The 72,089-nt window shown below is 39.7% G+C and overlaps 1 protein-coding gene, 1 long non-coding RNA gene and 1 other non-coding gene across 3 annotated transcripts; 1 reads left to right on the plus strand and 2 right to left on the minus strand.

Moving 5' to 3' along the window:
• Positions 1 to 14,931: 14,931 nt before the first annotated feature.
• Positions 14,932 to 34,469, plus strand: LOC121243412. Its single transcript, XR_005936129.1, has 3 exons — positions 14,932 to 14,945; positions 17,036 to 17,040; positions 34,201 to 34,469. It is a non-coding gene; the product is annotated as an uncharacterized LOC121243412 (long non-coding RNA).
• A 10,244-nt stretch (positions 34,470 to 44,713) lies between these two features.
• On the minus strand, positions 44,714 to 44,819 carry LOC121243796. The gene has a single exon (XR_005936282.1). It is a non-coding gene; the product is annotated as a small nucleolar RNA R71 (small nucleolar RNA).
• A 17,805-nt stretch (positions 44,820 to 62,624) lies between these two features.
• LOC121242940 (LRR receptor-like serine/threonine-protein kinase ERECTA) lies at positions 62,625 to 71,842 on the minus strand. The gene is made up of 27 exons (XM_041140960.1): positions 71,085 to 71,842; positions 70,407 to 70,545; positions 70,208 to 70,279; positions 69,831 to 69,902; positions 69,631 to 69,702; positions 69,455 to 69,526; positions 69,286 to 69,357; positions 69,079 to 69,150; positions 68,913 to 68,984; positions 68,757 to 68,825; positions 68,576 to 68,647; positions 68,172 to 68,243; positions 67,865 to 67,936; positions 67,513 to 67,584; positions 67,359 to 67,430; positions 67,204 to 67,275; positions 66,690 to 66,761; positions 66,546 to 66,617; positions 66,392 to 66,463; positions 66,241 to 66,312; positions 65,793 to 65,861; positions 65,625 to 65,696; positions 65,410 to 65,483; positions 65,144 to 65,272; positions 64,154 to 64,498; positions 63,657 to 64,027; positions 62,625 to 63,225 (listed from the first exon to the last, which is right to left on the minus strand). Exons 1-27 carry the CDS (start codon positions 71,182 to 71,184, stop codon positions 62,848 to 62,850), a joined length of 2,970 nt encoding a protein of 989 aa, XP_040996894.1. The 5' UTR covers positions 71,185 to 71,842; the 3' UTR covers positions 62,625 to 62,847.
• Between the last annotated feature and the right edge of the window lie 247 nt (positions 71,843 to 72,089).

Genomic DNA, 72,089 nt, shown 5'->3' on the forward strand with positions numbered 1-72,089 from the left:
TTTCATTTAATGTAATTAGTAATTTTTATTCAAATTAACTGCTTGATTTATTTTTGTACAATTGTAAGGTTTGTTGAATGGACTATTGGATTTGGTTGCTTGGTATATAGCTACTTGTTCTAGTTGTAAAGTTTTTTATTGGATGTTCTTGTAATTTGGACTTCTAATTTCGGTTTGTAACTTAGACTTTTAATTTGTTGAACTTTTGGACTTGTAATTTGATGAACTTTTGGACTTATAATTTGAACTTTTGGTATTTGGACTTGTAATTTTTGGACATTTAGATTTCTAATTTTGACTTTTCGAATTTGGATTTGTAATTTGTTGGACTTTTAGACTTCTAATCTAGACTTTTGAACTTATTTTATTCCATAGCAGATTTGTCTTTTTAGTGCAGATCTTTTTTTTTTTTTTTTTTTTTTTTTTCAGTTTTTGTAGTAATTATATTTATAGGCTTGTAGTAGATTTATTTTTAGTAAAGCAGATTTTTGTAAAGATGTTTTTAGTAAAGGAGATTTTTTTAAGTAAAGCAGATTTTTAGTAGTAACAAATTTTGAAATAAAAGTATAAAACATATTTTTTTAAAGCGGTTTTTTTTTTTAATAACAGATTTTTTTTTTTTTTTTACAAATTTGCATTTTATTAAAATCGAAAAATCGGACCGAACCGGACCAAAACTGATAAAAACGAATGTATCAGTTTAGGGGGTAACTGGTAGGGCTATACAAGAAATCGAGAAACTGACCTAGACCGACTCAAACCAGCCACCGGAGCTCAGAACAGGCCGAAACTGGTGGAGAACAAGTCGACGTGCGGCAGAAAATAGAGAAAACCGATATCAGTCGGTTTGACGTCAGTTTGAACCTGGTTAAAACTGCTGAACCGGCTGATTAAAGAAATTATATTTTTTTTATATATTCTATACTCAAAACGACGTCATTCTACTTAAGTTTAAATGGAATGGCATTTTAAGCCTATGGTTGTGTTTTAAACACAACTGTAACGATGTCGTTTGTGTTTTAAACCAAACGACTTCTTTTTATTCATAACGTATTAAAAAAAAATTACGTAGAACGATGCCGTTTGGTCTAAACCAAACGGCGTCATTTTGAAATTAGGTCGTCTTCTTCCTCAAGCTTCTTCTTTCTAGTTCCCCGATCTCATTTCTCATCCTTTCTCTCTCTCTCCCCTCTACAGCACCTTCTCTCTCTACTCTCCTAGACAAAACTCGCCGATGAGTTGATCGTGAACCGTCAAAGAACTGTTGGTGTCAAGACGGCCGGTGTTTCTCCTCCTCATTGACTGGTTTTGGTTGGTTTCCTCCCCCAAAAATGAAGCATCGGTCACTGTCAGTTTTGCCCCAAAACTGCGTTGGTGGGGTCAATTTTCACCCCTAGTAATCGATGCTTAATCGGTTTTAAAAAATGCAAAACCGATACATACCGGTTCGGTCTTAAATTTTGTCTAAAATTAGACTGGACTGGTTACACCCCTAATGAATATAGTAGTTAAAAGAAAATTTATAATCATAAGTCGATATGGAGTACACACTGTTTACTGATAATGTAACAAGATTTTACTTGTAAGAAAAATTTATAAATCTAAATCTTACATATCAAATCGTGTCATATCAATTATGTGGATTGTGTGTTCTCTACACTTAGAATGCCCCATACCTAAAGGATTAGAGAGAGGAGTTAGCTCATGTCACCTAAAATCACATGTAAAAAGTACATCTCTAGACTTCAAATATCACCAAGAAAACAACTCTATAACTTGTAAAACTCCTTTAATAAAAATATACGTATTTCCACAAAATAACATCAATGAAATCCTCCAACACATATAATAACAATAATAATAATAATAAAGAACTTCACAAAGTATCATAAAATCAGCAAGGTTCCAAAATACCAAATCAAGCAAAATGACAAAGTTTTTCGAAGTAAGACTCTCCAATATTCCTACGGTATTTATCTCACTCTACTCAACTAATCTCACCCACACTTCCTATTCTTGATCCCTAGGTGAACCATAAAAAATCATATGAAAATATTAAAAGTAATTAGGTGAGTTATCAACAATTTAATAAGTATTCATATATTAGTATGTAAAAATAAGCCAGTTACAGAACGCAGAACAAACTAGATTAGCAAAATATCAGAGCGAACCTCAAAGACATTTATTTACAATAATAAAACATACAAAAATTCTTTGGTATAAGTATAACTTAATAGAATCATAACAGAACATATTCCATGTTTAACTATTATGATAGGGTTGTTCTATCCCCGGTGGCCAAACTGAACATAAACATAAGTGAAATCTTCCTCTTATCATTCCCAGAACCCTGAGTGTGCACACAAAAAAGTGCACATAAAAAACCATTTTATTTCTAAAGTAGGTGCAATTAGAAAAAGAGATGTTGGTACCAACACAATAACAGAGGTCACATTTTACACTTGCAATAAGGTCAAAACGGAAGCGGAAATAGAATGTCATGCCATAGGGTTTTCAGATGCAACATCATATCATATAAAAGTACATGATAGATACAGATCCTATTCATATAATCATGCAGAAAATTTTTAATTTCATATTTGATGTTTTATACATTTGAGAACGAAATACTAAAAATGATCATGTCTATACCAGTCATAACAGAAAAATATTTCAATTTCATGTTCAGATAACAAGCCCGGAAAAGATGACTGAGGTTGTTTTTATAACAAGACATGCAAGTTTCCATAAAAACAATCTCAATAAGTTTTGTACAAAGTTTAGCATAAGAACACCGTTTGCCTGACTCTTAAAGTGTATTATCTAAGTTTTGGGTTCAACTTCTAACAATATCACAACCTAAACTAGAAAACATTCACTAAAATGTTAATAACCCAAACAAGCACAAAATTAACTTTACTAATGAAAATTCAAAACCCGAACTACAGATTCAGCATGCACAAATCCATCACAACATCCAAAGAATTCACTACTTCCAAAAAATTAGCCCATCCTCTTTGGATTTGCTTAACCACTTACAACAAGTTCACTACTGCTCACAAACTTATTCTCGATATGTTATACAAACAGTTCACATATTCAAAAATGACTTACTTTGACTTATTAAAAAATTAAACAACCCGCAAACTGACATATCAACCAGAGTGCACATTTTCAAGTCCATTCTTTCTTCAATCTACAACAATACCGCCAAGAGAACTACCACACACCAACCCACCATACAAACAGAGGCCCTTAAATTCTACAGTACAAACATAGGCACTTAAATTCTACCATACAAATAGAGGCCCTTAGATTTTCAGCAACCACCAACCATATACAAAAGTAAGAGTGCAAAATGCAAGAATAATACCCGAAATATTATACCTAATTTTGTGTTGTGGTCTGTCAAATTAGAGAGTGAAGCGACATTGTCTAAGGACGTTAGAGATGCCCTGTGACACAAAGTAGTGACCTCAAAAATCGAGTTCACATGGTGAGGTATTACATGGTAGAGGAAAACCAAAAGGAAAAACCAGAGGCATGAACAAAGGCAACAAATAACCCTTATCGGTTTCAATGAGAACAATATGGTGGCACAGGCAGTGTGGCTTGGCAAATGAGGTGGGGCAGACGGTTGCAATTTTGCCCTCAACATAGGGAAAGTAACAGTGAGAGGGGCACTAATAGAGAGATAGTGAACCAAAACTATGAGAGGGATGGCGAGGGGCTCATCGGTGTCGAACTCAAGTGAGGGAACTCGTCGGCGACAATAACCTTAGAAGTAGAGGTGTTAGCGTACTAGGTAATCAACAAGAAAATAAATCTCGGGACAAAGGGATAACAGAGAGAGAGAGAGAGAGAGAGAGAGAGAGAGAGAGAGAGAGAGGGGGGGGAGGGGGGAGAGATGCTTACCAGTGTGGCAAATTGCAGTAATGTGCAGCAGCTGGAATTGGACGAAGATGAGGGAGATATGGACATCGAGAAGGAGACTGGGAACTTATCGGCATGATGAAATTGCAACTGGCGACAACAAGGGGTTGCGATGACAAGGAAGGTCAACAGAAAACTCACAATGGAGAGAGAGAGAGAGAGAGAGAGAGAGAGAGAAGTGAGTCGAAAAAACAAAAGAGCTGAAACTTGAGTGGGAGGGGGGCTTGTTGGTCTGGCCTTTAGGGTCGAATGACATGGAGGTGGGTTGGCGGTGACAACGCTGGATGGCAATGGCACAACGGAAGAAAAGAGGCAATAAAGCTCGCACTAAAGAGAAAGAGAGAGTGAAAGATAGAGAAAAAGAGAGAATCAGTGGGGGAGTGAGATGCAGAGAGAGAGCAGTTATGGAGAGTGAGGTGAACAGGGAGAGAGTGATGGGGAAGAGAGAAAAAAGAAGTAAAAAAGAAACAGTAGGAGAAGGGGATAGGTAAATGTGGCAACATAAATCCCTCACAAGACTAAACTGTGTATTTAGCACTTGTCTCCCTTTTTTAATTACAGGTTGAGTTTAAATAGTCTTAGGCTTAAGTTTTGGATTGGGTGTTACAACACTGGCATGTAAATAGAATGGTTCTAGCCAAATCATAGTTACGTTTGTATAATAACATTTTCGATAATTTTGACAAGGTTTTGAGACATGTATGACCGAAGTATAAAATTTTTGTAATAATGTTTTTTCTTATTTTTGTGAAAGTGATAAGTGATATTTTGAGGTTTTGAAAGTGACTAGATCATTAATAATGAGAGGACTTTTTTAATGAAAGGAAAAATTTAATTTTTTAATTCAAAATACTTTTACACTAAAGTAACAAAACTGATAAATATTTATTAGCATTCATTTTGGTAACAAATTTTGCATAGGTTTATTCTCTCTTCACAACAATCAAACATAAAATTATCATTCATGTTAGGGACTAAATTAACTGGGTCAAATCCTCTGAAAATCTATCATTAAGAGAAGAGATAAAGCCAACAAATAAAACAGAAAAGAGATAAGGTAAAGAAGTTGGCTCAGACTCCTAAAAGGAAAGGTATCACAAGTCAAGTTTGACTCTATCACTCCAAGGAAATAACCTCTATATAAGGAGCAGCTCCCCCACAAATCTGGGGCTTTCTCCAAACTCTCCACCAATTTTCTAGAGGGACTCTCCTGAGATTAAATTCTTCCATTGTATTGAGCGATATGTGAGACCATGTAACATTGTAAAATCATCACTTGTTATAGTGAATTTTGCCCCCAACAACCCGTGGACGTAGACTTTTATATCGAACCATGTAAATTTCTGTCTCTTTTTTATTTATTTATTTTTATTTGCTTATTTATTATTTAATTCATGGATGAATACGAAGAGCACTGTATCGAAGCCGAATCACCAACGTGGGTCGGGGATGACTCTTTCTTACTTTCCGGTTTGTTGTGCAATTTTTGGCATGCCATGCCTTCATCAATGCAATGCCAGAGCATGGCTGCCCGCGGGCATCGCTCGTGTGTCCCCAGCCTTTGCTACGCTCAAGTGAGATAACCAAGGTTTGCAAACCTCAAACTTGTAATTTTGATTATTTAATCTAACCTATTTGGCTTATATTTTTTGTATAGGGAGAGCTCTAGCTCCCACCACAGAGTGCGGTCGCATTTTGTCTCCTACTACAACTAAGTAGTTGAGCTCAACTTTAACATCAATGCGGTAGAGTCATTCTCCTGCCACGCTTTCCTCGCCAAGGCTACACGGTCAAGCATCTTTCTCGTTATGCTCGTTGCCAAGAGTTACGCGGTCGAGGGCATCTCCTGCTACACTCCACTCTCCAAGGTTACGCGGTTGAGGGCATCTCCCACTACACCTATTTGCTAAGGCTACACGGTCGAGCATCTCTCCCATTATGCCCATCGCCAAGAGTTACGCGGTCGAGGGCATTTCCCATTACACCTATTCGTCAAGGCTACATGGGAAAAGCATCCCCCGTTACGCCCATCGCCAAGAGTTACGCGGTCGAGGGCATCTTTTGCTACACTCCACTCTTCAAGGTTATGCAGTCGATGACATCTCTCGCTACACCTATTCACCAAGGCTACACGGTCGAGCATCTCTCCCGTTACGCCTATTGCTAAGAGTTATGTGATCGAGGGCATCTCCCGCTACATTCCACTCTCCAAGGTTACACGGTCGAGTCTCCCGCTATACTTATTCGCCAAGGCTTTGCGAGTAGAGTATCCCCCGTTACGCCCATCTCTATGAGTTACACGGTTGAGGGCATCTCTCGCTACACTCCACTCTCTAAAGTTACGCGGTCGAGCAACTCTCCCGCCACACCTTCTCGCCAAGGTTACACGGTCGAGCAACCCTCCCGTTATGCCAATAGCCAGAGTTACGCGGTCGAGGCACTCTCCCGCTACACTCACATCCGAGTGTTTCCACTTGCTACAACCGCTGCCAGCAGGTTACCTTCGGGAATGAATCGATGGGCTCAGCAACCGCCTAAGATTGATCTAGGGGGTTGATGGGCACCCTGACCACTTTAGCACGGGTTATTACAAACAAACTCTTACATCCACATCAAAACGGAAAAACACTAACAAAAAAATCACAGCACGGGGCAAAATCCACTGGGGCCACCAAAAACGATCACCAAACACAGAAATATACACACTTTACTAACGATAAGCTTTCACATACAATCACTACGCAAACATTCTTACAAATAAACTTCACAAAGGCCCATCCTCGAAGGCCCTTACTACAGATTTTACAATTTCTTCTTGAGGACCACTCATGGAGATCTTCATTGCATAACAGTAAAAAACTATGAACTAGCTACCAGAATTTCTTTTTCTGCAGGTTACTTCCACCACAGTTGACTTGAAGATTCTCAAAGATATATTGTTAAACAAGTTGACCTTAAGAATCGAGGGCATATGTTAGGGACTAAATTGACTGGGTCAAACTCTTTGGAAACCTATCACTAAGGGAAGAGATAAAGCCAAGAGATATGACAAGAAAGAGATAGGGCAAACAAGTTGGCTCAGACTCCTAAAAGGAAAAGGAATCATAAGTCAAGTTGGACTCTGTCACTCAAAGGAAATAACCTCTATATAAGGAGTAGCTCCCCCACAAATCTGGGACTCTCTCCATACACTCTCCACAAATTCTTTAGAGGGACTCTCCTGAGACTAAATTCTCTCATTGTATTGAGCGATATGTGAAACCATGAGACATTGTAAAATCATCACCTGTTATAGTGGATTTTCCCCCCAACAACCCGTTGATGTAGGCTTTTACGCCGAATCATGTAAATTCTTGTGTCTCCCTTTTATTTATTTTAATTTTCTTATTTATTATTTATTTCATGGATAAACGCGAAGAGCACTGTATCGAAACCTGAATTACAAACATGGGTCTGGGATGACTTTTCTTCCTTTCCAGTTTGTTGTGAAATTTTTGGCATTAACTCCAATGTGGGTCAGGGATGACTCTTTCTTCCTTTCTGGTTTATTGTGCAATTTTTTGCATTAACAGTATTAACAGTTGGTGCCATCTATGGAATTGATGATATCTTCTAAATCGGAACTGAGAGAAGGATATTCTCCAACTCACGAGAACGTATTCGAAAAACCAGGTAAGATCTCCTCAACTTTGTTATTTTTCTTTTTGTTTACAAACTAAAGATGCAGTGAATAAAAAAAAATATATTATATATACGTGGAGGAAGAATACAAGAAACAGATGCACTACGTACTTGCACCATGCATTGCGCATGTGCCATGCACAACGTACGTAGGAAAGGGTGCACGACGTGCACCCACTTACTTCACAATGCTGAGGAAGCTGCAACCATTGGTGACCCACCAGTGATACAGCGAAGGTGGAGACTTCCGCCAGTAACTCGCCTAATCAGAGCACTGTTCACAGTGTGGGCAGAGAAGAAACTAGCTGCCAGAGGCCTAGCACAGGCGCCTATGAGTTGCATGGTGCAACACCGGTCGCCACTAGAACCATCGGCGCTTTCTATCGGCGGTGAGGTAGTTCCTCCATCACAGAAGCCACTCACGTTGGGCATGGTGCGGACAGAGGATGTAGGCTGTTGAAGGACCACCAAACCAGGTGTCCATGTGCCGGCGAGCTCATCACCGACCATTGCCTGACTCTTCATGATCTTCTATTGCCAGGAGTGGCGGTTCCTGACCACAATGTTGTTCCTCGCCACTATTCCTTGCCATCCTCACCAATGCATGCTACTGGAGTTGCTCGACGCCAACTGTTGCTCACCACGAAAACCAATTTGACCACTAACTATCTCATCGGTAAGAGCCCTCCCGCTGGGTCCTCACTGTTGTAAGAGTTCTCTCCAATCTCAAGTGTTGCAGATAGTTTCTTGCCACCAATGCTCGCCACCAAAATTCCAGCTTATTCCTATACTCGGTAGTGGTAGCCCATGGAAGTTATTTGCCACCATCGCCGTTTGTGGGCTAGGGTGCAACCAACCGCGGAGACGATGAGTAGTGTGGGTGAGTTCACTGCCCACAACCATCGTTCCTTGCCACCCTTGTGGCGAGCTGCGATTTTTCCAAGGAACTCACTGCATATGGCCGAAAATGGCACGCGGCGAGTAACGTTGCATGGCGGGGGACGTCCTTTGGCATGGCATTCTCCACTACTACAGATCCTTTTACGTTGAGAAGATAAATGAAGCAAACTGCATCGGCATTTTGAAGATTTGCGATTCTCTCAATTGTGTTTGAGAGTTCCGTTGGCAACTACATTGCCATATGGAAACAACCGTCATCCGACGCTCTCACAGGAGACTGCATTGCCATATGGAAACAACTATTGCCCAACGCTCTCATCAGCAACTGCTCCCTACTAGATACATAGCGAAGCACCAAATTGCTCGAGGTAGCTTCATCACTTATTGTCTAAATTTATTTTGCTAATAGTTTTGATTTGTGAACGCCTCTCCCACAAAAACTCCTTGAGGACATTCCATGATAATTCCAGTGGTTGGATGCTTATTGCAACACCGCAGCCAATGCAACTGTAGTGCACCTCGCCACCTTCTGTGGTGGGTCACCTCTCGCCAGCCTCACTCGAGTAGCTCACACGACCCTTGGCGGTCGGCACGCAAGCAAGGCACATCTCACTTGGGGCAACGAAGAGATAAAGCCAGGCGGGTAACATATTCTGTGGTAGGCAACCATTCTGCCATGGGCGGGCAAGCAACGACCCGGTTGGGAAAAATGTAAAGCGAAGTCTTAATTGCTCTATGGCTACACAATCCAAGAATATACTTTGCTAGAAATCACTTGCACTGTGCGGAACATCGCTTACAAAGCCCTACTCATTCATTTTAATTTGTCGTCATCAGAATAGACAGTTTAGTATTGCGGGCATCTCAGACCTTCATCAATGCTAAAGCATGACCTCCTGTGAGCATCAACCGAATGTCACCAGCCTTTACCACACTCTAGTGGAATGGCTCAGGTTAACAAATCTCAAAATTATAGTTAGCCACTAGTGTCGAATATCAAACTCGCTGTGCAAGCAAACGGGAGTGGAGGTCAAAAGACCCCATGACCCCCCAATAGTTAGCCACCAGTGTCGAGTCTAACTTGTGGTACAAGCAAAAGGGTGTGGAGGTCAAAAGACTTTACAGCCCCCCGGCAGTTAGCCACCAGTGTCGAGTCTAACTTGCGTTGCAAATCAACGGGAGTGGAGGTCACAAGACCCCACAACCCCAACAGTTAGCCACCAGTGTCAAGTTTAACTTGCGGTGCAAATCAAAGGGCATGGAGGTCATAAGAGCCCATGATCCCAACAGTTAGCCACCAGTGTTGAGTCTAAACTCGTGGTGCAAGCAAAAGGGCGTGGAGGTCAAAAGACCCCACGAGCCACCAACAGTTAGCCACTAGTGTCAAGTCTAACTTGCGGTACAAGTCAATGGGCAGGAAAGGTCAGGGACCGCCCGACCTCTACAGTTAACCACCAGTGTTGAGTCAGTACTCGCGGTGCAGCCAACAGTAGGGAAAGGTCAAGGACTGCCTGACCTCCCAAGCGCCTAACTGGTGAACAACTTTTTGGACCATCTAACCTCTCTCACATGGATAGCGGTACAAGTATAGCATCTTCTCCAGCAAATGCCGAGTGTTTATGCTCGCGCCACAACTGCCTCGAGAGGGTTACATTCGGGAACGAGCTACCAAGCTCCCGCCTTGCGCGGGTGTCTTTCGGGAACGAATTGGTGGGCTCATCAACCGCCAAAGATGGATCCAGGGGGTTGAAGGGCTCTTTGACCACTTGAGCGTGTGTTATTACCAACAAACACCAACAACAAAATGAGAACACCAACATAAATTTACACCAAGGAGGTAAAAAATCCACTACTACCAATAAAAGCAAAAACAATCACAAAAATACACACAAAAAACCAATCATGGAAATGTGCACTTCGTCGACAATAAACAATCTCTCACTGCAAACATCTACACAAATAAACAAATTCAAAATTGAGCTTTACGCTCATACCTAATGCAATTGAGTACATCTCTCATCAAAGTAGAGCACCACACTCACACCTAATGCGGTCGGGTACACCTCTTGCCTATTTCTCCTAGTTGAACTCCTCACAACTTAGCACAAAACAAACAAAAAACCAAGAATTGAACAACAAACCAGGGACCAAACAGAAAACTAGTGAACAAATTTTCTAAATTTATTCTACAGATTATTGACTTGAACATTCTCAAGGTCTTCTTGTATAAGAAATTTTCTTAGAATTGTGGGCATCTATAGGGATCAAATTAGTAGCCTATAATTTAGTCTCGAGATAAGGTCGAAGATCAAGTTAAGAGATAAAGCCATGAAAAGATAGAACAAGTTGACTCAGATTCCTAAAAGGAAATAGATTCAGACTCCTAAGAGGAAAGAGATTCAGACATCTAAAAGGAAAATGATTCAAACTTCTAATAGGAAAAGATTTCACAAGGCTAGTTGGACTTCTATATATATGAGGGGAAATCTCCACGGACTCTCCACAAGCTCTCTACACAGAAGCCCTCTACGTAGAAGCTCCCTACACCTAAACCCCACCACACACAACGACTCCAGAGGATCTTTCCTAAATTTTTTTATTGTATTGAGAGATATGTGAGGTCATGAGAGATTATAAAATCACTCATTATAGTGGATTTTGACCCCAAACAACTCGTGGATGTAGGCATTCTGCCGAACCACTTAAATTCTTGTATCTGTATTTCTTTATTTTTATTTATGCTTATTTATTATTTGTCATATGGATGAATGTGAAGAACACCGTATCGAAACCCGAATAATCTCGTGGGCTGGTGATGATTCTTTTCTCATTTCCGATCTGTTGTGCAAATTTATGCATTAACAAATCATATTTAAAATTTAAAATTTTATTAATTCATGTTTCATATTTTAATAAAATAAGATAATATATGAATATGATTAATAAATTAAGAGAAAAGATATTTGCAACTGTGAATTGTACAACCGCTGCTTAATCATTTTGAAAAAAAGTGAATAAAATATGATATTCACATATAAAAAATGAGCAATGCTATATACAGTCTCTAAATGGAGATTATATTGTAAGTTTAGTTAATTTTATCTTTAAAATTTTTTAAAATTATAATAATATTCTTATTAAATGGTATTTTTTTTTATTTAATGAAAGATTTACACAGTTTCTAAATAAGGATGGATTGCAAATAAAATTTTTTATAAAAAATTAATTTTTTAATTATAAATTCTACTTTCTTTTTAAAATGATTATACCAAATTTATATCCTATACATAGAATTACTAATAAATTAAAGACGGAGTACCGAAAATAAAATAAATTCAAATCCCCGGCGTAAAACCAGGGATTTGAACGGATTTGCTTCCCAGATTAGTTTTTATGAAAAAAGGAAGAAGGGCATTCTCGTCCAGTACAGAAGTGTGTTAACGAGTTATCGGGCCCACAAGGAGATTCCAATCTTGTCTTGGCTGGGTAATGATGCCGCTGTACCGCCAGTGGCGTGAGATTCATTGGGACTTGTGAATTTCAAATTTGGGTCCATCTTGTCCGTATCCCTTAACTTTTTGTGGGAGTGGATTTTTTTATTTATCTTTTCAAATGATGCATAATAACAGCGCGTCTGGTTATCAAATTCACTTTAATTTATTTTAACTTATTATTATAATTTTTTTAAATTTTAATATAAAATATAATAAAAAATTTAATTTTTTTAAATTTTAAAATAATAATAATATTAAAAAATAATATTCTAATAATATTTTATCATCACAACTCAACTCAATTCACTTTAACATTCACACACATCCTAAAATGTTTCAAAAGAGAAAATCATTTTAATTTGTCTTTTTTTAAAAAATGTCATCAGCAAGATACTAAGAAATGATTCCATTCAACCTATTCAAATTCAATAGAAATCGAATCGATTTTAGCATTTTTTTTAATCGTTCAGGAACTGTTTCAATCAATTGATTTAAACCTATTCTAGTCGATTTGAACTGATTCGAGCCGATTAAAAAATGTATTTATTTTTTAAGTTGTATTCAATAACTTATTTTTATTACTTGAAAGAATAATCATAGAATTAATTATATATTAACTTTTTCATCATTGCTAAATTAGAGGTGGTAAATCGTGTTAGTTGGTTGTGTAAGTATCGTGTCAAGTAATATATATTATACTATCTGAATCAACCGAATCACGACTTATTAAGTCTAACGGGTCAGACTTAAATCCTAACACTATCTATTAAAATAACGAGTTGACACGACATAACTCGTTATTAATTAATTAGAACTGGTTCAAAACAACACAATCCGTATAAACTCATTATATATAAATGGGTTGAATTGACCCGAATAACTCATTTGATCTGATTAACATAATTTTACATAAAATTTAAAATCATAATATCTTCTAAAAATATAAAACTAACTACTAATGAATAATATCAATATTTTTCAAATTTTAAAATATAATAAAACCAATATTACAACTCATATAAAAAGATGCATATTAAAATTAAAATTCAATATTACAGTCCAAACAATAAAAATGCCAAAATGAAAATCCAATAATACCAAATATGAGTATAACTTCATAAGTCCAAAATTACAATCTAAATAATAAAAACATAAACATATTGTAATAATATTAATGTTACAATCACAATAATAATAAACGTAAATCTAAACATTTTTAGAACTTGAAAAATGAAGTGAAGCGTTCTCCTTGCCCTTGTTGATATCTAGCTCCATACCATCTTTAGTTAGCTCGTCATTTCTTGTATTTCTATTAAAAAATGGCATAAGTAAAGTTTTATGTTAAATAAAATTATTGAATTGAAAGCATTACAACCAATTATTTAATAAAAGAAAAATAACATTACATTACTCGTTACCATATAACCAATCTCTTGTGCAAATTAATATTTCAACCATATTTACTTTAATGTACTCTTAAACTGATCAATAATATGCCCACCAACACTAAAAGTATACTTAGATGCAACTCTAGTAATATGATCACTCAAAATGTCAGGAGCTATATAAACAAGATCAGGATAACAAAATTCTTTTCATTTTCAAAAGGGAAAAAAAAAAAAAAATCAAGGTCTGCATTTCTATTTGCCCTAAGTTAATCCAAATAAAGCTCTAATTGACTCTTTTTTTTTTGTATGTGGGTAGCAAGATCATCAATTTGAAATGAATCAAATTCCTATAAAAAAAAAATATTTCGAGCCAATATTATATAAAATAACAATATAATATAAATCGTTAAACAAAAAATATTATTTGAATTTACCTTCATTACTTGTCTAGTTTCTCTACTAAATGATTTGAATTGATTTTTTACTTTAATGACATTTCTTTTAGAAGTTGTGGTAGACTTGTGGGAGCATCATAACTATATTTCATTAAAAGAGATACCAATTTTGTATGAACATTCAAATACTCTAGGGAACCATTTCCATAAAACTTCTTTAAGAAAATTCAATAAATGGAAGCTTGTATCGAGAATCCAATATAATTGCCATAGCCAACATCACATTGAACTTTGATCAATATCTCTCAAACTTGGCAAGCATTTGATAAACTATTTTTCTCATGTAGTCATATTCACTCGTACACTACTCCTTTAGTGTCAAATAAATCATAAAATCGTTAGAAGAAGTATTCTCTAAAGTCAAAGTAAAAATCTTAACATTTTCCACTGAAACATCATTAGAAGAAGCATTCTCTAAAGTCAAAGTTAAAATCTTGTTCTCAATTCCCCACTCATATAATAAATTATAAATTTTTTTTAGATAAATATACGCTATTATGTGGTGGTGGCATAAAAGAAAAGTTAAACACCATTTTCTATAAAACCCAACTCTTATCAAGAAAATGTGCTGTAATGCACACATAATCATTAGTAGTTATAGAAGTTCACAAGTCGGATGTCAAACTAATTCTACCGGGAGCATTATTCAGCATGCATTTAACCATTTCTCTTTTTCGATGATACATCTTAACCAAATCAATTTTAGCAGTATTTCTAGATATAATTGAAACACTTGGATGCAAATATTATAATAAATATCTCACACAAGAATATTAGACAAATAGAAAATGCAGCCCATGCTTCACAATTACACCCACCAAGATGTCTCTAAATTTTCAGTGTCAAATTAAGAAGTGTTTACCGGCACAGATTCACTATTTTGTGCTAACATCAATTGACTAATATCTCATGAACTTCTTCTAGGGTATGTGCCAATGTAACACTTCAAATTTTTGACTCCATATCTGCTCACTGCCAAGTATATAGCTCCACATATCTTACACTGGTTTCATGACTTACCATCACGTTTGTTAGAATTAGGAACCATCTAAAAAAAACTCCACATGTTTGACTGTTTCCTTTGTTTCGCTTTAGTTTCTTAATTTTGAAAACTTGATGAGACATTTTCCAGTGCATCCAAGTCAATCAAATCATTATTCTCGCCTTCAATATACAGGTCATTACCTATTGCATCACTCATTTGATATTTTTAAAAAATCAAACATGAAAACCAACAACTATAACTCAACAATATAACGTCCACACAACAACTATAGTAGATAAATACCCAAAACACAACAACTATAGCATATGCACAACAACTATTGTGCATATCTATTGTGCAATTATAGTAGATAAACAATCAAAACACAACAATTGGAGTATGTCATGTCTATTTAACTCATTTTGAGGCCTGAAATTTAATCTCTAAGTATATAAGCCTGGATTTCTTTGTCTTATATACATAATAAATGCATAGATCCCTAGCTAATTTAAACCATAACAACTTTAAGAAAGCAAAGCATGAAAAAAACAATTGATCAATGTCGTCTTGGCTGATCACATCTTTGTCTAGTTAATGATGATACACACACATGTATATATACATATATATATATATATATATATATATATATATATATAAAACTAGCTGAGCGCGCGAGCGCGCACACACATATACACACTACTCCATAAATAAGCTCTTGTTGGCCGTCTAACTCCCTCAAATTGCAACATAATAGAAAATAGTGCTAGCATGTGTAATGATCAACAAGAAAATTAGTAGATGAATTTTTTTAGGCTTTAGGAACGACGGGAAAACCTCGAAAAGATCTCACGAGTCGAGCAATCGTGTAGGTTTTAATATGTTAGCATAGTTAGTTTTTACCCTCTTAGGTGTCAGAAAATTGATTTTATTTATTTGAGATACTTAGGAGCGTGAGAATGAAAAAATGTTTGTGTCATTAATCTTAAGATGAATATTTATGATTTCACGGTGCAATAAAACGATTTTCATTTTCCAAACAACACTTATTCAAAAATGTGTTTCGATTTATTCGATGCACTTAGGAGTCAAAATCTGCAAAACAAAGTGCACTCCTAGTTTCGTAGGATTATTTATGATTTTATGGTGTAAAATTATTTTCACCATTTTGGAAGTGATTAATAACTCTTGTGTTAGCGCCATGTGGCATGCCGTCCAGTCGTTTTCAGATCACAGTTTGGAATGTTCAAATCAGTTTAGAGAAATTTTATTTGGACACTCGGTACGATATTGGCGACACTTGGTGAATAGTTTAGGATACTTGACACCAAGAGGAATCATGAGATAGAAATGTGAATGAAAGAAAGGAACATTAAGCATTATGATCAAGCCACCTAAGCCGAACACTATTCTATCCAACTAGTCATTTTGGTGCCAAACCAAAGAGCGTTTCAACCCTAGTTAAACCCCACATATTTGAGATCCAATTGAAACCCCAAATACTTTGTAGAAACCGAAACCTAAATGGTTTCTCAAACTCTAAATGAAGCTAGTTTTAACTTAGTGTTTAATTACTTGATTAAATCACTTCTACATGCTGTTAACTATTCAAATTCATGTCATTACACCCTTATCCATTCATTTGTACCAAATTATTTTCATTGGGCCAAGAAAAATTATATTTGGGCTTGATAGAAATCAAAACCCTATTGAAACCCCAAATGAGGCTCAATTGACTTAGGCCCACCAAAAAGCTCCACCTAGGCTTCTTGAGAAAGTTTCCACACTATCGTGAGTATACTTTTATTGCCCATGTCAATTCCTAAGGGTGGGCAATCAACCACCTCACCACCATCCCATCACACGGTAGCTTCAAGGCAGAAAACCATGTGTTGTAGTCCATGATTTTGGGCATGGTTTTGACTGACAACACATAACCAAATAGTCACTCTCACATCCCCTCTCAACCCCTCCAACAATATATAAGTGGTCCATGATTTGTCCCTTAGGCTTTTGTCACTTTTGAAACACTTTCTAGGAGAGAACTCAAGGAAAGACTTCAAACAACTTTGTTGGCCTTTCTTACTCGAATTGTTTAAGGCTAGTTTCCATTGGTATATTTTGTATGATTTTGCATGAGATTTTGATTAGTGAAAAGTCTATTTAAGCAAGCAAATATCATACAGGGTGATAATCTAGGTAGTGTGTATTTTTTATTTTTTTTATGTAGTTCTTGACAAGATCTTCGTTCGATCTTTTATGGTTTAGAGTTAGCATATTAACATGCAAGGTGGATTTAGATTTGTTGCAAGGCCTCGTTTGTTTTGGCAGATGAGATGAGATGAGTTAGAATAAAAATTGAAAGTTGAAAAAAATATTGTTAGAATATATTTTTTTAATATTATTTTTGTTTTGAAATTTGAAAAAATTGAATTGTTTATTTTATTTTGTATAAGAACTTGAGAAAGTTGTAATGATTAGATGAGATGAGATAAGATAAGAATGGTTGTAAAAACAAACGAGGCCTTAGAGTTTTTACTAAGAGTTTTGCATGATATAAGAAAATTGAAAATTGGAGGTGTAAAAGCAGTTTCTGTTTTATGTAAGTTTGGATCTTTTGTTATGGAAGCATGCTCTTATAGTCTTGATATTCACATATGTTATTCTTAGGACTTTGATCTATGTGCTAGGAACTTATTTTGAAGATTTATGGTTTTGATATTAAGGGAATGAATTTTTATGCATGCTAAGGTCCGATTGGAACACAAACTTGAGACTCACGGATTGTGTTGTGTTTCTATGCAATATTTTTCATGTGATCTTGAGTTTAATGCTTTAAACAATTTTAGGACTTGAATATGAATCATATGATGTTTTTTCTTGACGGTTTACTTCATGTAAAATTCGGATCTAGTGGCTTGGTAAAAAATAAAAACATGTAGTACTCAATTTTGGAGTAATTGTGCAACCCGGTTGTGTTGGATGATATTTTGTGACTTTTGTGGTCTTTCATTTATTTGTTCAAGTATGATGATCCTTAAGATTGATTTATGAACATGCTAATAGTATGTTTTTTAAATTTTAAAGTTGGATTTTATTTGAAGAAGGATAGACCAAGAACATAAAGGGTTTTTTTTTTTTGTATGGTCAAAAGACTAGATCTTTTGGTATGAAAGAAATTATGATTTTTATGATATGTGTTTTTTCAATGTCCTAGCATAATGTTAGAGTTTGAAAGAATTGCAACAAAAATCAAAGACTTTTAGCATTTGTGTTTTGGCTTATGCTTGGTTCTTATAACTATTTTGTGTTTAAATTTTTCTAATTAGATATTCAGATTTAGGATAAAATTTACATGAGAAATGTAAATTTTGGTGAGATTTGGAGTTAGGATGCAAAATCCTTAAATTAGGGGCAAAATGATCATTTCTCACATATAGAGGGGTAAAATGGTAAATTTTTCATGAGTCCGTTATTTTATATTTCTAAGTATATTAGCGAGGAGTTTCTAACCTTTAGAAATACCTCCTTACATTTCTCGTTATTTCGCACTTTATTTCGTCACGCTTCAATCACTGTAAGTTAACGTTTAATTTACTTTTAGGGTATTTTTGTGTGTATGGTGGTAAGAGAAACCATCATTTATGTTAATTATACATATGTATATGTTACGTTATGCCATGCAATGATTTACTTCCAGTACATATTTATCTATTCCACATTATACCACGTTATGCCATGCTTAATTTCTGCACGTTCCGATTATGACATGTTTACCTGTTCCGCATCATGTTATGTTATATCACTAGTCTCATGTACACATCACATTAAGTCAAGCTATGTCATCTATTTTTTTATTTCATCCACGTCATGTCACGAGTATGGAGTTTGCCACGAAAAAAATAATATTTTCCAGTTAGTCGAGTTGTTTTACGTTTATCAAGACCCTAAGTGCTAGGATGAGGGTAATATCCTAATGAAATTCCATTGTTTATGCTAGAGTGATTAAACTGATGTGAGATTCTCTAGATCGACAAAGTATAGTCAACAGGCTTCGAATAGGGACTAAGTAACTAGTCATTGGAGCGAAGTCAGGCACCAACGCTAATGGTGCCAAACTACAGCTCAATTTCATATTATACGCATTTGTGCTCATGGGATGTGTACATTATGTACTCGCAATGGGTGTACATATCTGTGGTGTGATGTGTATGTTAACGTACTCATAACTGCTGTAAATACCAGTGATGTGATTCAGTACTTGCAAGGGCACATGACTCAAGGGGAACTGTGTAGCATTTATAGTTCATGTTTAATCAAGCATTTATTATGGGAACAAGATTCCAAGTTTATGCTCAGTTTCAGTTCACATCATGTTTATTCCAAGTTCATGTTCAGTTTCAAGTTTAGTTCACTTCCAGTTCGCGTCATCTTTATTTCTCATCTAGTTCAATTCATGTCATGTTTAGTTCATGTTAGTTTAGGTCATGTCAGCTCATGTCTTGTTAATTGACAAGTCATGTCACGTTCACGCATGTTCACGTTTGCATTCATGTTTTTATTGTCATGCATGCATCTGTATACTGTTAGCTAAAGTTATTCGTTAACTTGTTGAAATTTGTAATCAAATCTCACTTGGTAGTTCCAACTATCATTCCCTCTGGAATGCTAGATCATGTGCCAAGAGGATCAAGAGATGTGAGAGAGGGTCGACTGGAGGAGGTTGATTAAGCGACAATGCAAAGATGCAGATCACTTCCTTGGCTGAGTTGCACGAGCTACTCAATGGACTAGCCTAATAGTTATATTAGTTTTTTCCTGTACTTAAGAAGCGTTGTCTCCAATACTTATGATGTTACAGATCTTTTGGACATACAGTATAACTTTGAACGTATGTTATCTTAAAATTATGAAATATGTTTAGATGTTTGGGATATATCTGATCTGGTACATATTATTGCTCAAACAAAAAAAAAAAAATTATACGTTGTGAATATTGCATATTGTCAGAGGCATGCTAGGTGCATTGCATATTTATCTGTCATGAAAGAAGGTAAGTAACCTTGTGTTACATATCCCGATATTTTAGAATCTGCCAAATTCCAAGCGAAATCTGGGGATGTCACATCGTATCCTCAGATCATGGCCTTAGTTCATTAAGCTCATAATTATACAAGGAAAATTGTAAGTCGAACAAATAATACTAATGATTTTTGCAGATAAGAAAAGCTCTTCCATTCCATCAAACCTATGGATGACAGTAAAAAATGAAACTACATGATCGATGTATTAGTGGAAAATGAAACTACAATTTGTGCAATACTAATCTAATCCAAACAAGAAGATATAGTTATAAAAGTTAAAAGTTGAACTATAGGCACAAATAAATAAAATACACGAGATTGTGGCTGCACATCTTGTAGAAATTACTAATTCTAGCAAAATTAGCTCAACTACAATTATAATGAAACCAATAAACCAAAAATTTGCAAGCAACGATCCTAATCTAGGATTAGAACCCATAAAAAGATAGAGAGTTACCTTTGGCACTTGAGAGAGAAGGAGACCAAGAGTGGTGGGAGTGGAGGGTGGTGTGAGGCTTTGAGAGTGGTGGGAGTAGCCGAAGTGGGGGTGCATGAGGTGAGGCACTGAGGGTGCCATTTGAGAGAGAAGGAGATCGAGAGAGATAGGAGTGGGGGTAGTGTGAGGCTTTGAGAGGTGGGAGTAGGGGTGATGTGAGGCTTTGAGAGATGGGAGTGGGGGCGACATAAGGCTCTGAGAAGTGAGAGAGGGGGCATCGCGAGGCTCTGAGAGGTGAGAGTGGCCCAAGTGGCTGGGGCGACGTGAGGCTCTGAGAGGTGGCAACATGAGGGAGTAGGGCAGGCCAATAACTTGGAGTTGAGGGAGTGTGAGGTGAGGCACTAAGTTGTCGTGAGAGAGAGTGAGGTCTAAGAGATAGTTAGGGTTAGGGTATTTTGGCTTTATAGAAGATATAAATGTAATTTTGAATAAACGAACCTAGTCACGGGAATAGAATCCATTTTTTAAATGGGCTCAAAGAAACTTGTTTAAGATATTTTTTATTTTATAAAATAGTTTTAATTTTTGACAAAAAGCGAGCCCAATAAATAGATGAAATACTTTTTTAGGAAATGAGAAAATTCTTTTGATCCTTAAAAAACTTGGATGCAAAATCAAGTTCTTTGCTCAATTTCTCATTATACGAGCATGCCCTCAAGGTCTTGACGTTGTCCCTTCAATATTTGATTGAAAATTACTTTAATCTTATATCTGTGGAGGGATAAAATGTACATAACCCATAATTGAGTCCAGCCCACCAAGCCACCACTAGACACAAGAGGGAGACAATAAGAGACCAAGGAGAGCAAGTCAGACATGCCAAGGGACAAGTCATATCATGCTAGGAAGTTTCAGAGCATGTCAAAGAGAAAGTAGGCCGATGAGGGAAGCTGACACACGCAACAAAGGGATATATATATATATATATATATATATATATATATAAAGCATACAGCCAGATGAAAGAGGATTTTACAAATCGGGCGAGCCGCAGGGTTTTGCGGAGGGATAAAATGCACATAGCCAATAATTGGGCCCAGCCCACCAAGCCACCACTACAGACAAGAGGGAGACAATAAGAGACCAATGAGAGTAAGTCAAACACACTAAGGAACAAGTCATATCATGGTAGAAAGCTTCAGAGCATGCCAGAGAGAAAGTAGGCTAATGAGAGAAGTTGACACACGCAACAAATGGATATATATATATATATATATATATATATATATATATATAAAGCATACAACCAGATGAAAGAGGATTTTACTTCTCACACTGACTGAACTCTCCCTCAATCAGATGTTCTTCTTCAAGCAGCCTCTCAAGGAAGACAACGCCTCCAACAGGAAGAGCTCCAACCTTCTCTATACAGTGAGATATGAGGAACCATGAATGACTGTAAACATATATATAATTATAGAGACTCCCCTCCCCAAACCTCTGTGGATGTAGACCTGTTGCTGAACCACGTAAATCTTGGTGTCTATCTCTTTTTACTTTTCCTGCGTTTATTTTTCATTCACTGCCATAGATGTATGAACCGCCATCTTACAACCACACTAGAACACTGTCGAGGGCTCCAAATAACACCTATCATAGCACTATCAGTGTAGAGTTGCCTAGACTGTGAAACAAGACGTCCACAGTGGCACTGTCTGTGGCATCTTTGTTGTCTCATAATTAGCGTGTTCTTCGTATGTCAGCAAGAACACGCTCTCAGAGCTTGCGATGTGAAGAAGAACAACATGAAGCGATGGAAGGAGGAGCTGACGAACAAACTGCAACAATACAGAAGAAGAACACAACAAAAGCGGGAAGAAGGATGATTTTCCAAGGTACTGAATAAAATCCGATCCGTGAAGGATGCATCCTCCATATAAGTACTCCATGCTTCATTGCCTTTATTTTTTATTGACGACACTAGTTTAAAGATCGGGCGAGTAAACTTTATGTTGCCTAGATAACACAACAATTGCAGCCCAAGTGATCGGGCCACTTACTTTCCATGCTCGAGGATATGGTTTGTGCACAGGCACATGCACATGTGGACAATAATTGAATGCCTAGATGAGCAGTGTCCACTAGAGAACTGTGGTGTGCATATCACACACTGCGGGTGCACATCCTGTGCACCCGAGAGGCATTCTACTTTGTCGTGAGTGGTCAAGAGCTATAGGCGAGAACTCTGGGCCACAACATCGGCCGCTGGCATTTTCTGCCGTGGCCGTGGTGGTCACCTAAACAAAAGGCCTTGCACATCATGCATGGTGGGCACGACAGGGGCTGCTGGAGGTTTCTATCTCTGATCGGCTTACCCCCGTCTCCAGGGGACGAGCGAGGTGCTCCATATGGAATCTTTGCCATCTAATAGGCCCGCGGTAGCCAGTTGCGAGCCCGACACGCCTCTGGCTGCCAATAAGTGGCTTGCTGATAGTTTCTGACGACAACCATCCTCCTGCTCCAGGGGGAGGCAGCTCTGATGGAAAGATCACAAAATTGTGGTTAGCTTGCGCGGGACAAAGGTCTTGTAGCCCAAAACTGTCATGGCATGATGGGAACCACGACTGCAACCAGGTGGTCCATTGACCACCTCCGTGACAGCCTGAGTGGCCACCTCCTATGGTGGCTGCGAGCAAGCACCCTTACGGGTGCACAATTTTGTGCACCCAAGATGATCTCGAACCCACAGAGGACAGTGGACGGCCAACCGCCACAATGACCACCAGCATAATCTGCCACAGCATGGTTGTCACCTCCTCAACAGTCACTCACTAGCATGAAGACCCATTTGCTCGGAATACATGCACAGACTCTTTAGCTCAGTAACCACATGCATACAAGGAATCCTTCAGCTCGAAAACCACTGCACGAGATGCACCTGCTCAAAAATCACTGTACAGGAAGCACCTACAAGTGAAGCACCTACTCGGAAACCACTACACGAGAAGCACTTGCTCGGAAGCCATTGTATGGGAAGCACCTGCAAGTGAAGCACCAGCTCGGAAGCATCTGCAAGTGAAGCACCTACTCGAAAACCATTGTACGGCTACGTCCACCATGTCCTGGAACACACCTCACCTACACATGAAGTCATGACGTCCACCATGTACGGGAAACACATACTCGATAACTACATGCACGGAGTCCCTTTGCTCAGTAAGTATTTGAACGGAGTTCCTCAACCCAGACATCACTCACATGAGAACTTCCCTTGGATCACCAACCCAGTAAGGCTCTCATGGACCAGACCACTCACCATGGTCGACACATGGGATTCGACCAGCGATCATGCATGGGCTCGGACCAGACCAGTCGCACAAGAGTCAAACACACCTGACACAGTCGCATCAAGCTCTCCACTTGCATGAGACTCGGACACAATTGGTAGTGCTCGGACAGTGCTTTGTTCTGTTGCATTGCATTGCTCTGTTGTGCTGCCTTGCTCTGCTGCTCTACTCTGCTCTACTCTGTTGTTCTGCTTTACTCTGCTCCACCAGCGGGCTTTCCCTCGAGGGCACTTCCAGCGATTATCTTTCTAAAAAATTATGTGAATTTTGTTTTACTATTGCAATTATTTTCTATGGTGTGGAAATCAACAGAATCTCCATCAAACGAAATCTCCATCAACTGGAATCTCCATCAACAGAATCTCCATCAGTAGAATCTCTATCATCAACGGAATCTGCATCAGTGAATCTCCATTAGTGGAATCTCCATCAGCGGAATCTCCACCAGCGAAATCTCCATCAGTGGAATCTCCATCAATAAAATCTCCATCAGCAAAATCTCCATCAGTAGAATCTCCATCAACGAAATCTCCATCACCAGAATCTCCATCATTGGAATCTCCATCAACGAAATCTCCATCAAATGGAATCTCCATCAGCAGAATCTCCACCAACAGAATCTCCATCAACAAAATATATATCAATGAAACCTCCACCAATGAACTCTCTATCAACAAAATCTCCATCAATGAAACATCCACCAGCGGAATCTCCATCAACAAAACCGAGTCCTTAGACTCTCATGTGGAGTGCTCGCGCGGTGTTCGCGAGAGTCTAGGGACTCGATTTTATTGATGGAGATTCCACTAATGGAGATTTCGTTGGTGGAGATTTTGCCGATAAATATTTTGTTGATGGAGATTCCATTGGTGGAGATTTTACTGATGGAGATTCTGTTTGATGGAAATTTCGTTGATGGAGATTCCGGTGATGGAGATTCCATTGATGGAGATTATGTTGATGGAGATTCCGCTGATGGAGATTCCGCTGGTGGAGATTCTGCTAATGGAGATTCCACTGATGGAGATTCCGCTGATGGAGATTCTACTGATGGAGATTTCGTTAATGGAGATTCTGTTTGATGGAGATTCTGCTGATGGATATTTTGTTTGATGGAGATTCTGCTGATGGAGATTCCGTTGATGGAGATTTCGTTGATTTCCACACCACAGAAAATAATTGCGTTAGTAAAACAAAATTCATATAAGTTTTGAGAAAGATAAATCGTTGGGAGTGCCCTCTAGGGAGAGCTCTTTAGGAGAGCCCGCTGGTGGAGCGGAGCAAAGCAGAACAGCGGAGTAGAGCAGTAGAGTAGAGCATAGCAGCGCAATAGCAGAGCCAGACAGCGCAACATAGCAGAGCAGACATCTCAACAGCAGAGCAGCGCAGCGCAACAGAATAGAGTACTATAATATATCTGTTTACAATCACTGATGGTTCCTCATATCTCAATATATAGAGAAGGTTGGAGCTCTTCCTGTTGAAGGCGTTGTATTCTTGGAGAGGCTACTTGAAGAAGAAGATTTGATTGAGGGAGAGTTCAGTCGGTGTGAGAAGTAAAATCAAATCCTATTTCATCTGGTTGTATGCTTTATATATATATATATATATATATATCCCTTTGTTGCATGTGTCAGCTTCTCTCCTCGGCCTACTTTCTTTCTATCATGCTCTGAAGTTTTCTACCATGATATGACTTGTCCCTTGGCATGTCTGACTTGCTCTCCTTGGTCTCTTATTGTCTCCCTCTTGTTTCTAGTTGTGGCTTGGTGGGCTGGGCCCAATTATGGACTATGTGCATTGTATCCCTCCACAATATTATTATAACGATCATAATGAATGAATTAGATCAATGGTTAAATAATATATGAGCAATGCTATAATCATTTTGAGGATTTCAATTATGAAGAAAAATTGTTAACTTGTGGTTTAAAAAACTCAACAACTATCATTGAGTAATCTCCATATTTAAACATAGTCTGAAAGTTCAAGTTTCATTAACTTGCTGACAAAAAACGATGACATGACACTCATTTTAAAATAATGTCTGCATTCAAGTTTGGTTAACCAATTGACAAATGAAAAATCCTTAGCAGTTATTTATTCGTCCAAGAAGTCTCATTTTATCATTTTTTGGTCATATTAACTTATGTAGCATATTTATGGGGTCTAATATATCTATCGCTTAATAGATTGACACTACAAATATTTTATATCTATAGATGTGAGTAGGAATTATAAAAATTAAGAACATAAATCAAGTTTTTGATACTGAAGGGGATAAAATATCTCAGGTCTAGAATGGCGTTCCAAGCCCAGCCCAAAGGTAGGAGTCTCATCAGGAGGGAAGAAAGAGAGGACGACAATAGGAGACAAAAGGCTGATGAATGGTAGTGTGTCATGAGGAAAAAGAGGAGATGTGACATAAAAAAGGGAGACAAGTCACGTAAGGGAAGGATGGGGTAGAAGAAATAGAGACTTCTAGATGATTTCGAGGTTTGACTTCTTCAACATCGCGATGAGAGCTCTAGAGAGAAGATTTCCTTCAGAAAATAGATCCCAAACTTCCATTGTACACGGGTTTCTATCTGCATTGCACCAGCCCCCGTCCACAGGGACCGTGCACAGCGCCTAACGGGTGCATGTTGTCGTGCACTTGGGTGGCTCATGACAGACCATCGTGAGCTCAGTGAGCAAGACCAGTGGCCACCACGTGGTCTAGCAGAGATTTTTGTCCACCCCCAAGGAGATTCAGCTGGGGGGGGGGGGGGGGAGGTGCACGCTGTGCATGACAGAACAATTGGCGCACGACTTAAGCCACGAGATGCCCATGCATGGCTTACCGTGACTGTATGAAATGAAAGGACTCCATGCTATTTTTATTTCATGCAGTCCATTCATGTGTGTCAGATGACAACCTATATGCATATATAACTTTAACATCATTCCCTTTTCAAGTGCATATGCAACTTAAAATTAGAAACACATGAAACTACCCTTGACTTATACTTCTTTTCACTTAGACCCATTTAAGTAAAACTTCGAACACTTGACATTCAACTTCATGTCCTTATACCTTAAAGTGAATCACCATAGTTCACTTTAAAGGTTAAGGCACAATCCCATCAACTCCATCACTCCCTTCCTCCGTTCATGCATAATCTAACCAACACTTCATCATAATCCAAACCAAGCATAATATACAACTTTAAGCCAACCTTGAGTCTTAAAAATTATATACTCATACTTAAGACATACTATCTATTATATATGGTAAATCTGTCCAACACATGCGTCCAACCAATTTATACATGTACCCTACCCACTTTATTACCTTAGATCAACATACAGTTGACTAAGACGTCCACTTGTGTAAATAAGCTTCTTGCACACCGACACTAAGATCTAACTAAAATTACACGTACCCTGTCATTTCATCACCTAAATTCAACATGCAGTCTACCTAAAACATCCACTTGTTTTTACATGCTTCCTAAAAGCCAACACAATTCCAACCAACATAGCACTTCACATAGCACGTCCAAACTACATAGCTTATCCCAACACTTCACACGACATACAACCACATCACAACTACACTGCATCCCATCACTTCACATAGTTCACAACACATCATATTTTACAATACACAATATTCCGTCACTTCACATCATACCACCAAATTACAAACTACATCACAAACTGCAACTTCACAAACACAACTATTCTAAATGTAAGGGATTGAAAATATACCATGATTAGGGGCTGAAAATTCTATGTGTCAGTTGATGTCCAGTGGTTTAGTCATGCATGGAGAGAAGGTAAAAATGGTTGAGCTTCACGGTTGTTGTGATAGTGGGGCTTGGTTGTTCCCGACATGAGGTAAGGGTGGAGGTAGTGTTTGTCGTGGCTGGGACACTCACAGTGGTGGCAGGGGCTATTTCGTGTCTCATGAAGAAGGGAAGGGCGAGCGTGATATAGTGGAAGAGGTTGTGGCTTGGAAGAGGGCAGTTGAGCTTGTCGTGCACGATGGAAAGGGAAAGAAAAGTCGAGGGAGAGACACAGAGAGAGGTCTATTAAGGGAGTCGTTGGGGGGCTTGGTTACGAGAGTGGCTCTGTGTGGCAGTGTGGTGTGATTGAGGGAGGCAGTGGACTAGCCTTGGGTGGTGGCGTGCTTGAGGCGCGACCTCTTTGCTGTCATCCACGGTGCCTTTAGAAAGGAGAGTAAGAGAGCAGAGAGGGGAAGGCTGTTGGGGGAAAGAGATAGAGGGGGAGACGAAGGAGTTGATGGTAACGCACGACGCCATGCCGTGGAGTAGGGGTGCTACCCACCCCTACAGGGCGGGTGCACCCCTTCCTTGCAGTCGGCCCCTTATGGGGCGGGGGGTGAGGTTTTCAACCCCGTCCCCCACCCTCGGGATGTGGGGGCGGGGTGGATTCCCAATCCTTCCCGCCTCTTTTCACTTAAAAAAACACTACATTTATTTGATTTAAAAATTATCTATAAGTGTAAAAGAAATTAAAAATACATTTTTATAAAAAGACATTTTTAGATCCAAATTATAAATTTAAATTTTGTAAATATGACTATAATTTAAAAACTATGTAATTTTTAAATTTACTAGTGCATATTTTGTATTAATTGTAGTGTATTAGTTTTTAAACTATGTAGTTTTTAAATTTGCCAATGCATATTTTGTGAACAAGTCTAACAAATTGTAATATATATTTATATATACACAATTTGTAAAATATAAATATATATTTATGTTTATATATATGTATATAATATATATATATATATATATATATAAATGGGGGCGGGGGAAATGCGGGGCGAGGTTGGGCCCTCCCCACTATCTGCCCCCGCTAAGGGCCTTAGATGCGGGGCAGGGGGCCCTGCCCCCGCATGGGTGGAGCAGGGGTTGCCCTCCCCGCCATGCGGGGGTGGAGCGGAAGCGGGGCGGGGCCCTGCTGCCCACCCCTACCGTGGAGGATGGTGGCAACGAAGCCCTAATCTAGGGAGAGAGACAAAGAACATAATGGAAGGGAGAGATAGATCTGGGAGAAGGAGAGAGACAAACGTGGTGGTTGGGCTGCTGCAGCGTGAAGGAGGGGTTGCTCACAACAACTTGCAGTGGTGCAGCGTCCTTTGTGGTGGCGACGCTAGGTTGCAAAGAGAGGGTAGAGAAATTAAGGGGATGAGTAGAGGGGAATAGAGGGATCAGAAGGGGAAGAAGCCGAGAGGGAGGAGGGGCAGTTGCCAGTGATGCGTGAAGGTGCCGTCGACGGCGGCGGTGTGCAGTGAGGTGAGGGAGGTAGAAAGAGTAATGGGGTAGGGGGTAATTTTGTGGGGAAGGGGGGAGAGAGAGAAGAGAGGAAAAGAGGGAGGGAATTAGGGCTTTTTGGGGTTTAATCTGGGCCCTACATCTTGGTGTTCCTAAATTTAATGCTGGAGATCACTCAAAGAAAATAAAAGAGGGCTAATAGAAAATAAAGAGTAGAAAATAGATGGAAGGAAAAGGAAAAAAACTAAGTGTTAAAACCAAACTTTTTATTCTTGATCTAATTAAATAATATTCTTCATCACAAAATAAAATGATGAGTTTTAGTAAATATTTCTCAGAGAAGTAAATCCATCTAAATAAACAAAGTTTTTAACAAAAGAAAAAATAATGAATATTAAATAGTATTCGTAAAGAAATAAAATCATTTAAGTAAAATGATTTTCTAAAACTATAGTATTTTTGAGACTCCAAAAATATAAAGAGGCTTACTTGAAATTTAGGTTTGGTCCAATAATACTAAAAATACCCCATTTAAAATAATTTTGGACTTTTAAAATATTTGGGGGACTTTAAAACAATTGGCTCAATTAAAAATCATCCCTTAAATTTAAAAACAAGAGTTCGAGATTTAAAACGTAAAGGCGAGACTTGTGACCAATCGAGAGAAAAAGGAGCGGTTGGTCACAATAGTGATGGCTCTATACACTATGGATGAGAGAATTGATTTGACTGTTAAACTTTGATGTAGTATATGCAATAAGGAGATTCTACCTCTCACTTTATGTCTGAACTTATGCCTTATTATGTGGACCTCTTAAGTAAGGCATTATCTGTTTATGATTAATTGATCTATTGGGATGTTTAGTTCATTCTGGTATGAAATTTTTATTAGTCACCATTTTTCTACTGCAATTATTGCATGTTGCTAGTTGCATACTAGGATGCATTGCATATTAACTATTATGAACGGGGGTTATGTAATCATGTGTTGCATATCCTTATACTCCAAATCTCCATTACATCCCAAGCAGAGGTTGGGGGAGTCCCAATATGCATACCCCATTTTAGAGACAATCGGAGCCGGTCACATTTTTACCACTTTACCTTTGATTAGTAGTAAGCCAATTGGGTGCGAAGTTGCAAAATTATGAGGTTGGAGTTTTTCGCTTGGGGGCTTCCTATGATACTACCAAGACCTTATGGAACATATACCCCATCCTTGGCCCAATCGGAGCAGCTCATATTTTTATCGCTTTGCCTTGCTTAGTAGTAAATCAATTGAGTGCAAAGTTAAAAAGTTATAAGGTTGAAGTTTTTACCTCGGCGGATTCCTTTGGCACTACCATGACCTTATATAGGTATGCTTCATCCTTGGGCCAATCAGAACAGGTCACATTTTTACAACTTTGCCCTTACTTAGCAGTAAACCAATTGAGTTCAAAGTTGAAAAGTTATGAGGTTGGAGTTTTTCGCTCGGGGGCATCCTATGGTACTACCATGACCTTATGGTGTATGCCTCATCCTCAAGGCAATCGGAGCAGGTCACTATTCTACCACTTTGCCTTTGCTTAATAGTAAACCAATTGTGTGCAAAGTTAAAAAGTTATGAGATTGGAGTTTTTAGCTCAGGAGATTCCTATGGTAGTATTATGACCTTATGGTATGTAAGCCCTATCCCCTTGCCAATCGGAGTTGGTCACATTCTTACCACTTTGCACTTGCTTAGTAGTAACCAATTGAATGCGAAGTTTCAAAGTTATGAGGTTGGAGTTTTATGCTCGGGGGCTTCTTATGGTACTACCAAGACCTTATGGTATGTATGCCTCATCCTCGAGCCAATCGGAACTGGTCACATTTTTACCACTTTGCCCTTGCTTAGTAGTAAACCAATTGAGTGCAAAGTTATGAGGTTAGAGTTTTTTGCTCGGGGGCTTCGTTTGGTACTACCATGACTTTATGGTATGTATGCCCCATCCCGAGCCAATCGAAGCCAGTCACATTTTTACCACTTTGCCCTTGCTTAGTAGTAAACCAATTGAGTGTGAAGTTGCAAGGTTATGAGGTTAGAGTTTTTTGCTCGAGGGCTTCATATACTACCATAACCTTATGGTATGTATGCCCCATCCTCAGACCAATTAGAGTTGGTCACATTTTTACCACTTCACCCTTGCTTCGCACTAAACCAATTGAGTGCGAAGTTGCAAAGTTATAAGATTGGATTTTTTAGCTCAGGGGCATCCTATGGTAGTACCATGACCTTATGGTATGTATGCCCCACTCTCTGGACAATGAGAGCTAGTCAAATTTTTATCACTCAACCCTATCTTAGAAGCGAACCATTTGTGTACAAAGTTCAGAAGTTATGAGGTCGGAGTTTTTCGTTCGGGGGATTACTATGGTACTACCAAGACCTTATGATATGTATGCCCTATCCTCGGCCCAATCAGAGCCAATAACATTTTTACCCCCTTGCCCTTGTTTAGTAGTAAACCAATTGAGTGCATAGTTGCAAAGTTATGAGGTTGGTGCTTTTCGTTCGCGGGTTTCTTATGATACTACTATGACCTATTGGTATGTATGCCTCATCCCCAGGCCAATCAGAGCCGTTCAAATTTTTACCACTTTGCCCTTACTTAATAGTAAATCAATTGAGTGTAAAGTTTCAAAGTTATGAGGTAGGAGTTTTTCGCTCAGGGGGCTTCCTGCGGTATTACCATAACCTTATGGTATGTATGCCCCATCCCCGGGCCAATCGGAGCTGGTCACATTTTTACCACTTTGCCCTTCTTAGTAGTAAACTAATTGAGTACAAAGTTGCAAAGTTATAAGGTTGGTGTTTTCGCTCGGGGGCTTCCTATTGTACTACCAAGACTTTATGTTATGTATGCCCCATCCCCGGGTCAATTGGAAGCTAGTCAAGTTTTTAACACTTTGCCTTTGATTCGTATTAAACCAATTGAGTGCGAAGTTGCAAAGTTATGAGGTTGGAGTTTTTCGATCGGGGGGTTCCTATAGTACTATGAAGACCTTATGGTATATATGCCCCATCCTCGGTCCAATCGGAGCTAGTTACATTTTCACCACTTTGCATTTGCTTAGTAGTAAACTAATTGAGTGCAAAGTTGCAAAGTTATGAGATTGAAGTTTTTCACTCAGGGGCTTTGTTTAGTACTACCATGACTTTATGGTATGTATGCTTCATCCCCGGGCTAATCGAAGTCAGTCACATTTTTACCACTTTGCCTTTACTTAGTAGTAAATCAATTGAGTGTGAACTTGCAAGGTTATGAGGTTAGAGTTTTTCGCTCGGGGCTTCATATGGTACTACTATGACTGTATGGTAGGTATGCTCCATCCTCGGGCCAATTGGAGTTGGTCACATTTTTACCTCTTTGCCCTTGCTTCGCACTAAACCAATTGAGTGCGAAGTTGCAAAGTTCTGAGACCGGAGTTTTTCACTCAAGCACATCCAACGGTACAACCATGACCTTATGGTATGTATGTGCCATTCTCAGGACAATTGGAGCAGGTCAAATTTTTATCACTCTACCTTTTTTTTAGTAGTGAACCATTTGTGTGCAAAGCTTAGAAGTTATGAGATTGGAGTTTTTCGCTTAGGGGATTCCAATGGTACTACCAAGACCTAATGATATGTATGTCTCATCCTCGGCCCAATCGGAGCCAATAAAATTTTTACCCCTTTGCCCTTATTTAATAGTAAACCAATTGAGTGGACAGTTGCAAATTTATGAGGTTGGTGTTTTTTGCTTGAAGGCTTCTTATGATACTACCATGATCTTATGGTATGTATTCCTCATCTCCTGGCCAATCGGAGCATGTCAAATTTTTACCACTTTGCCCTTGCTTAGTAGTAAGTAAATTGAGTGCAAAGTTACAAAGTTATGAGGTAGGAGATTTTCGCTCGAGAGCTTCCTACGGTATTACCATGACCTTATGATATGTATGCCCCATCCTCGGGCCAATCAGAGTCGGTCACATTTTTAACACTTTGCCCTTCTTAATAGTAAACCAATTGTGTGCAAAATTGAAAAGTTATGACATTGGTATTTTCACTCGGGGGCTTCCTATTGTACTACCAAGACCTTACGTTATGTATGCATCATCCCTGGGTGAATTGGAGCTAGCCACATTTTTACCACTTTGCCCTTGCTTCGTATTAAACCAATTGAGTGCAAAGTTGGAAAGTTATGAGGTTGAAGTTTTTCGATTTGGGGCTTCCTATGGCATTACCAAGATCTTATGGTATATATGCCTTATCCTCGGGCCAATCAAAGCGAGTTATATTTTTACCACTTAGCCCTTAGTAGTAAACCAATTGAGTGCAAAGTTGTAAAGTTATGAGGTTGAAGCTTTTCGCTTGGAGGCTTCATATGGTACTACAATGACCTAATTGTATGCCCCATCCCCGGGACAATCGGAGCCGGTGACATTTTTACTACTTTATCCTTGCTTAGTAGTAAACTATTTGTGACATACCAGTTTTGGTTTTAGGGTATAAGTAATTTTTTTCCTAGTAAACTTATATTTTTAGAATTTATATTTTTATGATTATAGTTTTATCAAAATTTATATGTACTTTATCTTTATATTTTCTATTATAGTTGCGATTTATGATTTGTTAGAGTTTTGTTTTAATAAGGATTTCTAAAGTGTATCAGATTATGTTACTACGGTTTTGTTTTGAAATTTAAAGTTCAATTTTTCTTCTAGTCACCGAACCTCATCACTTTGTTAGCCTCTGTTTGAGAACTTCAAACCACTCAACCCGTATGTTCTCTCGGTGATTTTGTTTGTTTTGCTAACGTCCTAGTGGAACACCAACTCTTTTGCCGTGTATTCCTCTACTCATGCACGTCTCCAGTCTCAGTCTCTGCACGTCTCTACTCCTCTAAGATTTTCCTTTTTATTTTTCTCTATCTTCTACGCTTATAAATATCGCTTACCTCGTACGAGAGGAGTATCTCGTGAGCCACTCCAAAGCATCTGCTTCTGAAACACCCAGAGTACCAAAACACTGCCGTTTAAGCCTTAGATTCTTCCCCACCGCCGCCGACCACCATAGGACGTCAGAGCACCACCCGTGGAACCAGAAATTGCCGACCAGCTCAGCCCCAGCGCACCCACTCCCTTCCGGTAAGATCTCGACCGCCGCAGCCTATGTTTTTTATTTCGGTAGTTCTCGGCTCAGTCTCTCTCTCTCTCTAAACTCTCTCTCTCTTTCTCTCACTCGGTGCCGCACCACCATAGGAACCCCCAGTCGCGCCGCCGACCACTCCCAGCCACCAAAACTGCTGTCGAGTTAGCCCCTCTTCCTTGGTGAGCTCCTTCATCGCAGACTCTTTCTCTCTCAAGTCTCTGTTTTCCTTTTCAGTTTAGCCATGTTTTCGGATTCTTGATAGAATCCGTAGGTCTTATTGGGCCGTTGGGCCCTAAGCCCTTGTGCGTACGTGTGATGAGCCTATTCTTTTGATTGGGCTCTTGTAGTATTATTATTATGGGCCAGAGTCCTTGACCTTTTTCAGACTATAATGATGTTTAATTGAACTTATATTTTAAGTTAAACTTGATCTTATTTTATTTCAATAATTATTTTAGTGATTTTTATTGAGTTTAATATTACTAGTTGAGTTATTAAATAAATATAGTTAATTAAAGGTTCATTTTTAATAAAAATGTTTAAAGAATTAGAAATATGTTTTAAAGTATAATGTTAGGTCTAATATTTGAGTTAAATTTCCTTTGTCAATTTAGTAAGATTTTAATAAAATTTCTATGTTAAGAATTTAGTGGAATTTGTTAAGTTTCTTATAAGATTTAATAATTATGTTGAGAAATGAAACTTAGTTTAAGAATTTAAGTTTTTTTTTGTGAATTATTTTAAAATAGCTCGAGTATTTCTACTAAATTATAAATTAGTATTTTAAGTAATTTAAATACTATGAATTATTGATTTTAGTGTTAAACAAATATTGGTTTGACTATATTTTAGAATTCCGAAATTAGTTAAGTAAGATATTAGCATTTTTTTTATTTCCAAACAATTTAGTGATAGTTATTTATTGAATATAGGTCTCAAGTTACGAAGTATTATTCAAGAAGACACGCAGCGAGGTAAGTAATGTGATCATAAATCAGGATCATCACAGTTAGCTTATATGTATGTATTATTCTAGCCAGTTCTTTGATAGCCATTATTTATGAATCGTTCATGTCATATGCAAGCATGTCATCCAGCATAGCATACAATCATGTCATTCTGCATCACGTTTAAATTCAGAAATTATGATTTATGTATGTAATATGTCATGCATCTCATGTGTATAAGATACGTAAGCCATCTTGAATTCAAGTGTAAGATAATATCAGATCAGTTAATGAGATGGCCATTCAGATGCATGGTACCAATGCAGTTCAGTTCAGTTCAGGGTGGTGTGCAAGCCATGAACTCAGTCATGGTCCATCATAGTATGCTAGAATACTATCAGCAGTTCCCCTTGCTGCAGCGAGATGTGGGGCTGGTGCACAACCTTGCACACAGGGTTAAGTGTGTTGGCCAGTCAGATAAATCAGTTAAATCAGTCAGATCAGTCAGTTAATTCAATTAAAACAGTCATACATAGCATAAGCATCAGTATAAACAGTCATGAATTTTTAAGCTCAGCATGAAAGTTGTTATGAAAATCTTATGTTTATTACGTTTACGTTGTGATAGATTTCTTACTGAGTCATCGACTCATTTTAGTTTGTTCTATGGTACTACCAAGACCTTATGGTATGTATGCCCCATCCCCAGGCCAATCGAAACCAGTCACATTTTTACCATGTTGCCCTTGCTGAGTACTAAAGTAATTGAGTGCAAAGTTGCTAAGTTAAGTGGTTGGAGTTGTCGAATCCGCTTTTTATCGTGTAGGACTATTCCATTGATTGATGGTAACAGATTTTAATGACATGATCATTTGTGACTCTCTTGTAACTTCAGACAATCGTGCATAGGTGCTGCACTTGTATATGTCTCGTGTACTTGGGTTATGTCTAGTTTTTTTCATTAATAAAATGCTTTTTTTACTGAAAAAAGAGAAAATAAAGCAGGATTTAGCATAATTGCTCTACTTAGTCTGGCTTTATTTTTTGATTATTTATTATTTATTTTCTTCTTTCATTCTAGCTTGGTTTAAATTGGTGGGGAAGAAAGAAACTGATTCTAGGGCATCAATGGGGTCGTCCTTGCAAAGTTCTTGTAATTTTTCCTTTTGAAACGCAACTCTCACATATAAAGTTGCACAAGGATGGGGGGAGAGGAATGAGGCCTGGGTGGCGACCGTTCTGGCTTGGGTGGTGGCCCATCCTCTCTACACGGAGACAAATGTGGTGCTGACAGAGGCCAACATTCAGAGATTCCTTTCCACCCCCCGACTGCTCGTACGTGTTTGGTCGAGACTTCCTGGGGACCCCCTCCGCTACCAGTGATGAGGAGAAGTGGCATCAGGCGAGTCGCGACGACGTCGGCAGGCATTCGAGAGTGGAGCTGGGAGCTCCAGGCTCCGTCCCGTTCCCAGGCATTGTGGGCATTGTTGTCATTAAATTTTATTTCAGATTTGAAGAAAAGGAAGATCCAAATTTTAGCAGCCTATCGCCTAGGGACTTTATTTCATTTAAATGAAGATTTATCCGAATATAAGAGCTAGTCATTGATGCAATTTAGGGAAAAAAGATCAAGTTGAATTTTTGAATAGCAGAAGAAATTGGAACCAATCAAATGGTATATTTTTGAATTGGATAATGGTACAATTTTGAATTTGAGAGAGACCATATTTATGTGGGAAACAAATGAAAGACTAAATAGAAGAAGAATATCAAGAGACGCGTAAGAAAAAGCAAATGGAGTGATGGACTAAAGTTGAAGTTCAAAAAGAAAAGAAAAGAAAGAGACGTTACTTGGTAAATTCGAAATTCAAAGAATAACTTGAAGTGCTTTTGGATGAGGTCTATCTATTCTACCTACCACCATGCAGTTCAAAAGTTTGAAAAGAAAGAAAAGGCTAGGGCTGAGCAAAAATCCGAAAATCCGACTCCGACTCCGGTTCCGCTCCGGCTCCGCTCCGGCTCCGCTCCGACTCCGACAAGTCGGAGTCGGAGTCGGAGGTTTTTTCCTCCTAGAAGTCGGAGTCGGAGTCGGAGTCGGATTTTCGGATGAACCGACTCTGGCTCCGCTCCGATCCGACTCCGACCCTTCGCCTCCGACTCCGATTGTCCCTCCGACTCCGCCTCCGACTCCGCCTCCGATTTTATATAAGAAGATGTGTTTTTCTATATATTAATTATTTAAATTTTATACAACTATATCTTATATAGTTAATTAAACTCAATAATATTCTAGTTAAATAATATATTTATACTATAATATATGGACTAAATTGACTAATAATAGTTTAGTATATAACTAGATGTAAATATCATACTATTACAAATTTACAATATTACTAAATACTACCATGCAACACTAAATTACTAATGTATAAATATAATAGCATATAATACTAATGTATATATAATATACCATAAACACTAAGAATCTAAGATGCATAATAACAAGTGCTAACATCGACATGTAATATTGTAATACTAATGTATAAACACTAATCTATAAATTTATAATAACATATAATATTAATGTATAATAACTAAAGTATTATTCATATAAATTACTAATAGTATTAATTACTATATATAAATTAGTAAACCACTTTAAGCCTATATATAAATTACTATATAAATCACTATAGTATTAATTACTAATATTATATTACAGTATTACTATATGATACTATTAACTATAGTGATATACTAGTATTAGATATTAGTGTACTAATACAATCAGTGATATAGTCAGTATAACATTTATTCTAATACTATTATATAGTTATACTAAATTAAAATCACTATAGCAAACACTAATATATAATTATGCTAATCATCATAACTAATACTAATACTAATATAGACTATAGTTATAACTTATAGTATTATAACTATACTAAATTATTATAACTTATACTAATATAGTTATACTAAAATTTAAATCACTATAAGTAATACTAATATAGTTATATTACTATAGGGTACTATTAACTATAGCAATATACTAGTATTAGTATACTAATACTAATTACTATTAGTGATATAGTTAGTATAATATTAATACTAATACTATTATATAGTATTAATATCACTATTAGTATAATATATAGTATTAATAATAACTAATACTAATATAACTATTAGTATAACTAATATCACTACTAGTATAACTAATATTAATACTAATACTAATACTATTAGTGTCTTACTAATATTTATATATATTAATATATATATCAAGTATAAGAATTAAGAGGTTAGAGATTTAATCTATATACATATATATATAATATATCAAGTATATTAGTGTATTACTAAATTACTAATATTTCTTATACGGTACCCTTTTTTTAATATTCATATATAATAATATATATATCATATATTTTTTTATGAATCTTAATATATATATATATAATAGATAAAATAGATTTTATACTACTAATATGTATAATACGGCGCCGTTTAGATTTATATTTATACTTCCAGTCCCCCTTTTCAATTTCATCTTCGATTCTTCATGTGATTCAGTGAATTAGGGCTAAATAGGCGCCGCAGCACAGTCCCGCAGCCCTCCCTTCCCTCTCGCACAGCAGCAGCCCTCCCTTCCCTCTCGCGCAGCAGCAGCCCTCCCTTCCCTCTCGCGCAGCGCCGCAGCACAGTCCCGCAGCCCTCCCCTCCCTCACACAGCCCTCTCGCCGCGTGTGAATCGTGCTGGTGGCTTGGCTGTAAATGCAGCAGCCAGAAGTACAGCTCCACGGATAACTGCTACTGCCTAGGAAGCAAAGATTTTCAGGAGGATAGCAGTTGAAGATTTTTCTGTTGGTTAATCAAGTGATTGGATCTTTTTTGAGCGAGGTATATGAAATTTATTTATGGTTTCGCCCATCTGTCATTTTCATTGATCTCGGGTGGATAATTGTTTAAAAATTCTATTTAGTTGTATGTCCTGTCCATCCTCCAGTAGTATGTTCTAAATTTTAGTTTTCTTCCGATCATAGTTTTTGGAGTTTGGGGCTGGGAGTGAGAGGAGCATGCTTGGGCTAACGGTCATCTTTATATGTTTTTTTTTTTTTTTTTTTTCTTAATGGCAAAAACGGCTTATGTAGTAGACCTATTTCGAGTCTCTATTCTGAGCAGTTTTAAATTTTGAATGTGGAAAAATGTGTGCATCCGGATTTACAATTATTTTTCATGTTCTTCACTCTGAAGAAACTATTGCAAAGCCATGCACCATTAGATTTGGAAAGTGGCTAATGTTGGGTCATAGTCTGTTTTGATGCTTTTGTACCTTGGGGATTCCATCAAGTTTGGGTTTATTTTGTTGATTGTTGATTGGGGAATCTGTTACCCAAAAGGGCCAAAAATATGTAATTTTTGATGTTGTTTTAGTGGTGTTTTCGTTTATATTGTTGAATGTTGGGTCTGATTTTTTTTTTTTTCTATTTTTCTGTTTAAGATGAGTATATATTTTCTCAAATATATTTATGTTTTAGTGATTGTAAAACATCCACTAGTTGAGTTAATGAGTTTGTATTATGCTTTTAAGGCTGTGTTTGGCTGTTTTAGTGATTGTCTTAATCGTATGATTTTTTTTGTTTGTTGTGTTTTAGTTCTTAAATCATGAATATAGAAGGCACAAACACTCCTACATCCACAGCTGCATCTTCCCCTGGCATCCCAGAACAGTCTATTGATGCTCCATGTCCCATAGTTGAAGAGTCTAGCGGACCAATAGAATCTTCGGTAGGCACTCCTAGTGCCTTCTGTTCTAATCCTCGCCCTCCACCTGGTAGTAGAGTTCCTAAGAACAGGTCTTTGGTATGGGTCCACTTCACAAGAGTGCCCGATTGTGATCCCGAAGAGCCTATAGCTACTTGTAACCATTGTGGGAGGCAATGGAAATGCCATCCCAAACGGCAAGGCACTTCGGCCATGAAAACACACATCCAACTTTGCCCCAAAAACCGTAAGAGTAAGTTGGACAAGACTCAAACATTCTTGGTCCCAGAAGCAAGAATTGAAGGCCAAGGGGAGAAGAGCTTAGGAATGACCAAGTACAATGAGAAAAAAATCCGGGCAGCTCTTGCTAGGATGGTGATAGTGGATGAGTTACCCTTTAGGGTTGTTGAGGGCCAAGGGTTTCGGGAATACACTAAATCCCTTGATCCTAGGTTTTCAATTCCTTCTCGATTTACCGTAATGCGTGATTGTATGAGGCTATTCTTGAAAGAGAAGGATAGCTTGAAGAAAATGTTTATGACCACCAAACAAAGAGTGTGCTTGACCACCGACACTTGGACTTCTATCCAAAATATTAATTACATGTGTGTGACCGCTCACTTTATTGATAGTGATTGGAACTTGCAGAAGCGAATCATTTCATTTGTTCGGATTAGCGACCACAAGGGGGCAACGATTGGGAGGGAGTTGGAGGAGTGTATGCTTGATTGGGGCATTGACAAAATCCTTACAATTACCGTGGACAATGCTACCTCTAACGACTCTGCTATTGATTGGTTGAGAACAAGGGAAATAGGAAGTGAGGATTGTGTTGCAGCTCACGAGTTTATTCACATGAGGTGTACAGCACACATCTTAAACCTTGTTGTGAGTGAAGGTTTGAAAGATGTTGATGACTCGATCATAAGAGTCAGAAATTTGATTAAGTATGTGAAGTCTTCTCCCCAAAGACTTGTCACTTTCAAGTCTTGTGTTGATAGGTCAAAAGTGTCATGTTCTAGTTTCTTGTGTCTTGACGTGCCTACTAGATGGAACTCGACTTTTCTTATGTTGGACGTGGCTGAGAAGTATCAAAAAGCCTTCCAACTTTTGCTTGATGAGGATCCTTACTCACGAGTTTATTTGTCTGAGGATGGGCATGGGAAAAAGGGTCTAGGAGCTCCTGGGGCTGATGATTGGGAGACCATAAGAAACTTTTCAAAGTTTCTTCATGTATTTTATAATGTCACCCTGCGTATTTCTGGTACACTATATGTCACATCAAATTTGTATGTCCAAGAGCTCATTAATATTCATAAAAACTTGAATACTTTTTGTAACAATAGTAATCGACGCTTGAGTTCAATGGCTTTGAGAATGAAGACAAAGTATAATAAATATTGGGGTGATCTAGAAAAAATAAATCGATTGTTGTTTGTTGCTGCCATTCTTGATCCACGGTACAAATTGGTTGCTCAAGCATATTGGTTCAACAAAACATTGGGCGATGAGAGGGGTGAGGAATTTGTTGGACTCCTCAAGAGGGATATGGAATATTTGTATGAACAATATGTAGGATTTTGTGGTGGTTGCGTAACTGGGTCTAAGTCAACTCGGAGTCGGAGTGGTGAGGCTAGTGCATCAATGGGGAGTAGTAGTAGTAGTGCCTGTAATGATGATGATCCCATGGACTTTTTGTTGGGATTCCATAAAGATCGAAAATCAGCATCCTTGATGGATTGTAAGTCTGAACTAGAGCGGTATTTGTTGGAGGATGTTGAGGTTCCTATGGGAAATTTTGAAATTTTGGTATGGTGGAAAGTCAACTCAAGCAAATATCCAGTTCTTGCTCTAATGGCAAGAGATATCTTGGCCATTCCGATCACCACCGTTGCATCTGAGTCGGCATTTAGCACAGGAGGCCGTGTCCTGGATCCATTTAGGAGTTCTTTGGCTCCTAGAACTGTCGAAGCTCTTGTGTGCACACAAAACTGGTTGAAGTCAACTCCTATATGCTTGAGTCAAAATTATACGGATGCCATTGATGATGTGGAGAGTTATAAGTTAGACTCAGGTAATGTATTTAGAGATTTTTTTAAGTTGTTATATATGTTGATTTTGCCATTTTCTGATACTAACCTCCTATACTTTAACATCTTAATGTAGAATTAATCACTGGTATGGCCAACTTACTTCGTGAAGATGATTGACAATTTGACATATTGAGCATTTGAGGTTTGAGTTACTATCCAAAATACTAAATGCTTCATGCTGAATTCTGTTTACTTTTCAAAGATAACTCTGCTATTTACTTCTACTTTGTTTATACCATAAGTTCATATTTATTTAAGTTTCCGAGACCTTAGTTCAAAAAAGCTAAATGGATCCATTCCTCCTAATAGGTTTTTTGAGAATATTACAACTATATAAGATTTTGCATCTTCCTAATAAGATGTAATATACATGTTTTTTATATTTGTTTAAATTTTTTTTTCATATGATATTAAAGTTGGGTTGTTTTCCTTACTAATATTCTTTTTTTTTCCTTTTCAGGCACAACTTAAAAGTTGGAAGTTGGAACATATGGAAGTTTCTAACATTTAATATATTTTGGTTCATTTGTTGGGCATTTAGAATATTGTAATTTAGAAGTTTGTAATTTATTCTATTTTGGTGCATTTGAAAGTTTGTAATTAAATATTTAAATGTTCTTGGGAACATTTATTTTGGTTGGCTCTTAGAATATTTTGGATTTTTTTTGTTGTTAGAATGATGTGGATATCATGATATGGATGATATCATGATGGGAGTACATGTCAAAATAGAACTTCTTTTTAATTTTTATGGATGATGGATGGTAGGTGTGATATGTGAATGTTTATTGTAGTGATTAGTATTTAGTTGGATGTGGATATCAGGATATGGATGATGAGAGTATATGTAAAAATAGGATTTTTTTTTTTTTTTTTTACTTTTTGAATGCATGTTAGTATATTACTTATTTTATTTAGTTGTATTTTTTGTTATAATCAAAAGTTTAATTAGTTTAGATTGTAATGTTGAGAAAATTGAAATTCAAAAGTCCACAATTTTTTTTTAAAAGTAGGTCAAATATGAAGTTAAAAAGGATTAAAAAAAAATCAAAAAATCCGACTCCGCTCCGACAAGTCGGAGTCGGAGTCGGAGCGGATTTTGCACATCTCGGAGTCGGAGTCGGAGGTCGGATTCGACCTCCGACAAAGTCGGAGTCGGAGTCGGAGGTTGGGCCCTCCGACTCCGAAACAGGCGGTGCTCAGCCCTAGAAAAGGCTATGTTATCTATCGAGCACGTGCAAGTGAGGAGGTTTTGCCGCCCGGGGGGGGGGGGGGTAAAGAACTGGGATGCCGACGGAAGAAGAAAAACTGAAGAAAAAGTGGAGAACGTTGCAGACTGAAACGAGTATTTTTTTACTATTGATTTTCTTCTATTCTTTTCAAAAAAATTATGATAAATTTGTTGATATTAAATTTAATTTTTAGCATGAATTAAATTTTTTTTATTTTATAAAAATGATGTAATCTAGTTTCAAACTATGTTTTTTTTTTTTATGCTAATTTGAATTAATTCTCTTTTATGTTTGTCTGATTTATTCTAAACTTATTACTTCTAATTGACTAGTCATTAATTAGATGATTTTGATTTTGTGATTTATTTTAGAAAGAGGAAATTATAGGATAAACCTTGGATATTTCAGCATAGGTAAATATAAAAATCGAAAGATCTATATGAAACTATGCAGTATTAAAATTGTTGGTCTTAATGCATTCATGTCCATTAATTTACATACTCTTGTATAAAATGATGATCAAGAATAAATCAAACTGACTATCGAAAGAGGCTTTTGGATGACTTTGGAGAATTTGCTAACAAACAGAGAGAATTAATTTCAATTAGTTAGATGAGAAAAACATAGTGAGGGTTTAGGTGAAATCGATTCCCTAGAAGTTCTTTTTCTCATTGATTCAATCATTAAACAACATCTTTGCTTTCCTTTGAATATTTTCTTTGAATTGATATTATTTCAAATTGCAATTACAAAAATTTTAGTGACTTTTCTAAATAAAGTTGAGGTTAGTATAATTTCAGTGCTTGTCAAAGTGAGGTACCAATCCCTGAGGACTACACTCTTCTTATCACTTTACTATAAAACTACATTACTTGCACTTGTAGTTTTGTACCGATCAAGTTTTTGGCGTCGTTGCCGGGGATTGATTTCTTCTTATTTTTGCCAATATCGATACAAAACAATCTTGATTTTAATTTAGAATTTTATTTTATTTTTTATATTTTTTATTTTATAGGTGTGTTTTTTACGTTGGATGCACCGTGCTAGACATCTTGACATTTTTCTTTTCGATCCAGAAATTGAAAGAACTCTTAGATCATGAAGAAAAAAGAAAGTACTAGCCATGGCTGACGGACAACAAGATGCACAACCACACACCTTGAAAGATTATGTACGGCCAGTTGTGAATCACAACTACTCGAGTATAAGACGCCAAACCATTTATGCCAATAATTTTGAGCTCAAACCACCCTTAATCAGCATGGTGCAACAAGTCTAATTCAACGGATCGCCCCTAGATGATCCCAATATTCATTTGGCGATAATTTTAGAGATTTGCGACACTGTAAAGATTAATGGTGTTACTGAAGATACCATTAGACTGAGATTATTTCCTTTTTCTTTGAGGGACAAGGCAAGAGATTGGCTACAATCTCTACACCGGGAAGTATCACTAGTTGGAAGGACACGGCTGAAAAGTTTCTTGCTAAATTCTTTCCACCAGCAAAAGCAGCCCAACTCAGGAGCGATATTGGTAAATTCAAACAAAATGATTTCAATTCACTCTATGAGGCATGCGAAAGGTATAAAGATTTCATTCACCGCTGCCCTCAACACAAATTGCCGAACTGGTTGCAGGTTCAGATGTTGTACAATGGATTGAATGGACAAACTCGGACCATAGTTGATGCTTCTGTTGGTGGAACTTTCATTTCAAAGACAGCTGAAGCTGCTACCTCTCTTTTGGAAGAAATGGCCTCAAATAACTATCAATGGCCAATCGAAAGAACTATGGTTAAGAACGAGAATTCGGACTCGTCATGTGAGTCCTCTTCATCATCACTATCTTCTCCAAGCACGAAAATTTGCCCCTTCTTGAACTTGTGCTCACGGCTCCACTTTTCCCCACACTTGAAAAAAAGCCCTTTCTTGATTAGGTCTTGGACCTCCTCACGAGAAAGCTTTCTTACCTCTTTGTTCTTGTCAATGGTTGGACTCTTCACTACCTCCCTGCCTATCCGAGGAGTCTTGGTTTGCAAATGCTTGGCCTTGCTCCTCATGCTCTCCTTAGTTTGGCATTTCTCCATGTAGTAGCTCTCCTGAAAATCTCGGCCATACTCATGGCCTCTTGTAAGCCTTCTTGTAAGCATGTAGGTTGCTTCAACTTCAACTCCTTGGCCAACCAAGGCCTTAAGCCGTCAATGAATGTACCAACAAGTGCTTCTTCGGACCATCCTCTCACAAGGGTTTGCAATTGGCGGCATTCTTCAATTAGTTGTACACCTTGCCTTCTTGCTTCAATTTGGCCAATTGACCGTGGTGGTTGATCACGAGTGAAGGGCCGAATTGCATCAAGAACTCCCTCTCGAAAGCCGTCCATCCAAGCTGTCTTCTTTCCTTATCATATTGAGCCTTGATCCATCCTCACCATTTGCTCGCCTTGCCATCTAGAAAGAAACAAGCAGTAGAGACTCTCTCGTCTCTTTTCACATCATGAACATGAAAGTAATGGGCTACCTTGTCAGGCCACTCGTGCGGATCTCCTCCATCATACCTTGGAAACTCCACATTTGGCTTCCTAGGTCCTCAGTCATAAGGCTGATTCCCTCTTCAATCATAATCATAATCATCGTACCTCTCATGACCTCTACGATGGTCGTGGAACCTCCTTCTTCTCTCGTTGTACTTGGCTCGGCCATAAGGTCTCTCTTGACCTCTAGGTTGCTCAACTTTGGTTCTCATGTCACCACCATAATTAGCCCTCGTATCTTAAGGCTCCCTTCTAGACTCGAACTCCTATATCTCCTACCATCTCAGATCCATCTCTCCACGACCACACTTTGAGTCTCCACTCGGCCTCCCATCCTCAAATTGTCTCGAGGTCTCGCTTCTCGTTTGGATTCGGTCATACAAGTCTCAAGGCCTTCCTCGTATTGTTGTTGATTTTGAGGTTGGTCTTCATGTGGTGCTACGATTGGTGGCACATCTCGATTTCCTTGGGGTGGTTGATCTCCATGGATCCCATTATATGGCATGTTGGCCTCCATTTATTGCCTCTCTAGCCGCTCCATGTTATGGTTGGTCTCCCTTCACATGTCCCCCATAGCCCTCCTATTCTCCACCGTAGCTCTTGAATAATGGTTCAAGGCCATTTCAAGCTCGGCCATGGTGGTTGTCATACCATCAAGTATGGACGCCTTCTTATTGGTGTTGTCCTCAAGGGATTGGAATCTATCCCGATTGGATCCGCTATTCCCTAGTGTATCCATGATGTCGGACAGCTTGTCACCTTTCAATGAAAGCACCAATTATGTTAAGAGCCTCAGTCTAGCCCTTAAACATAAGCCTTCCTCTCCATAGATTCGAATGATGAAGCCTCCTAGACTGATTAGGGGAGACACTAGGGGTGTTACCCGCACCATACGATGTGGGGTAGCCCCCACCTCGCATGGGCCGGGGGGTGGGTCCCCCACCCCCGCATCCCTGGGGCAGGGTGCGGGGCAGATTTCCAATCCCCCCCGCCTCATATCTACTTAAAAAATTGATTACATTCCACTAGGTTTAAAAATTATTCCTAGGTCCAAAAGTAATTAAAAATACACTTTATACCCAAATTGTAAATTTAAATTTTGTAAATATGACTATAATTTAAAAACTATATAATTTTTAAATTTGCTAGTGCATACTTTGTGAACAAGTCTAACAAATTGTAATATATATTTATATATACACAATTTGTAAAATACAAATATATATTTATGTGTGTATATATATATAAACATGTAAGTGGGGGTAGGGCAGGGGAAATGCATGGCGGGGTTGGGCCCTCCCAGCCCCACGACCCCACTAGGGACGCTAGATGCAGGGCTGGGGCCCCAGCGGAGCCGACTTGCCCACCCCGCCATGTGGGAGCGAGGCTGACGGAGACGAGGCAGTGGGGTGTGGGGCCCCATTGCCCACCCGTTGGAGACACAAGATATCATTTCACAAGCCTAGATCCGACAATATGAGGTTAAAGGTTGTGTTTGAGTTTAATGAACATTCGGGGATGAGTTTGGAATGCACACAAGAAAATAACATAAAATTGAGTCACTTTTATTTACGGATTGCAAAAAGCCACTCTCTACAAGGGATTTACAAATTGCACCCAACTAGCCCAAGTGTAGAGCAAATCACCCTAGCACCGAAAATCTAAGGAACTAAACAAACCTAGCCGAAATTTCTAAAAGCCAAAGAATGAATGAAAACTAGGCTACAAGGCCTTTATTTATAGGGCTTTCTAGCAAAGTCCCAACACAATTGAAGTGCTAAAAACTAGGAAAATAAAGTCTAAAACATAGGAGATAAAGTCTAAAAGCTAGGGGATAAAGCCTAAAATGTAGGGATAGGCTTATCCCCTCTTGGTGGCCGGCCACATAGTGCCCTCATGGTGTCTTGGTTCATCTTGGCTTCATCTTAGACTCTTCCTCTCTCTTCCTCTCTCTTAGAGTCAATCTTGGACGCTACCTTATCTTGGGTAATCACTTGAGAATCTTGCTTGATCTTGTCTCTATCCTCCCCAACAACCTTATCTTATAGAAGCCTTGAGTCCCCCTCCTTCATGTCTCCTTGGTGGCCATGGGTTGGGCTTGCTTGGCCATGAGCTGGCCATGGCCTTGGCGTGGCTTGCCATGGCATTTAATAGGTTGGCCTGTGGCTAGCCTCTGGTTAGCCTTCTTGGGCTGTAGATGGGTAGGCCATGTGTGGCTGTTGCCTATCCTTGATTGGTCCTTGGTGCTGCTGAGGTATGGGGCATGGCACGACTGGAGGTGAGCCATGGCCTATTTGTGGCTCGCCTATGGCCAGTTGTGGCATGGCCATGGGCATGTCCTGCGGGTCACGGGGCAAGGGCCATGGCACGACCAAGGTTGGATCATTGCCTGCGTGTGGCATGGGCCATGGTGCAACCAAGGCTGGGCCATTGCCTGCTTGTGGCATTGATCGTGGTGTAGGCAAGGCTTGGCCACAACCTGTCATGGGTTCAAGGTGCCATGGCGTGCCCATGGCTGAGGCAAATCTCAGTCTTGGCTGAGCCATAAAGTCCTTCTAAGATCTGGTACATACCCACCAAGTCTTCAAATGCGACTGCCCAATCTCTCCTATTTTCTCTCCCTGCACCTTCGCTTCTAGGGTTCTTGTCATCATGCCACCCGTGCTCCCATCGACCTCAGGCTATGCCGCTGCCGAGGAGGAAGGTGATGATGACCTTCGGGTTGCCTTATTCAATACCTTCATCAGGCCCGCACCCCTCAGGCCCACGTTGGAGGTTGAGTCGCCCCCTCCCCTTCGAAGCATTGCCCTTTCCAGAGGAGGTCGTTCCTCCTATTCTCATGGTGACCGCGATGCTGCCCCCTCTTCCCTTGTTGGCCCCAGGTCGGTCGACTAGGAGGAGGCCAAACCAAGCTTTCCCTATCTGGCACCGGACAAAGCGGCGTTGCAATCTCCTCCCATAGGCGAGTAGGGTTCCCCTGAAGTGGAGGCTGGTCCCTTGATCGAAGAGGTGCCTGTGACAACCAAGGGTCCCTCCTTGGGACCTTTCGTGTTAGAGGAGCCGATGTTGGTGGAGCTGGCGCCCGAGCAGACGGAGTTTAACGCCACCAATGAGGTAGAAGATGGTGCCAGCGTAGGCCCCTCTTTCGAACTTTCCTGGATCTACCCGACACTTCGTGACAATTGGGGGGAGTTGGTTCATCCTCTTACACTGGTGCAGGAAGGGCCTAGGCAACGGGCCCGGGCTATGGCGATTGAGCGGGAGGCCAATAAGTTAAGGCCCCTCTTCGCCTAGGTACCCTTCTTCTGCACTTTTTTCAATCTTTTATGACTCTTTCTACTTTTTTAGCATTGCTTGTAGTAGGCTGCGGACTAGTTGGTGTGCATGATCGTGCAGGAGCGCTTCGGTCCCTAGTCCTCCTTGCCTGTATGGAGGTTCGCAAGGTGAACCAGGAGGTGGAAGAATTGTCCCTCGAAAGTGAGAAGGGTAGGAAGCTTCGCTTTGAGAAGAACCTTGTGGAGGAGAAATTGGACAGGACCACATAGCAGCTCTCTCAGGCGCATTCGAAGTGTAGGTGCCTCAGGGACAAGCAAGCCAAGGTCTATCGGAAGTTGCGAGGCTAGAAGGAGAAGCTGGAGTCAGCGCAGGGGCGATCCTGAACTTCAGGGAGAGAAAGACCAGTTGCTTAACAGCACGCAAAAGATGTCGGGCAGCATTCGTGGCTGCTGTGATGAGCCTAGTTTTGTCTAGGCTTGGCCCTTAGAATTCGTTCTAGGTTGCCATGGCATTTTAGGAGCCTTAGTTACTTTGGAAGGCTTTAGTACTTTTGATGTAGTAACTTGAGCCCAAGAGGAGAGTGGCCCTAGTTTACTTTGGAACTTCAGCCCTATTTAGAAACTTAGGTCCAATGGTTTAGGTCAATGATCCAATTCTAAGTTACTAGTGCCATGTGTCATAAGAATGTTACACCTTGAACCTTGTCTTGATAGTGGGTTAAGGGGGAAAGAGAGGTGTAGGAAGGCACCAAGATGAGCTTACACGTCTAGCTCATTGTTTTTGTCCAGAATTCGAGTTCCAATGTAGGTTTCTTGGAAAATGGAAGCCTAGGGAAGTGAAATGGAGTTTTCTAGAAGTTTTGAATAGGAAACTGAATGGAGGCATATGGGATTTCGAATTTAGCTAACTTTTTGCCATGTGTCAAGCATGCACCAATTTTCTAGAAGATTTTGTGAAGAGACTTTTTGTATCAAGGACAAGTTTGCACTTAGGGTTTCGGCTAGCACACTCCCAAGCATTCCATTCACTTGCCACTTGTCACTTAGTGAATTTTAGACCAATGGTATATGAAAGGTTACCTACGGAAGGAGTTTTTGGAAGACGATGCAACATCTTGGGAAAGGAAAATGGAGAGTACGGCTAGGGCTATGGCACACGCCCAATGCCACTTGTCTTCCATGCCAAGAGTTACTTGTTGGGAATAGGAAAAGGTATGTACGGTTTTACCAAGCTACCCATGAAGAGATATTTACTTGTTTAAGGAAAGGAAGGGCATAAGGGGGAGAGAAGAAATTTCAGCCAAGGAGGAGGAGTCCTACATGCCACCGCCCAAAGTGTCTCTTCCCAATGCAATCCAAGTGGGGAACTCCAAGAGGCATTTCGGCATTAGAAAAAAGGGAAAGAAGAGACCTTGCCACTTGTCATCTATGCAAGGACTTTGGATCCAACCAAGAAGGGAAGTGAAGGGTCTCATATAAAAAGAGAAGGGTTCATGCCAAAGGGGCTTTTCCCTTGCCATTTTTTCGAATTTACATGAGCTCTCACTATCTCCACACAATTCTCCCTTGTTCATTTGAAAGTTTCCTCATTTTCTTGTATTTTCTTTTCAACCAAACAAGGAGGATCCTTGCAAGAGAAGGGATTTCGACACTACCAAGGATTAGCAAGGTAAGAATCGGCTTCCTTTAAGTCTTGCACACACACAAGTCATTCTCAATCTGAAAATAGATTCGAAACTTATTAGACTTTGAGAAATATAGAACACACACTCTTTTTACCATTTTCTTGGAAATAACTTAGGGTTTTCAAAGAAAAACCCTTGAGGCCGATTAGTGAAGGGGCAGTTCATCCTCCATGTTTCGATTACCACATGTATCTTGCTTACTTTAAATTTTGTTTTATTTTATGAGTGAAATGAAGAGATTTTAACCTAAAAACCCTAGAAGCCGAATGATTTAAGACCAAGTGATGACCTAGAGATCCACACACACACTCAAGAACATGAGGTAAGGTTTTAGATGCTCTTTCTAATATAGTATGTTCGGATTTATAGCTTGCTAGTATTTCTTACGTGGATTTTGTAAGTATACACTCAACTTACTCTTAGTTAATATTCGTATATGATTGTGTAAATCCTTCAATGGTTTTGATTACTTTGTTTGTTATCTCTTGGTTGTTTGTTTGAATATGTTAATATGATCTTGAGTAATTCTAAGGAAAGAATTATATGTTTCAGATTTGTGATGAAATTGCCATGAAATATATCTATGAGTTTCGGTTTTCACTTGATTAAGGTTGATAGTTTATGCAACATGATGTTTCGGTTTGAACATGCTTTGGAACATGATTTCATGTCTTAGTTTACTATGTTTTGATTTCTGTGATATATGCTTGAGGATTGGAACATGTTTTTGAGATGAATCTTCATGTTTTTGTACCCATGAGTTTCGGCTTAAACAAGTTTTGATGGTTCCATGTATATGTTTTGATATCTTTTCTGGTTTATGTTATCATGCTATGAAATGAACATGTTATGCTTGGTTATTCATGCACGGCATTTCATAAGTCATATGTCAAGTATGAGTAACCATATTTATGTCTCATGTCACATGCATTTGGGGAAGAAGTGTTTTCATAGAAGCGTTTTCAAAAAGTGTTTTCAAAGAAAAAAAAAATGTTTTCAAAGAAAAAGTTTTATCACAACCTTAAATGCTAGGGCAAGGGAATGTGCTAGGGTTGACAAAGTACCGTTGACAAGTCTCGAATGGATTCTTTTCAAAGGATACCGGAGTGAGGAAGCGCCTAACGCTAGTGGGTGCATAAGGCATGTATCCCGACGAAGTAAGGTTGAGTTAATATGAATCTCTGTTTATGACGTATTCATCACGATGCACGGACCGTTAATGGTGAGGTAACTAGTAGAAACACGTGGTTCTAAGGGGAACCGTGTTGTATCCACTCTCTGAATAAGAATATGAGCATAAGTGCTAAGGATCGCTCGATGGAAATCTTGTAATATGTTCTGATAAGTCAAGTTCTGAATAAGCTCACATGAATAAGAAAAAGTTATGAAGTTTTTATGAAAAGTTTAAATCTCTGTTATAAGTCTTTTGATAATGGTCAAGTGCATAAGTCAAGTTTTGGTCAAAGGCATAAGTCAAGTACATGTCCATGTCCATGCACACATTTCATGATATACCTTTTATATACTTGTGTTAACTGTAGTACGTTGTGTGATTACTTATTGAGATTTCTTGAAATCTCATTGTGGTAGTTTTCACTACCATTCCCCAATCGGAATGATAGAAGTTGTAACAGGTACCTCAGATACCCAGGAAATATGAACCCGGATGGTTCCTTGTTAGAGGAAGAATACACTGTTCAGGCTCGTCAAGACTACACTGTTGATGCATTAATCAATACGGCTAAGCTTCTCAGGGAAATCTTACATAGTATTAGTGAGACCAAGATCGATGCTATGATCTATCAACCCTCTAAGAATTTGAAGTTTTGGTGGAATATGGACCAATTGTCTATGTACCTAGAGCAAGCCTCTAAGGCCTCGGCTGACACAAAGGCAGTAGCAAAGGAATTAGGTCTGATACCGCCTGAGCCTCAGTAATCCCATGGGGTCATTTGGTGTCTATCTCCAGATGAGACAATGGTTATGAAGAGTACGAGAGTTTAAGTATTTTGAAAAGAAAGGGGAAAAAAAGAAGAAGAAGGCAATAATACTTATAGCCAACTTTTGTGGATTTATGTTGTCTTTGAGGAAATCCTGTGTTTTGGAAATTTTAAACTATGCTTTATGGTTTTGGGATATTACGCCTCTATGGCTCATGTTTACGTTTGGACAATGTTTGGGGTTATAATATTAGTATGGTGGCCATGTGCTTTGCAATTGCTTATAACGTTGCTTAGTTTATCTTACTTTTATCAACTTTATGTTGCTACGCTATTGCATACTGCTAGTGTACTTAGGTGCATAGCGTTTTATCTGTCATGTACAAGGGGTGTGTAATCTTGTGTTACATGTCTTGGCGTCTCAGTCACCGTCCAATCCCAAGCGGGGGCTGGGGACGTCATAGTTGATGTCCCTGCATTTCGAGCTGACTCGGTCGATTCGCTATCAGAAGGCCCTTGTGCAGCAATGCGAAGCCCAGGTTCGACACTTTGAGACAAAACTCGTTGCTGCACCCAATACCATCCTAGCCTGAGATGTTAGCATCTCAACCATGGAGTCCAGGCGGGCCACCATTCACGCCTTCTAGGGAGCAGCAATGTCCAAACTTAAAGGCGTCAGGGCCATTCGGGACGATGCTTGGGGGTATGGCTACAAAGAGGGTCTCGAGCGGCTAAGGGACTACATGCGGGAGAACTCATCGGCCGATCCCAACACTTTGAACTTGGCTTCCTTGGAACCTGATCCTTGAGCCTTTGCCTTTGTCAGGGAGAAATGTAATGCCACTCGCGTTCCTAGACACTCTACTACCTCCCTGATTGCCACACATTTCTAGACTCTTCCTCTTCCCCTTTTGTTTGTTGTTCTCCCTTCCCTTTTTCTCCTTTTTTTTTTTTTTTTTGTAGCCCGGCAAGGCCCCTCCCCTTGATGTAATCCTCCTACATTTATATATATTATACGAACTTTGTGCCTCTTGGATTGTGTACTTTCCTTTGTGTCATCGCATGGGTGTGGATGTTTTTCTTCTCTCTTCTCTTTTCCATCTCTTCTCTTTTTGCTTCCGAGTGGCCATTTGGGCAGAGTTCGGGATGCTTAGGCTAGATCAATTCTTTACGGCCAGTATAAGGACTCGGCTTATAGGTTACGAAGCTTGGGAAGTTAAGGGACTTGTGTTCGAGTGGCCATGCAAGTAGAGCTCAGGATGCTCTGGCCGGCCAGTTCTTCGCAATGAGTCCTAGGACTCGTCTTATGTGTCATGAAGTTTGGCAAGTCAAGGGACTTGTGTTTGAGTGGCCATGTGGGCAAAGATTGAGATGCTCTAGCCCGACCAGTTCTTCGCGACGAGTCCTGGGACTCGACTTATGGGTCACGAAGTTCGGCAAGTCAAGGGACTTGTGTCCGAGTTGCCATGTGGGCAGAGCTCAGGATGCTCTTACCCGAACATTTTTCATGGTGAGTCCTAGAACTTGGCTTATGGGTCACGAAGTTCAGCAAGTCAAGGGACTTGTGTCCTAGTGGCCATGTAGGCAGAGCTTGGGATGCTCTGGCCTGAGCAATGCTTCGCGGCGAGTCCTAGGACTCGGCTTATGGGTCACAAAGTTCAACAAGTCAAGGGACTTGTGTCCCAGTGGCCATGTGTGTAGAGCTCGGGATGCTCTGGCTTGACCATTCCTTCGCGACGAGTCCTAGGACTCGACTTATGGGTCACGAAGTTCGGCAAGTCAAGGGACTTGTGTCCGAGTGGCCATATGGGCGAAGCTCAAGATGCTCTGGCTTAGTCATTTCTTCGCAGCAAGTCTAGGGACTTGACTTATGGGTCACAAAGTTTGGCAAGTCAATGGACTTGTGTTCGAGTGGCCATGTGGGCAAAGCTCGGGATGCTCTGGCCATACCAGTTCTTTGCGGCGAGTCTTGTGACTCGGCTTATGAGTCACGAAGTTCAGCAAGTCAAGGAACTTGTGTCCGAGTGACCATGTGGGCAAAGCTCGAGATGCTCTAGCCCAATCATTCCTTTGTGGCGAGTCGAGTGACTCGACTTATGGTCACGAAGTTTGGCAAGTCAAGGGACTTGTGTCCCAGTGGCCTTGTGGGTAGAACTCGGGATGCTCTGGCCTCGCCATTCCTTCGCAACGAGTCTGGAACTCGGCTTATGGGTCATGAATTTTGGAAAGTCAAAGGACTTGTGTCCGAGTGGTCATGTGGGCAGAGCTCGGGATGCTCTGGCCCAACCAGTTCTCCGCGGCGAGTCCTAGGACTCAGCTTCCTATTCTGACAAAGGTTAGTTGGAGTGGACGTTAATACTTTCCATTCATAAAACTTGTTTGATACATCCATAGGCAAGCTTATGATTTCTAGGCCAATGACTTCTTCAGGTGTTCAACATTCCATGGGTGGGAAGGTTTGCGGCCTCTATCGTCCTTGAGGTGGTAAGAGTCAGGCCTCCCGTTGGCCGTTACCACATATGATCCTTCCCATTGTGATCCTAACTTTTCCTCCTTCTGGGTGGTAACCCCGGTCTGTTTCAGCACTTGGTCCCCTACTTTGAAGGAGCGTGGATGGACCCGTTTGTTGAAGTATTGCCTTGCCTTCCTTTTGTAGTTTGTCATTCACATCGCAGCTTCTTGCCATTTTTCTTCCAAGAGGTCTAGGTTTTCCTTTAATCTCTCCTCGTTGTGGCATGGGTCAAATTTTTGGACCCGGTGAATGGGCATCCCAATTTCCCGTGGGGGTCTTGACACTTGTTCGATAGGCCCATTTTACCCCCGGGATTTGTTCGGCCCATTTTCCTTTCAAATCCCCCAACCTCTTCTTCAATATGCCCAACAAGTTTCTGTTGGCCGCCTCAACTTGCTCGTTGGCCTACGGGTGCCCCGGAGAAGAGTATTTGACCTTGATCCCTAGTTTCACGCACCATGTTCGGTAGTGCGAGCAGCCGAACTGTCAGCCATTGTCTGATATGAAGTTTTGGGGGATGCCGAACCAACAGACTACCGGTTTTCAAAGGAACTTGGTAATGACTTGGGCCATGATGGTCGCCAATGCTTCTGCTTTAGCCCATTTTGTGAAGTAATCCACCACTATGATCATGAACTTTACCTCGCCTCTGGTCGTGGAAAATGGGCTAATCAAATCCAACCCCCATTACGCAAAAGGCCATGGGGATGTGATCGATGTTAGCTCCTCTGGCGGGTAGCGGGACACGGGCGTGTGTTCTTGGCACTTTGGGCATTTCTTCGTAAAGCTTTCTGCATCTTGAAGAGAGTGGGGCCAGTAGTACCCTGCCTATGTTACTCTTGCGGCCAATGCCCTTCTGCCAGAATGGCTCCCACAAATTCCCTCATGGATTTCGGCCAATACGTATTGGGCTTCTTCTGGTGAGATGCACCTTAGGAGAGGTTCAGAGAAACTCCTTTTGTATAGAATTCCTCCCAATAGAGTGAACTGGGTAGCTCGATTCCTGACCTTTTGCACCTCATCTTCATCGTCCGGGACTTCGCTTTCATTAAGGAACTTTATGATGTCTGCGGCCTACTCAGGTGGGGCTGGAGAGCCAACTGGTACCTCCATCCCGATGGTCGGGACCTCGACCATCTAGATCACGGTATGTTCAGGAAGGGGCAATTCTTCTTGTCCTGAGGCAGCCTTTGCCAGCCGATTTGCCTTATGCTTTTCTCCCGTTAGGATTTGCTAGATGCAGAAGTAGCGAAAGAGATCACGCTCCTTGCACACCTACTGAAGGTACTTCTTCAACTTTTCACCTTTTGTGGCAAATTCTCCTAGTACTTGGCTGACTACTACTTAGGAATCAACCCTCACTTCGACTTCGGTGGCTCCCAGCAATCTTGCCATCGACATTCCTGCTAGTAGTGTCTCGTACTCGGCCTCGTTGTTGGTTGTTTTGAAGGGTTTTATCGCTTAGTTGTGCTCCTTGCCTAGCTCGGTGACAATGTGCACCCCTACGCCCCCTCTAGTTAGGCAAGACGAGCCGTCGACGTAGACCTACTAGGACATTCCCTAAGGTGCAACTTGTATTTCCTCCGAGAAATTGGTGAACTCGGCTACAAAATATTTGCCAATACCTGGCCCTTGATCGTCGTGCGTGGAAGGTATTCTATATCGAACTCGCTTAGTTCAATTGCCCAGTTTGTCAGCGGACCAGACTCGTCAAGCTTCTGCAAAATGTTTCTGAGGGGGATGTTGGTGAGCACATTCATTGGATGGGCTTGAAAATACGGCCTTAGTCTTCTTGCGGCGATCACCAATGCAAATGCCAGCATCTCCGCCCAAGGGTATCTAGCCTCGGCTCCACAGAACGCCCGACTCGTGTAATAGACGTTCCCTGCCCCTCTTTTGTGTTCTGGATTATCACGGTAGACCTGGCTTGCAGTGATACAGCCAGGTACACGGTCAAGTTCTCGCCCAGCTTGGTTTGATTGAAAAGCAGTGGTTGAGTCAGGTACTCCTTTAGGTCCCCGAACACTTGGTTACATTCAGCGTCTCATTATCGTGCCTTCCTTAGGGACCTTGAAGAAGGGAAGGCATTGGTCGATCGAGCGGGCGATGAAGCAATTCAAGGCTACAACTCGTCCTTCGAACTTCTACACTTCGTGAAGGTTGCCTGGGAGGGGGGTGGGGGCAATTCCCATTATTGCCTGAACCTTCTTCGGGTTGGCCTTGATTCCATGTTCGGAGACCATGAAGCCCAAGAACTTTCCCAACTGTACTCCAAAGGCACGCTTTAGCAGGTTGAACTTCATTCAGTAGCACTGCAGTATCGCGAAAGCTTCATGGAGGTCAAATAAATGTTGTTCGGGCTTCTTGCTCTTGACCAGCAGGTCATTTACGTACACCTCCATATTCCAGTCAATCTGTTTTTTTAACATTCGGTTGACTAGCTGCAAGTATGTTGTGCCTGCATTTTTCAAGCCGAACTTGTAGCAGTACAATCCCTGGTCGATGATGAAGGCTGTCTTCTCCTCGTCATCCAGGCTCATTCAGATTTGGTTGTAGCTCGAGTATGCATCCATGAAGCTGAGCAGTTAGTGGCCCGCCATTGAGACTACTATCAAGTCGATGAGAGGCAAGGGGAAGCTGTCATTCGTGCAGACCTTGTTCAGGTCAATGAAGTCTACGCACATCCTTCATTTCCCACTCGCTTTTTTGACCAGCACTACATTTGATTGCCAATTGGTATAGTGGACCTCCCTGATAAAACCAGCCGTGAGGAGGTGGTCTAATTCTTTGACCATGGTTGCATACTTTTCCACGCTGAAGCTCTGGCGTGTTTGCTAGATCTTCCTTGCGCAGGGTCTACGCCGAGGTGATGCTCTGTGAGGAGGTGCTTCATGTCCTGCCTCAACTCGAGAGCCATTTTGGTCCCCACTCGTACGGTGCGTTTAGGCCTAAGCTGGTCCACGGAAATTAGTTCCAAAGGCTCATTAGGCTCCGCCTGTCTCAGTGTCTGCTCGTCTCGGACTTCATCGTCCCATTTGGCAAAGGTGGGTGGTGAGAGCTGTTTGGCGACCTATTGTGCTTCTTCAAGAGTTCTGACTTCCTTCCCCTCATGCCTCAACTCCCACACGTAACATTCTCAGGCTAACACCTGTTCACCTCGAATCTCTCCCACTCCTGCGTCAGTAGGGAACTTCATCTTGAGATGGTATGTGGATGTTATCGCCTTCAGATTGTTCAAGGTCGAGCGACCCAATATCGCGTTGTATGAGGATGGAGCCTTCACCACTAGGAAATCAGCCATCGTAGCTAAAGTCCTGGTGGCCTTCCCGGTTAGGAAAGATAGGGTTATGGCTCCCATTGGCTTGATGATGTCTCATGTGAAACCTTTGAGTGGCATCGGTGCAAGGTGTAATCAATCCGGACTGATTCCCATTCTGACGAAGGCCTCCCAGAATAGGATATCTGCCGAGCTACCATTGTCAACCAAGACTCTCCACGTGATGAAGTTGGCGACCTGCACGGTGACCACCAGGGCATCGTCATGGGGGCAGAGGATACCTTCTTCGTCCTTCTCATTGAACGTTATGGCGGCTCCCCCTGCTTGCCTTTTGGGATTGGTGGTAGCCCTTCCTTTCGTGAATACTTCCACATACAGGGCCCTGTGGGCGAGGGCCCTTTTTGCCAATGAGGTGGGTCCTCCTCTAGCATATCCCCTGCGATCATGAATACTTCCTCATACTGAGCTTCGACAACGTTGGCTCCTCTGGGCCCCCCTTCTCACCCTCTATCTCCTTGGGCTCTCACTCCGTCGAGGTCTTGGGCGGCCATTTGCTTGTCGTGTCGGCGTTTCTTCCCCTTCAAGTTGTTGTTCGAGCAAGTTTCCCAATTCTTCCATTCTTCGTTTCAACGTATAGCGGTCCTCGGTTCGATGTCGGTCCGACCGGTAGTAGGTGCAGTATCTGCCATTCTCCTAACCTTGTTAAGGTTCCTCCCATGAACTCAGGCGACGGTTGCCTTCCACAACCATACTCATGTGCATGCATAGTCTGCCATGTGCCCGGGCCAGTGCCTCGTTCCGTCGTTTGACTTCCTGTGCACCTTTCTTGTTTCCTTCATAGTTCACCCCACTGTTCTACCCTGCGGATTTCTTGTCCACTTGTTCCAGTTCTATTCTCCAAGGGGCCATTAAAGTCCGGATAGTGTCTTCAACATTTATAAAATCGTCAGCTCGATCCATGAACTTTCTCAGAGTCGTGAGGGTTTTTCACGCTATCTCTATCATGCATGAACGGGTTCCGTAGCCAGATCCCCCTAGCAGGGTTGCCAGGGTGATCTTCTCATCCTGGTCGTTCGTGGTCATACGCTCTCGATTGAATCGAGAGACGTACGAATTCAGGCTCTCATTGTCACATTGCTTTACCATTAGGAGGTAGGTGGCCGAGCGTCTCCTCTTCCTACTGGCCATGAACTGCATTAGGAAGAGACGAGTCAACTCGTTGAAGCTGTCAACAGACCCTGGTGATAGGGATCCGAACCAGGCTCTTGTCGCGCCCCACAACATTAGCGAAAAGGCTTGGCACGTGACCTCTCCTGGGAACCTGTGAAGGGTCATGTGAGCCTTGAATGTCTCCAAGTATTCTAGTGGGTCCCTGGACCTTCGTACCCTTCCATCTGTGGGATCTTGTACTTGGTTGGGAGAGGGATTGCCATTACTTCCGCGTTGTACGGCAGATCCATGAGGCCCGTGCTAGTGAGCAGCTGGTCCACAAAGGACGATGCGCCCATTTGCTTGGCCATTTACATGTACTTTTCTCCGAGCTCCAAGAGCTCAAGGTGCATCTTGCGTCTCTGTTCTTCAGCCATAACGACCTTTGGTGCGCATCACAATTCTGCATGCTCATCGTGGCTAGGTTCTGCTCCTTCTACTAGTTCTTTGTTGGTTCTTTGTAACGCGGTGTTTTCTTGTCAGAGGCCTCTTACTTCCTCTATCAGCCTCTTTATCGTGTCTCCCATCTCAATGAGCCTTGCCTCCATTGTTTTGAACTGGTCTTCTTCTCTTCGCGAAGTCTGGGAACGTATCATTGACGGCATGTGAAGGACATACTTCTATAAGACATATCTCATAGACGGTGCCACTGTTGATGTCGTGTTTCACAGCCTGAGCAACTTCACCCTTCTGGGTTGGTCCGTTCCTACATACAGAGGGAATGAAGGCTTGAGGCGGTGGGGGATACCTTTGATGCCTAAGATAGTTTGGGTTCTAAACATGTGGTCTGTGTGAGCTTTCAATCAATGTATATGTGTTCATGTTTTTGTCCCCGAGGGTGAGGTATTTATCTCTGGTAGGGGCAATCCCTTGTTAAGCTAATCATGGTGGTGCCGCTCCGTACCTAGGCCACGTCCTCTACCAACTCCCTGTCATGTGACAGGTCGTCCATGCCTGATCGTGGCGATTGCTGACAACCCTGGGTCCTTGTCATGGCGTGCCCGCCTCCGTCCTTCGTTAAATGCGGGGTGGTCTTGGTCAGGCGCTCTCATCTTCCAGGTCTTGTCCAACAATCGACGCTCAAGGACCTGGGGTGTTCCTGACCCTGTGTGTGCGACTTATCAGCCAATAGTCGTGTCAAACTTCCTAGCTTAATCCTTGTGCCTTGTGCGTGCTACCTTGCGACTTCCTTGTGGACTTCATGGGTTAACCTTGCCCTTGATGGCTTGGTCTGGGCCATCTTGTTCTCTTATCGGGCTGCCCTTAAGTCCACCCATACTGTGTGGATTGGGCTCGTTTGGTTGACCCCATCACTAGGAACAACTCCCCTCACAAGCAAGATACTTACGGGATGCTTGAGAAATGAAATGAGATAAGAATTTTGTTAATAATAGTAACATGGTTTGTGAATAGTAGTGAGATAATTTAAATTAAGTATACATTGGATTTTGGAAAATGAAAAAGTAAAAGTTAAATAAAAATAATTATAAAGTTAAAATATTGTTAGAATATAATATTTTAATATTATTTTATTTTAAATTTTGAAAAAGTGAAATTAGTTTTTATTTTTTATATAAAAATTTAGAAAACTGTAATGATTAGTTTAGAAGTATTTATATTTGAATATTGTTTAACAAATAAATGAAATGAGATGAAACATATTTCCAAATATTCCCTCAAGTATGCACTTCAAGTACGCAACCAACGTGACAGCCAAGTATAGTTCATATGCTTAACAATAACAAGCAGTCAAGTGTCTAATAATTCGGGTTTGAACACTTGGCAACCCAAAAGTTAAATAGGAGGTTATACACTTACACTCCTCAAAATGCAAAATGTTAAGTGCTTACGTAACAATTTATATTATTCTTAAGTCGGTGTATAGACTATATAATTCACATCACTTAAATTATAACATTTAATTTATTATGTTACGTAAGTACTTTACTAAAATGTTTTATATAATGATTTGAGAATAAAACTTATATATATATATATATATTGAAGCTTTTAAATAAATCTCTTCTACAAATGGAAAAGAACCAAGGGCCCGACAGGCAAATAAGAATCTACATCGAATTATTGCATGGAGGACTTAAGGGACACCAACAAAGATAACCCTTGCGCGTGAGTACAGCACACGGTAGCCTCCAAATTTTATCGAATATTACATTCGAAAAATTTTATTCATCATCTTCACACACCACACATTACACTTTTTTTATTTTTATTTTTATTTTTTAATCTTAACAAATATATGATATATAAATGATAAGTAAAAGAATTCAATTAATTTAATAAGAATAAAACAAGAAAATTTAAAAAATAATAAAAAATGTAATGTATAGTGTATAGAGATAATGAGTAACAAAACCCATTACCCCAACTATAACTATAAAAAGGACGAGGAGTTCCACCTCACCCCAAGCATGCACGATGAGTGGCAAGAGTTGCATGACAGGATATGTGCACCGTGTCCACAGAACGATCAAGTAGGTAGGGTAGAGAATAAAATTTAAATTTTGCAACCCTTCACCGAATTCAATAAAAAGTAATTTATTTTTCAAAATAAAATAAAATAATTATTAATATGTTCTCTTTTTTTCACCCTGGGGAAAAGATGTTCATCCCTCGCTGCCCTGACAGTTTCAACAGGAGCACTTCACACCTTTAGGATGAGGAGGGCACAAACCCCAATGAGATGGCTCAATTCGCTCTAATGGGTCCTGGAATAAACACAAACTTCCATGACCACAGAGTCATACTCGCAATAACTCTTTTTCTCAGGCCATGACAAGAGGCCACAGACAGACAGGGTATTGCCAGCATTGTGGATGGACTGCAGCAGCCCAGCTAACGCTATGCAGAGCATTATTAATGGCCGGTCACACAAATAATGCAATGCCTCTGAGCCTCTGACCTGACCCATATAACCAGTAACCCCACCAGGCCTGACCCTTTCTGCCATTGATACCACTGAGAAAGAGAGAGTCTACCCATTGCCAAAACTACAGCCATAATTACACATCTGAATACACGAATTCAGGTACCAGACCTTTAAAAGTATATTGATAAAGTTGTCCGTATTTTCCCATTTTCCAGCTAAGCCACTAGTACCAAAATATTTACACATTTTTCAATTAACTGATCCTGTCACTATCTCGCTAACATATCTTTCATACATTTGCTTAAGCTTAAGCAGACTTGATTCTAACAGACCCTTTACTCGCTGTTCTGAGAAATTACCTCTCCGAACTTGACAAAGAGTTGGGCATCTGAGGTGCTCATTGATGGGCAATTCAACATGTGTGGAGTCTTGAGATTTGCATACTCATCCATGTAGCAAGGTACTTTCGAAGACGGGAGTGTCGCGTTCGCAGGTGGGATTGGGGTTGGTTGTTTTGGTGGTGTGGTGGCTAACACAAGACTGCCCAGGACACGCGTTACTTCATGCATGGTTGGCCGATCTGATGGCTGTCTCTTAGTGCATAGAAGAGCTAGCTGAAAGATCTTCTTTACTGCTCCTAGATCCTTACATGTGGCAGTGATCTCAGGATCAACAGTTTCCATGACAGCATTGTTGGCCGTCTTAGATAAGATCTGCGACAATAGAAGATGCCTAAAGTATGAAAAAGTCCCAAGCTAAACCCCGTCAAACAGGATTTTTTACAACTTCAAGAACATGGGTTAATGTCAAAACCAACATTAATGACCTAAGACAGCAAGAATTCTAATTTAGGAGTCTGAATTCTACATTTCCTAGTTAACTAATGTCATTTCAGTAGGCTAAAGATTGCAAGCAATCAGGACATGGGACAATCTCGGAGGACACGGCATGCATCTGGCTGAAGGATATAATATGTCAAACCTGACTTGCTAACATGTCAGTAATTTGATGACTAATTCCACTGAGACCAAACTTTTATGTCAAATGGAACTCAAAACATGACATCTGATTTTTCTCATTGTGACCATGATGTTTAAGAAGATGATAGATAGAACTAGGTATTGAAGAAGGATAGAAGATGGACCAGATGATGAAGATTGGATTCGTTATCAACAGCTTTCCTCCCTGTCAGCAACTCAAGTAGAACAATGCCGTAGCTATAGACATCCGACTTCTCAGTGAGGCGGGAGGTACGTGCATACTCGGGGTCTATATAGCCAATAGTGCCCATTATGTAAGTGGAAGTATGGGACTTTGAGGTGCACAGGCTCTTGGCAATACCAAAATCAGTGAGATGGGCCTCAAAATCCTTGTCCAATAGGATGTTAGATGACTTAACATCCCTGTGGATGATGCGGGGGCTGCAATCATGGTGCAAATATGCCAGACCTTGCGCTGCACCAAGTGCTATTTGAAGACGGGTATCCCAGTCAAGCTTTTTCTTTTTGGTAGGGCCTGCAAAACAAATTGCATGTAAGTATTCAGAATGAGAAAGAATGTATATATGACTTGGACAACTAAAGATAACTTCACAAAACAAAATGCTGGACACAACAATAATCTATGAGCACTTGAACTTACCATGAAGGAGATCCCAGAGACTACCATTTTCCATGTAGTCATAGAAGAGAAGGTTCCCAGAGGGAGACAAGGAGTATCCTTGGAGGCTAACCAGATTCCGATGCTTTATACTTCCTACAGTCTCAAGTTCTGTCTCGAATTCCTTCAAGCACTGATAATGGGAGTAGAGCTTCTTGATAGCTACTGGCTTGCAATTCTTAAGCACACATTTATATACTGTGCTTGACGCACCATAACCAATTATATACTTCTCACTCAAGTTTTCAGTCATTCTCATGATATCATCATACACATGAAGTGCCAAATTCATGTGAAGGATCACTAGCTTTGGTGTCGAGTAATTAACTGCAGTTTTACAAGTACATAGGAATTAATAGCTTGTTAGAGCTTTCAACGGGCCAGACTATCAAAACCTAACAAATAATAACTAAGGACATAACGAGTAAGAACAGCTTTAAGCTACAAATAACCTTTTTCATTATTTCCACTGTGACATGAATGGGATAATCCTGAGGTTATTAATAACGCCCAACAAAGTTATATCAGAAGAATGAGTCCAGTCGGAACAACATCACACAAATAACTTCGAAGAGACTTTCTTCCTGGACAAGGCAACTTATAAGGGATAAACTAATCTTGTTTAATGCCATCATTTATTTCTTTTTGATTGGCACCGATTGTCCGAGAACAAGACCCAACTAATCCTAAGGGTGCACAGGCCCTTGGCAAGAAGTATCCCACAAATGCACCTCGGGTAATTCAAGGGAGAGTTCCCATAGTCTGATGGCTCCTAAAAATTGTTTGCACCCAAGAGGATTCTAACCAGTCTTCTTTACTTCTAACTAGCGAAGGAAGTCATTATTGGGATGGTTTCAATTAACCAATCACATTCTTAACATGTCCAATACTATTAGTAGGTTTACAAGAAACTTAGGCATCTAAATTTGATTCCATGGTATGGGTTATTTCATTTAGTACAAAACAAATTACCTGGTTTGTCAACTGACCCATCTTGAAAAGGTGCGGGCCTGTGTGGACGGAATGCTGCCACTAAGATCATGAGAAGAATCACAAGGGCACCAAGAGCAATTCCCAGAATAGCTGCTTTTGATATTGTGACTGCATTGACAGAAATGGAGAAAAAAGGACCCAAAAAAACTGCTCATTACTCAAACTATGCAACAGCTATGGGTGCTGATCATGCTAAGCAAATGGTGAGGGTGAATAAAAGCTCAGACTTTGAAGGTCATATTTACCTCGCTCTGTAGGATGAGACTCATGACATGGTAAATTCAGCCAAGAGCCACAAAGACCAGGATTTCCAACGAAACTGCACATAGATAGTAACATCAGTTGTATGCAAGCCTGAGCCATTTACTTCAAGTAAATAGAACTTGTAAAACATGAAAATGATAACTGAGTTTCAAATGATGAGAAGGGAATTTAATAAATAAATAGTCTATAATCTAACCTGTCAGGTGAAAACCGTGAGAAGTTATTGCTTGTAGGAATATCACCAACTAGATTGTTATATGATACATTGCTGCAAGAATTTATTCAGCTAGATCTTGTCACATGGATCTGTGGGACCCTAAAGCTAAAGCTATAAAATAATAATTACACTGGACAAGATACTTACAGTATGGTAAGACTGAGGCAGTTGATCAGTGGCATTATATCCCCTGATAAATTGTTGTTTTCTAGTCTCCTGCACGATGTTGCACCAAAGCACAATATAGTGAAAAGAATGGGCAACCAGGTAACATGACTACATTGCAAAAATCCTAACAGATAATAACTTATTTTCAATGTATGGTACCTACAACACTTGACACAACCAATAATTATTTAATTATACAGCCCATTGATCATTTTAAGCCATGATGACGTTGATCCTTTGGGAATTTAAATTATTCCATTGGCATGCACACTAAACAGTCATAAAACAAATCACTCAATGTTTACAATCATTTATGTTCTACACTGAACCTAGGACATGAATTCAGCAAGCAATCCATTGGTAATTTACATTGCCATTTTCAGCCAACTACACTATCACAGGTAATAAATAAGGAATAACAACTTACAATGAGAACATGCTTTGAAGCTGATTAAGTTCTTGAGGTATCAACCCCGAGAGACGATTATTAGAAAGATCTCTACAATAGAAAGCATTAATCAAACTGTTACGAAGGACAAAAAAGGGCTTCATGGTATTAATATAAAAATGGTACTCACATGTCCATAACACTTCTTAGATTACCAAACTCTGCTGGAATAAATCCTGTTAAATGATTTCTGCTTAAATTCCTGCCCCATTTAATATTTGGTGTAAGCGAGAAGTCAAACCACGACAGGAGGAAGAAGGCAAAAAAAAGGCAGTACAACTCACAACTTCAGAAGATGTTCCAAATCACCAAGTGAAGAAGGAATGGAGCCACTAATTTTGTTATTAGAGATGTCCCTAAACAACATCATCAGTTAGAAAAGGTAAATAAAAAATCAGAATCGGACAAGTGATGAAGTTTATACTTACAAATTATCTAAATTGCCAATCCGAGATAGTTCAATTGGAATGAGGCCCCCAAGATTGTTGGAGGAAAGATTACTGAGGATGTCAGGCAAAACTTAATTAGAGCATTGAGAAACAATATTGAATACCTGTAGCAACATCAATTGCATGATAGGATCTTGATATGCTTAAACATGCTTTTTTGTGCATGGGCTTGTTTAAATGAGGCAATCAAATTAATGGATTGGAGTGGTATGGATCACAGATGGACATACAAATTCAGAAATGACCTCTAGACACCATAGATGGTAGAACTTGTTCATATAAGTGTGCGCGGAAATGCTTTTTAAAACAGAGCAATGAAACCATCAACAAGATGGGAATGGCAATGATAGCAGAGAGAGAACTATTGATAATATGTCAACTATGCATGTAGATTTATACCACCCACCCCATTACAGGACAACGGAGAACATGAAATACAACTGCATGATTCTAAACCGCAATTAGTATTTTAGAAGATGAGGGTGGAACTTACAGATATGTCATACTCTCCAGTCTCTGTAAAGCAAGTGGGATGGTTCCATTCAACTTGTTACCATGCACATTTCTGCCACAAATCAACTAGACAATCACTACCTCCAAAATAATCAAAGTTCTAAGAATAAGAACAGGTCAAGGTTAGGTGCTTACAGACTGTTCAGATTTGTACATGAGCTAATATTATCAGGGATGAGCCCTTCAAGATTATTGTTAGCAATATTTCTGCAAGAATGTTGTATCAGTAACTCAAATAGAATCATGTTGAAACCACCAAAATCAAATAATCAGAGGTTGCAAAACCTACAGGTCATACAGATCAGTGAGCTTCCCAAGCTCTGGTGGGATGTGCCCAGAAAGATGATTATCATTCAATTCCCTACACAGGCAGAGCGGCAGTTAGAAAGCGATTGTGTCTTCTTCATATTCATGACTGAGAAATGATAAATGGAACTTCGACTAAGACGGCAGGTGATATTTTATAATACACAACAATCAAAGCCCAAATCAGCAAAACCTTAATTGATGCAAATAAAAAAATCAGAACTTTAGTTCAAAATCGAGCATATGCCCACTCAGGTGCATAAGCAGTGTACATATAGTTGCAAAGGAAAAAGAAATTTAGGAGAGGCTGGATAAATACTGAGAAAAATTCTTACAGATAATGAAGCTTAGTCATGTTTCCAAGCTCTGGGGGAATAAATCCAGTCAGCTTGTTGCCATGCAAATACCTACATTTGGGATTTGAATCAAATTTAAGGTGTATAGAGGACAACTTCGGGGCAGCTCCGCAGACTATTATATACCATATTAACAATAGAAGATGGGATCGGTTAATTGGAAACTCGTATTGACAGTTTTAAGGAGCAGAGTAGTAGCTATTTCCAAAACTATTAACCTTCATGTGCAGGAGAAGATACTAAGAGACAAAAAATCAATTGCAAGAATAGCAAACAATGTACTTACAATTTCTCAGTGTAAGTCAAATTTCCCAAAATAGGAGGAATTGGCCCACTTAACATGTTGCAGCTCAGGTCTCTGGAAAAGGAAACAATGACATGGAAATGAGGGAGACTGAAGGCAATGCTTTAGATTCACTTTACTTTTTTTTATTGGCACTAGGTGTCCGGGAAAAGCATCCTGACTAATCCTGGGGCGCACAGGCCCTTGGCAATAAGTTTTCAGCAAGTGCACCCAAGTAATTCAAGGAGAAAATCCCCTAGTCCGATGGCCCCTAGAGATTGTTTGCACCCAATGGGATTCGAACCTTGGACCTTGGAGGGAGCATACCACCAAGACCAAGGCCTCACCACTTGAGCCAAGCCCTAGGGGTTTAGATTCACCTTATATAGTTAGCTAAAAGCACTTACAAAACAGCGAGTGCCTGCATCAGACCAATCACTGACGGCATATGCCCTGTAAGTCTATTACCCTGCAATGACCTGGCAACAATAAAGGTAAGAGAAATTAGTATATCGGATAACTGGAGATAGTATAATAAGATTTTAGACCCATGCACATAATAAATTAAAGAGAACCGCAAGCACATACAATGTGGCTACTTGCAAGAACCCAATATTGAATGGAATTTCTCCAGTTAGCTGGTTGTAGGACAAGTCCCTACCAAAAAGAAGAAATGATATTCTTGAGTTAGCCTAGTTAAGAATTCTGGAAATTTGACCTCATTGAGTCGGACGGGATACATACAAGACCTGGAATGCAGTGCAATTTCCTATATTTTGAGGAATACTTCCAGTCAAGCTGTTGTTTCTTACATCGCTGCAACCAAGTTAAAAGGATTAAAGACCTTATATGCGGGAGGATATAAAGGAATTTTAAGTCTGTATAGTGAAGTGATTGGATGTCAACTTACAAGTACCATAACCCAGTTAACTGGCATATATCTGTAGAGAGTGTACCCACTAAATTGTTCCCTCGCAAACCACTAGGATGGAAATAACAAGAAAATATCATTCTCCAGATCGATGTCATATCAAATCACCAGATGGAGGAATACATCTAGGAAACGATAGTACTCAAAAGGAAAATGATTTAACATTATCAACTATAATGCACTCACAGATACTGCAAGACTTCATTCCAGTAAATAAGCCGGGGTATTTCTCCACTGAGATTATTTTGAGCCAGGTCTCTAATGCCAATGTTGCAGAAAATAGGAATTTTAGTCATGATTATTTGATTCATAATTAATTACACAATGAGGAGAGGAAAAGAGAAAAGGAACTTACAAAACTTTCAGGTTCGGAATCTGGGACAAGGTTGAAGGAATGGGTCCACTCAACTGATTATTTTTCAAGATTCTGAATGCCCATTTCAAATATAATTTAAAATAGTCATCTTGCTAAGAGATAACCAGTCATCCGCATAGACAAACACAATAGAATATGCTTGTAGAGGAACTTACAGATATTCCAGCTGTTTCAACTTTGAGATCGAAAATGGTATGTCTCCATATATCTCATTAAATGACAAGTCCCTGATAAGACCAATTAATTAACTATCCCTTCATGAAAAGTCTACCAAGTCAAGAAATATGCTTATGTGCACATTATAAATAGTAAAATCATGAACTTAGGCAAGTCCCTTTCCAGATAAAGAACTTACAGGCTTTTCAAAGAAGCACAGTCACCAATCTCATCTGGTATCTGCCCAGAGAGACGGTTTCCTCTTAGGTCACTGATCAAGGAAACACAATAACAATCAATATTGATTTGAACCCACCAAAGATTCTATGTTTTTATACAAGAGTTGAGCTTTGACTCTGTTTTAAAATGGAACCTGTAAATTAAAATCACTCACTTCGGGAGAAGTGTTTGGATATATGTATGTATGTGTATGTGCATTTATCATCAAATTCAAAATGTTACTTTCTCACAAAATTTTCCATTGAGATATCTGTGTGTGGAAACAAGCAGAGCCTTGAAAAATCTAACTGAAAGTAGCATAAACTCTTAAACAAATATACGAATGAAGAACGGTACATAGTAAGCAGGCTTTTAAGATCCCCCATTGCAGGTGAGATTTCTCCATCGAGATTCAGACCGGACAGATTACTACAAGGATAGCCAGCAACCAGAAGGTAAAAGAAGAGTCGGTTCTTGATTTAGAAGAAATGAAATGAATTCAAGTCCAAATTAAAGAAAGTCAACCCACAAATGCGTAACAAAGAAAAAGACTTACAGCGCAATGACATGGAAGGTGACATTGTCACAGGTGACCCCTCTCCAAATACAATAATCCGAAGATGGCGAGTCTGCCCAATCATATAGAACATTGTCCACATCGCTGAAGGACTTCTTTATCTCCAACAGTGTTGCCCCTTCATTGCCCACATTTTTAGATGAACAAACTGTTTAGTCTCAACCCACACACACTCCCACACTCAAACCATGTAAACAAACCCAGAGCATGAGTATGTTATCTACGAGGCGAATCGAGTAGGAAAAGTGTAAACAGCAAGCACGTTCCCGTCAAATCAAAATAAGCCCAGTGGGATAAAATATTAGAATAATAAAAGAAATATTTTTCACAAGACGAAGGTTTACAGTTTTTCGAACATCGTCGGACTTCGATACGATCGATGAACAAAGAAACAAAATAGAAAAACATATAATAAAGATATGCGTCTAAAATATGGTTTAGATTTCTTTCATAGTAAGCCCCCGTTTCGTTTCCGAGAAAATGTACTGGTCCCGAACCCCAACTGAGTAACCAACTATACGTACTATTAGTATCAGTCATCATACATTTGGAAAATTTATCTTCGGTAAGAAAGTCCAAGCGTCAAATGCATCAAATTTCGATTTCTATGTTGGACGCGGCACTTGAGAAAAAAAGGGAAGAAAAAAACAAACTCACCGTCGTCGGAATCTACCGAGGCAAAGCTGAGAAAGAACAAAAAGGCAAGGAGAAGGAGTTTAACAGGATACGATATAACTGCCCTTCCAAGAAACCTCATTTTGCACCCGACCCGTCAAAAATGACGCCGTATTTCAACCACCCTTTACAAGCTCTCTGGTTTTATGGAAAACATTTGAAAACTCAGAGGACAGATACTCCGCACACGCCCCTAAGAAAACCTTTTCTTCTTGGACTCGCGGACATGGAAATGCCTGAAGATAAGGGCGAGCGCAAGACTGGGTTTATGAGAGTTTTGGTGCCTGGTGGGGGTTCTTTTAAGACAGGAAAAAAACTTTTATCTGGGGTAATGAAATTCATCAGCAGGAAGAGCTGAGCTTTTTCGTGTTCAATCACATCCCTCTGGCAGCGTAGCGCTCTAAATACACAACTGTGAGAAAGAGATCAGAGAGAGAACAGCTAGAGAGAGAGAATTATTTCATAGATAAAGTTAAAAAACAATCTGCCAGACCTATGCAATAAAACCTGCAAGCTCAGCTCTCTCTCTCTCTCTCAACTTTCTCTTTCTACGTTGTTTCTCTTTAATCTCTGTGACTCAACTCTATGCCAAAGTGAATAATGGGTCGCTTTCACTTCGGTTTTGCAGTTAGTGTATGGAGGAGTGTGGGTTAACGCACGGCAGAGTAGTCTTCTTTGGCGTCTCAAAAGGACTCTCACACTTCCACTCCCACTCCATGAATGGAGTTAAATCTTCGTTTTTTTCATCCGGTGTTTCTGATATGAGAAATGATTTGTACGATCTTTAAGATAAATTTTATACAAATTTTTATAAAAAAATAGATTTTATTTTAAAAAAATGTAAAAAAATTATTATTTATTAATAAGATTCAATATTTTATAAAAGGCTTGTATGAGATTTATCTATTTGAAATTTATACTTAATATTATTCTTTTAATATTTAAGTAGGGAGAGTAACCCTACTGTATACCGGTTACTGGAGAATT

The sequence above is a fragment of the Juglans microcarpa x Juglans regia genome, chromosome 8D (genome assembly GCF_004785595.1).
Source record: "Juglans microcarpa x Juglans regia isolate MS1-56 chromosome 8D, Jm3101_v1.0, whole genome shotgun sequence".
Lineage (NCBI taxonomy): Eukaryota > Viridiplantae > Streptophyta > Magnoliopsida > Fagales > Juglandaceae > Juglans > Juglans microcarpa x Juglans regia.

Bases quoted from the DNA above. Each gene is read 5' to 3' on its own strand.
- LOC121242940 (XM_041140960.1), bottom strand. From the start codon at position 71,184: ATGAGGTTTCTTGGAAGGGCAGTTATATCGTATCCTGTTAAACTCCTT. The intron at 68,244-68,575 runs GTAAGTGCTTTT...TTCCTTTTCCAG, and splicing joins ATGCAGGCACTCGCTGTTTT to AGACCTGAGCTGCAACATGT. The intron at 67,937-68,171 runs GTAAGTACATTG...TCCCAAATGTAG, and splicing joins TTGACTTACACTGAGAAATT to GTATTTGCATGGCAACAAGC.